The sequence below is a fragment of the Drosophila tropicalis genome, unplaced genomic scaffold (assembly GCF_018151085.1).
Source record: "Drosophila tropicalis isolate 14030-0801.00 unplaced genomic scaffold, ASM1815108v1 contig_845, whole genome shotgun sequence".
NCBI classification, from domain to species: Eukaryota; Metazoa; Arthropoda; class Insecta; order Diptera; family Drosophilidae; genus Drosophila; species Drosophila tropicalis.
In genome coordinates, this window is record NW_027173338.1 from 10,292,186 (window position 1) to 10,364,274 (window position 72,089).

Sequence of the window (72,089 nt, forward strand, 5' to 3'; positions counted from 1 at the left end):
AAACCAAAAACTAAATTTTGCCTACAAAACGATAAAAATAAAAAAGTTTCTTTCACTGCATTATCTTATTCCAACTCAGCATGATGGTAATGAACACGATAAGACTTTATGAGACGTTTATTTAAGAGAAGATAACACAGAAGCTGCATATCTTAAAAACAAATGCATCACTCATTAAATATAAAAAAACTGCAAATTGCTTGGAACAAGGCAGTATTCTTTGTGACTTCAGTGAAACGCGTTCTTGTTGTTATATATAAATTTATTATTTATTCAATTTATTAACATTATCATTACTTCTTCTTTTAATGAGACCAATTAAAACAAGAAGTACAAAAGCTTTTAGTAAAATGTTGTCTGTTGGTAAGTAATTCCATTCATTTAAGTAAAGTAAAATTAAGTTTGTTAAATTTAATTAAATCTTCCTTGAAAATCTATAATTAGTAAGTGAGAATGTTCCCACTAGTTGAATTTTGACCACAAAATTTGTATATGTCATATTTCATTGAGTTTGAGTTTTTGTTATTCTACAATTTGTTGATGCATTCAATGAGAATGTGAAATGAATATTGTAACTAACCTTGATTTAAAACTGTGGGATATTTTTTGTATATGGGGTTTCGTTTCATTCTGTTGCTTTTAAAAAATTCAAATGCAATTTAAACATGTAAAATGCTGAACACAGAAATATTTATACAAACGGACATGGAACAGGTAAACGAATTTGAATTGCCTGAACTGGGGACGAGAATGGAATAAAATATTTTATAATTTTAAAAACTAACACCAAGAGCAACTGGAAGTGACTATCATAGCCAACTCACAAAAGCAAGAACTACGATGCAAGCCGATAAACGGTTGAATAAGAAAAACGATTGTGGCCAGAGCAGAAGAAAAAGAGTCCTCACTCCTCATTGAGAAGAAGCATGCAAGTAGTAGACGGAGGAAAAGGAAGCAATAACATAAAACATGAAGTGCAAAAAAAAAAAGGAAAAAAATTATTTACAATGTTTATTGTTGTGCTTCGTGGAGCACAAATACATTTCATATGCAAATATGAATTGTGATTCTATATGCAGTTCTATGCCACATAAAGCATGCATAGATGGAATGTGTGTAGGGCTGCCAGAGAGACGTAGGAGTGATGTATGTAGAAATGGGTCAATGGTTCAGTTTAGCAATAAAAGAAACACAAACAAACACATTACGAAATGGGGATAAAAGGACACATTTTTAAGTTTCTTGAACAGGTTATCCATTTCAATGTGCTGCGGCTTTTGGATTGGATTTTTGCTTTGACAACTTTTGCTAATTGCTACTGAATGGCAGCAGTCGTCACACACAAACACACACATCCTTCCATTTTCCTTGTCCAAACCTAGTGTTAATTCTCTGCACGTGTTGAATTTCCTTTTGGGCCCCATCCCCCTTGCCTATGCTTCTGCCGCAGTCACAAGTTGTTAAAAACTAATCAATCTTTCAACTTGCCTAACGTTCTTCTTCTGCCTTTGCTTTGACTGACTTTGACGTGTCAGTGTGCGCGTGTGAGTTGGTGTGAGTTGTTTCGGTTTTTCACGCCCGTTCGCCTATCTATCCCTCCCCACCCTACCGCCGACACGTCACCTTTTTTACTATAAAGGAAACCCTATTGGGTAGTTTGGCCTTAAATCAAATTCAGTTTCCACCATTGATCCATAGTCAAGAGCTAGTCTTTCATAGAGATGACTCAAAGCACTGTAAAATCATTCCCTTTCTGTGACTAATATAACTTAAAAATCTCCTTATTCTAGGCCTGGTCTAGTATTTCACTATTTTTAATCGCTTATTACTGCTAAGAACTAGGAAAGTTTAGGAACATTTCTTAATATCCAAGACAATTTGATTCACAGCTCGAAATCTGTTACAGTCACGTTGAACCTTTTCACCTACATAAAAGCAAAACCGTTCACACTCTCCTAACACAAGGTCTAAACTTGAATCTGACACTGATATTAGAAATAGTCTTGTATTAAATTTCAAATTTGCTTGATAGTTATTCATGCCGAAATTACCAAAAGGTTTAAATGACTTGTCCTCTAGATACAAATAGTGACTCAATATGTTTATTTAGCCAACACTTTGTTCATCTCTGCCACATCAAGTCTTCACTTTGAGGTGTCAGTTGTGTTTTATGCAATGTTGCTCCACGCAGCTTTTGCCATTGACACTTCACCAAGTATCACACACAGACACTTTTGTGTAGTGACAGGATCAGGATGCAAGTCACACTGCCTCTGCCCCTTACCCCAAACGGAATCGATTTTACATGAACCAATTTGCGGTTAAAGCGGCAGTAAGGGTTAAAATTTCGCTATGAAGAGTTTGCCTAATTGATGTCATTGTCAATCTTAAATACATAAATTTTTTATTGCTACAACATGTAAATAATAGACAGGCAGGGCAAAGCTTTAATTAAAGTTATTTGCAACCGTTTATTGGTAGACTATACATTTGAGTACAAGTCACTAAATTTATTAGGAGAAAGTAGGATTAAACTAAGCACTACCTGTTGTCATTTTGTTATTTATTAACAAAAGTAAGGCCATATCGTGATGGATATAACTTATTATGATCTACGTACACTTATCTTAATAACGATTTCAGTTTTCTACTTTTCAAAATCATTTAAAGAGTCCATCTCAGTTCATCTTTAAGAAGCATTTAAACATGATGTAAGCCGAGATATCAAGTAATTGCGTTAAGTTTGCATTAAGTTTGCCCTACGTCAACTGAAACGGCGCCAGGAACAACAAAAAGCATCTCCCGTATTGCAGTAGTTATATGGAATGAAGTTCTTGTAATTGGAATAAGGGAAAAGTCACATCAAGTCAGGTCAAAAGGGAGTGGAAACAGAGAGTGAGAAACGCAGAGACTGAAACCAGTAGCCAGAGATATCCAACCAGATAGCCATGGCAGCGATTCTAATTAAATTCGCGCTCGCACTTTCATTTAAGCAAATTTACAACTCAGTGTGGTAGGCGTGGTCGTGCGAGGTGAGTGGGTGAACTATTCGACGACTTCTTCGTCTGTTTGGTTCAGCTCAGTTCTGTTCACTGTTCTGTGTTCTGTACGGTTTGGCTGAGTCTATGGGGCAAAAGTTGAAGGCAACATTAATTGCGAATCCGCAGAGCCCACAGAGGGAAAGAGCCGCCAACGTTCGCCTCGTGGTCGCCTTGTCAACGTTGCAGTTGTTCTGTCTCACTCTCGACACTCGACTAGGCGCTCATCCTTGACCCGTTTTCCGTTGTACTTTCCTTTCTGTTGCTGTTTCTTTACATTTTCTGTTTGTTTTCAGTTAATTTTTTTTCTTTTTGTCCTTTGCAATGCCGCAATATTAAAATGGTTTTCCTCTTGCTTCATTTCATTGCATTTCATGAACAATTTAAGCCAATTGTGAGCCACCAACAGACTCTGAGAAAGAGTGAGACAGAGCGAGATGTGCCTAGTACCCGCATCAATGTGCAAAGTGTCCTTGCACAAGGATTTTATAAATTAATTTCGAAAAACAGTTTACAGTAGCAGAACAATAAGAAATTGCCAACTGCGTCCCTCAAGTGTTGGTAAACTAAGTGTATGACTTAAAGTTTAGCATAAATAAAATTGCTAAAATGGCAAAACTTACAATAAAAATTGCCATCCTCAGAAATGTCAGCTGAGAAAAGAAAACCCCAATATTATTATTCACATCTAATACTGGGGTTCTTTAGTAAATCGCCAAAGGATTGCCAGACATCTTTACTGAAATTCGCAATTAATCTTTAAACTTTGCTATTAGTAGTTTAGTTTCTGTTAGAGTCCAAAACTTTAAAACTTGTTTCAAACTAAAGTTAGCCCAAATCGATGGAATTGAAGGAAGCGAAGCATATGCGAAATTTTTAATTAAATTTTCGGATTGCCTGACGGAAAACTTACCACGAAATCTTATTTACACGGCAGCCGCAGTTTAATGTGTGGCATACATTTGCGGCACACAAGCGGCAGCCTTTTTATTTACGACTTCAATAACCTGAAACGCGATGCCTACACTCACTCATGCGGACGGGTGACGGACGGGGAGAGGACTGCCACTCCCACTCCCATTCATATTCAAACTCCGACTGTGACTCTGATATAGAAACTGGGCTTTATTAGATGGTAGGGAAAGGCCCACCAAAAAGTTATTAAAATGTGCCAGCTTTGAGTTGGTCTCAGGCTCTAGGCCTGCCTTCTCGTTGCGCCTGTCTGGCACTTATTTATTGTTGAATCCCTCTCGCGACAGGTGGTTGCCACGCGTGTCCCAAGGCAAGTGGCAAGCATTAGGAAGTGCTCGTTGCATAACTTCATAAATGGGCCATGAAGTGGCAAGGACGAGAAAAGCAGAATATATGATAACAAGATGAGACTGTCATTTCCAAGGATAATAAAAATATGAAGCGACAATTCGAAATTCCAACTGTGATCAAAAGGTAAGGAAAATTGCCAGCAAAAGCCAAAATATAATGCAAATCATAAAAATCCTAGTTAGCAGAAAGAAATCCGAAGCCACAAAATCTTGGAATAAGAGAGATTAGAATTCGAGTGAGAATTTGAGTGGCATCTATCAGCATTCCTTTTTTTTTTTTTTTTTTTTTTTTGACTTAAGATATTTTAAGTTATTCTTAATGTTTATACAACTGGCTTACTGATAATTTGATAAGGAATGCGCTATAATCAACTAATGAATTTCAATCCATTTCTAAATTTGCTGCTTTCCTTCGACAAGCAAAACTTAGTTTAAGAAAGATTATTTCCTTGAGTCGAAAGATCTGTTTAATCTCCTGTCTTTATGCATGTTTCAGCCAAAACTCTCCAACACAATACGTTTCTATATATATTCAAGTCATAATATGCATGAAATTTGAATAAAAATGTATGAGCTGTTTATCAGGGCATTATTGTTGAGCTTTGTGCAAAGTATCTCGGTCTAAGGAGTCATTAATTTCAATGCATTTTGGACAGACATATACTCTTAACACTGACAAGTATTGGAATCATTATAGTTGCCTTTTCACATAAGAAAAGCGACATTTTTCACACTTTCCGTTGCACTTAATCTATTGTTATGTCCAGTAGTGTACACGTTTTAGGAATTTGAATGAATTTGCAAGTCTCAATTAAGCTTAAATGTGAAATGTGATTTAGATACCAACTACTAGCCTGAACTTTCTCTGAAGTGATTATAAATCAAAGCAAAGGAAGATAAAATCTTAAACCGAAATGGTAAAACGTTTTAAAGAATGCAATTGCCAGTGCTGCACCTGGCACCATCTTTGACCTCTAGCCCCTTTCTCCAAATCCCTCTACTGCTTGACTGGCATAAAAAGTTATTTGCTCAGCACTTGCAGCTAACACAAAAATAACACACACACACATACACACAAACACACACATGCACATACAATACCATTGAAGTTGGCTTTTTCAATTGGCAAGCAAAACTTTTGCCCCAAGTTCTATTCTTTTGTTGACAATTTTTTGGCCAACATAGAGAGAGAATATCTACAGATATATGGAGATATGTATATATATGTACATATATACGCATCTATGTTTTGTTAAAAAATTGTTTATATAAAAATAATTCCTATTTTTCACAGACCCGAAGAGACCGAGAGTGAGAATTAAAATAAACATCTCGCAAGTCTTGTAAAATCTAAACTTTATGGGGTGATGAAGAGAAAGGGCAAAAGAAGAAGAGGAATACAAGTTGTTGGTGCATTTTGCAAAAGAATTTGAATATTTATAAAGATTTTTGCATTTTGGCAGCAGAAACTAGAAGCGACTTTTCTTCATTGAAAAATTGTTTATTTGCCCAAGACGAAAATTTCCCAAAGAGATCCTCAACAAAACTCAACGGGGTGCATCTGTCGGTAGATAAAGAGAAGGGAAGTGTGGAGTGGGTAGTGGGAAGGGGTGGAGGGTCTTCGCTTGCTGCTGGTCTATTCTAGGAGCCATAGGAAAAGTTTTTGCCTAAGTCATGCAAATGCAACTTTGAAGTTCTATTAAAAAGTTCAGACCCCTCCCAAGCACCTCTACTAAATATTTGTATGATTGTATTTACACAAACACATATACTTATATGTGAGTTATATATATATGTATGGGTGTATGTGTATGGGTGTCTGCGTGTGCCAAAAATAAAAAGTTGGCTACATTATGCGTCCATGCGTTGCAAGTCTATTAAAAATTATTTGGACACTTTTCACAAATCGTTGCAATACCATTTCCTAACCCCCTTCCCATTAGAATATCATTTCATTCGCACACGACATTATTGGGTTTTAATAATCTATAAAGTAAATTTAATTAGTTCTTTAAATCGGAATTAATGAAATCTTCGAAAGAAAATTAAAAGTTATATCAAACTTGATTTGATTCAAATGTATGCTTCTTGTCTATATCGAACCTTTCTTTTGAGTTTCAGTCACTATATCAAGTATTTATTTTGTAACAGGATTAGTTATATATATATATATATGTTTGTATGCAAATACAAATTGTCTTTGATCCAAGTAGATTCCAATCCAAACGTAACATCCAAATAAAATACAATTTTGCCAATATACTTCATATAAATTCAATTCAATTGATCCTCTAATCAGTCAAGTTTTTAGAAAAATATTGAAAAATGTCATTTATATGCATATAGAAAGCTGAATACAGTTTGTGCATCCGAAAACAACTAACGAATAGGCAAGACTTTCAATTAAAATAAAGTAAAGCCAAAGCTAAACTGCAAAATAGACGCCTTCCATCAGCAAACAAACGAACAAACAGACAAACAAGGCGCGTCAAAAAGCAACAAATGCGTTTAATGAAACATGCAAGAGCCCTGAGCCAAACAGAGGGGCAGAATCAAAGGCTGCCCCAGAGATTGCTGTTGGGGGCGAAGAGGGTGATGATGACGAGGCCGAGTCAACCTAGTTGCCAGCAAAGTAAAAAAAAAACGGAAAACAGTGTTAAGAATGGAGGTAACGCACTCTCTATACCCTACTTATTCAAGCGAAACTCATTGAAAGAGTTATCCTAAGTAGGATAAATCCAATCCAAACTAATAAACTTGTGCAATTGATGAACAGGAGAAGATTTTAACTATTTCATAAGAGGTTAAAAAAGTCACAACATTCGTACATATGTATTTTGATTATGTGAAACACTGTGGATAACACCAAGAACTTATCTCTTTCCATTGCATATCTCTGGCATGAATTGATCTAGCCCTTCGTGAGAGTGGTATTTAAAGTGAAAGAGAAAAATAGAAAAAAGGAAACTGGGCATAAAATGCAGAAAAATCAAAAACCAACAAACAGCAAGCGCAAATATTTGTCAACTGTAATGAACATTTCATATTTTCATCTCACACACTGAGTCACACTCAGTTGCTTGCTGTCTTGCGTACTCTCTCTCTCTCGTTCCCTATCTGGCTCTAGCCCATTCCCATTTTTTCCAGCCCATTTTCTTTTCAAAGTCCAGGACTCAATGAGCAAAAGATACCCAACATAAATAGAAATGTAACACAACACATGTTGATGCCCTGCAGGCATCCTTCCCGCTCCCTCAAACACCTTAACATACTGGGAGTGTGTGTGTGTGTGTGTCTGTCTTTTCTCAGTCAAACGCACCCACGTGTGCCTCCTACACACACACATACATGTGAGCTGTTATCACTTAACAACACAAATCGGTGCGAAATACATAGCCAGATTCTAATTTATTTTCAATTTAAAAAAGGTAAATGTGCCAGGTAACAGCAGCCAGAAGCAGCAGCAGCAGCAGGAGCAGCAAGCAGTCAGCAGAATTGGTAGCGGATGATGACGAAAAGAGACGTGGGCGATAAAAGGGAAATGAGAGACGTTTTGAAGGTGGCAGACCAACAGCCAACAAGCAATTGCCCTGAAGCAAACTATTTGAACGCAAAAATTGTTTGCCAGCATCAGCACGGGCTGAGGAAGGGGCACAGCAAATAAAATAGGACAGAAAAAAAAAAACACGTAAAGAGTTGTGACACAAAGCAAATGTTTGTGTGAAAAGCGGAGGCTTTTAGCAAATAGTCACCAATACAGGGAGTAGAAGGGTTCCAGCTTACATCAGGTGGGTCGTCCTGTATCGAGAGTTCAGCAAAGTATTAAAAGGCTTTGCCATTTGCACTGCGTTAATGTGGAAACAAAAGTTTGTTTCCATTACCAACCAAAACAATTTAAACATGTTGAAAGTATTTTAAAACCGATTGATCGAAAAGGGGAAACAATTTCAAATAAATCTTCGGTATTTCAATATGTTTAGAGCATTTATCAAATAACAGAGTTAATAAATTAGTAATCCCTAAAGATCCAAATAATTTCAACTTTTTTTTTATTAATTTGATTAATGAAATACTAAGAACACCTAAACTTCTGATCCTTTAATTAAACATTTGGACACTAGGACACATTTTGTACGGGTTATCAACAATTGGTAACCAATCAGATTCTATGAAATGATTATTGCGATTGCTTTTAAGTTGCACGTTAAGGAAAAAATCGACTAATCTTTGACTTTCACTTCAAGTCATAAGCCATTTGCATTATTTTACATTCACTTTTCATCAAGGATTCATTTTTTTTTTTTTGGTTGGTGTTTTAACTTTATGCTTTATTTTATATACAACTCACGTATTTCACCTGCCACTTTTTGCCGTCCGCAGCCGACGGTTTCCAAATGTTCTCAAACAATTTTAAAGCCAGGGACAACAACAAAAAAATGAAAGAAAAGGAAAAACACTGACAGACGACGACTGCGACGACAACAACAGCGACCTCAACACGCGGCTTGCTTATCAGAGCAAAAACAGCTGCGACCACCCCCACACACACACACACAAGAGAGAAACCCACACAGTGACACATACGCGACTCTGTGTTACAATTTCTATTGCATAAGCCAAGGCGCTAGCGACTCAAAAATGCCAAGAGCCATTTTATTATTATGTGCAAAGTTTTTCAAGCGCAACACGGAGCGAAATAAAAAACAAGAACAAAAAATAAAAACAAATTCTAAGAGAAACTGAAAATACGTTCATTTATAACACAGAGAACGGCCAAGAGAGGGAGTCCCCGGAAAAGGGGGGAGGGGCCAACGAAAGAGTGACAACGACACTTGATGCATGATGACAGCAGCAGGGTAATAATGACAACGGCGATGACTGCAATGGAGCAGACAACGCAATGAGCAAGAGAAGACGAAGCATTTCAAGCATTTTCCATGCAAATGTTTGCTATGTGAGTGAGATAAAAATGAGAAATGCAGAGAGGGAGAGACGGAGAGCTCCAAAAATGCAGGTGATGCAATAAGCTCCAGCCCAACGACAATGATGATGATGATGAAGAGAAGAAGGTGCATAAGCTGGCAGGAGGAAGTAGCTGCCATTGTTTCGACTACCCCCAAACCCGTATTAAGCCCAATGATCCATGCCAAAATCAATGAGATACACAGAAAAGATGCTCAAAAACGTAAAAGGGACAACTTTTTTCTCCCAGACAATAACAAAGTTTTGCTGTTTGAGAATGTAGAATATAAGATAAGATCTGACAAAAATGACCAAAGTGCTGGCTTCATATGCTTTACACTGAACTACACGAAAAATGAATAGTTAATTGTTCTGAATGATTAAAATTTTACCATTGTATCTAAGGATATTTAATTAGTTTGGGGTCGAGCAAGCAAGAAATGTCTTTTCAGATCTATCTGATATATGTATAGTCTATAATTTGTTAACTAGTGAATAGGATTGCTCTAATTTCATCTGCAATATTGTGTAGATGTGTGTGTCTGTAAATAGTTGACTAAAAGTTTCCTCAATTTAGGTGAAAGTGAGCAGCAGCAGCAGCAGGTGCAAAAGTTTTTGCCATTGCATTCAAAGATATTTCGAAATTCCTAGACCGTACCATTGATGGATTGTTATCGCCGCTTAAACGAAAATGCAAAACCATGTAGGCAAAGAAGCAGAAGTCTTTTTAACTTTTCAAAACTATTTGACACAACTATTAAGGCCAAGTTGAAGTTGAAAATGAACAAAACACAAAGTTTTCCCATGCTGAGCCGAGCTAAGCAAATTTAGATTGATCTAAAAGAGAAGCTGGCTTATTAATTTGCAGCAGCAACAACAACTACTGCCAACTATCGAGGTGGCATCTGCAAGGGAAAGTTTAAATGGCATTGAGATGGCGCGGCGGGTAAAGTTTTTCGTCAGCTAAAACGTTTTGCACCTTGTCACAAACCAGAAGGAAGAGGCATAGACTAAAGAAGACACAGAAGGAGACCTAAACACACCCACAGATACACCTCAAAGTCACACACAGAGCTACACTTCAATCACTTTAATTGAAACACGAAGTCTACGCATTTATCTACATCAGCTGCAAATATTACTTTTTTTTGTTGGGCCAAGCCTCCTCTTCCTGTGCAGAAGATAATGATGAAGCTGCCACACTTGCCACCTTCGCCATCACCCTCGTCCTCAATTCTCTGTCTACCATCTCGCCTCTCCCACTCTGTGAAACTTGCGTGAAAAGACTTCAATTAGGCGAATTGTGAGAAGGCAACCAAACAAAAAAAAAGAAGAGAATTTTCCAAATTTTTTTTCTACTTTTTTGGTTACAGTCAGGAAATTGACAAAAGAAAGCATTCAGGCTGTTACCTGGCCAAAATCCTACTACAGACAACCCTCCATTTGCCATCTCCCTTAAAAAAGGTTGAAGACTCAACAAGTTCCAGGCACAAGCTGACATGTGATGAATCTCAAAGGGAATCGATTGCCAAAATGAAATGACGAAAGATAATGAAACTAGATAAAAATTCAGGCGTACTTCTCTTGCCTTTTAGTTAAGAAGTGTTGTGAAAATTCATTTTCAATTGAATTTACCTGATTTACTGAAACTTTGCATGAAAAATGTGAAAGTACCTTGAATTTGGGGGTAGTACTAAAATTAAAGCATTTTTCTTCATCTGAACAAATCTTATTCCAAAGCATTCACTGATTTTATGGCGAATACTCATCTTCAGTTCGATCGATGACTAGCTTCAGGGATTGTTTCTCTCAAACCTGAAGGAGTTCATCTGTCCATGTGTTCACACTTTTCTAGGAAATGAAGCCAATTCAATCTAAAACATTCTTTGCATAGCGACTGGAAAATCAAATAAACCTTAGCTAATTGTGTTTGTAATCAACTAAATGACAGACATTTGCCTTTTTACGAGAAATGATTCGACCCAAATACAAATACTGCAAAATGCCCACCTTTTCGCCCCGCTCGCCATTTTGATGGACCGGTGTACATAACCTCACTTAACCTGAAACGTCTGGCAACATTTTTGTGCTACGGACGACCGTGTAATTAATGAGGTTGAAAACAGGAGAAAAAAAAAATAAAAGAAATTTACATCCCACAGCAAAGTCAACAAAACAAAGAAAAGTTTTTCCCACCATGATGACGGGGCGCCTCCACCATCAACCGTGGCTATCATCGCGTAGCTAGCTTTGTCATCATTTCATTACCGTGCAGAAACTTGGAAGCTATTGCTAGCCTTCCTCCTTCTCCATCGTTTCAGTTCAGTTGTTTTTTTTTTTTTCGTTTTGATAATTTGTCTTCCAGGTGCGCCTTGAAATTTGTCAACAATTTGGCCAAAAGCGAAACTTGTGATTCTTTCTTGGCCCTAGGACACACAAACACACACACACACACACACACAGAGACAACAAAGTGGCATCTATTAGTGATAAAAATAGTCCCCAGAAGGAGCAGCAGAACAAATGAGCCAGCAGATGTCTGATGACTCAGCAGCTGCTGCTCTCGAGGGTCCGTCTAATGGGCTGCAAGAGCTCCTCCAAGATGATTGAAGGAAAACCTTCCAAGAAATGAAATTCTATAAAAATTATTGGCATTTTAAATCAGAATTTTGTGGGGAAGCGTTTTGGAGAAATTTTTCGTTTGATTGGCCAAAACAGAGCGTAGAAAAGCTACGCTTTTTTTGTCCCGTGTTGACAAAGCAATGAAAATTTTCCCCGTAATAACCGGAATTTATGGCTACCACCATTAAGACAAGGCCAACGTTGCCCCAGGACAGGTCCTAAGCACTCCCCTTCCCTGTTGGCATTGGCAACATTAAATTATGACTTAAATCATTTGGCGGTCATAAATGGGAATGGTGTGTTTCTTTGTATATAGACCAGGGCAAAGGATTTGCCGCCCTCGTAAACTAAACTGGGCCAGACAGAATCATTGTGCCTCGAGGCCCTTGCCCCTGCCACTTTTGTCGATTTGACAAGGATAAAGGGTGGAAAAGATTGACAGCGGACGGTGGCTCTGTTCGAGCTGTTCAAATTTTTTGCTTCATGCTGAAGGAATTGGAATATAGAAATTTTTGGATCATCCTAACGACTTTTCCAAACAGATTGTTCCAAAAATTTCTAAACAAATTGCAGATGAATAACATGAATATTGCAACTAATATTTTTTAATCTTCGTGCAAGTTAAATGCAAATTTTACGCTAATAGAAAATAATAACTAAAAGCGAATACAAATTGCTATTCATGTAAAATAGATAATATCCAAATGTGAATTTAATTAAAACGACTGCTTAAATTGATAGACACCAGAAACAATAACAATAAAATAATGAAATCTACACACAATTATTTGTATGTTCTATATGTATAATTTTTATTGTATTGGTTCAACTAAAAAGAAAATAATAAAAAAAAAAAATTGTTATTTAAATAAACCAATAGCAAGTGACTGCTTGACATATGCAAATTGCGGTTAGTAAATTATGAAATATCATTAAAAATTAAACGAAAAATAGAATAAAAAAAAAAAAAAAAACAATTTGTAATTTTTAATAGGTCACATGGATTTTGAATTAAAGAATAATGCATTTTAAATGAAATTATTGTGGCTTAAATAGAAGCTCGATTAACATAACGTATTTCTTAAATTTATCAAAAATCTATTTATAAAATATCCCGAGAGGATATAACTTATATTTTGACCATCATTTAAATCACGTTTAAAGGAATTATTTATGACTCTTCTTGGTTTTTATTAATTGGTTGGTTGAGATATTAAACAAAAGGACTAACAAACTCGCACCCTGAGGAACAAAATTATTAAAGAGAAGAAAACTTCAAAACTTCAGCACATGAGGTCTTTAAAAAATGTAGCAAGTTTTGCCCTTGAACTGACTGATATTTATTAAGTAATCTGCAACATTTTGAGTTCAATCTTCTTTCAATGAAAATTGAATCAATCAAATCTCTTTGCAATGGAATTGCCAATCAATAAACCAACAATAAAACATTTTCAGCAAGTGCAATTTATCACTGCTAAGGAGATGCTCTCCCACCCATCATCCACAATGCCAACTCGTCGCACCAATATCAATTTCACTCTTTGAACAAGTGTTGCCTGCTGGCTCATTTTTAATGCGCGACGACAGCGTGCCTGCATAATTATGCATGATCCGCGGGCGACTGCTCCGACCTCGAACCACCTTCGAAAAGAACATCCTTCAGCCCCCAGTATTCACAGAATCCTCAGCCGCGTTTAAGCCACCAATCAGCGTCAGAGGCAGCAAAGTCTGGTTCCAGTTGCTCGCCTGGCTAATGCCAACACGGATGATGCCTGTTTTGAATTTTGAAAAAGTACGTGAATCAGTCCCCGAGCCGCCTGCCCCGGAAACCTCAGACTGCATTGCCATGGTCTCGGAACTGCACCAAAGTATGGCAATCATTTTTGCTTTAAGGCGCGTTGAGCTTCTCCACCGGAATGACCAACATTTTCAATTACAACAAAGGAATGCCGGTCATTATTTATTATGCCGACCGCATGGCCTCCAGTCCAGAGAGTCCTAAAGTCTATGGACTGCCAGTTGAGAGAGAGGTAGTGGCATAGTCGCTTTTTGCCTTAGCTCCTAGGCAGCTCCTTCCCATCCCGCTTTACATCTCCATCGTCTTGTTGCTAAACCAAAGAGATAGGGCAGGCGTCCGGCAGCATTTTATTTCATTTCATTTTCTGCGTTTCAAGTTAAGCCTTCCACGACTGTCCTTTAGTCTCCTGCTTAAGTTCGAGGGCGTACGTTCTGGGTAATAGGGTGTTCTACCATTCATCTAATATTCATGACGAACACACACATACGTATACATTCTGCAGTCACTGTCTGTGCTTCGTCATTTTTCACACAAAACCCCCCACCCAGCCATTCACAGCGTGTAGTTGTTGTTCTCGTTTTCTTTTTCGAAAAGCCGCTTTTCATAATTTTCTGTTTATAAGACATGTAAGAGAGCTGCAGTTATACATTCTACCCTAATGTTCATACACTGAGCATAAAATTAAGATATACTTTGGCTGATATTAATAACATCTTTAAGAGTTTATAGGAAATAGTTTCATAAGCAAACACTTTGTACCCTGAATCGATTTACCATATTTGCTTGAGAGTTATATCGCTTTTATCACAAAGAACCCTCAAACACTACTTTTTCTTAGTAATTTCTTGCAGTGCATCGCCAGCCTGTCAGCATTATGTGTTTATGAAATTTTTCGCTGCATATTTTTGTGTATATATTGTATTACGCTTTGCTTAATTTTGCAACGCCAAGGCAAAACTCTCATAAATCAAACACAGGCGGCTTGCCTTAACGCTCTTCCTTCAATTCTCCAAAAAAAAAAAAAACCCCCTTTACAGTGTTTTCTAGCCAGCATCGTTATCATCATTGCAAACGTTTTGTTGTAAGTGGGTCTATAGCAGTAAGTTTTGCCAAAAAGTGCGAAGTTCATTGGCTCTTGGGCTGAAAATTTTAATTGCATTCTGGTGAAACAAAGTTGTATGGCATTTAGTGAGCCAAACTCTTCAATTGCATTGAAAAGACTAAAGTGAGTTGTTTATTCAGCAGTTTTCAAAGGACAAAAAGGTCAAACATAATTGAATATTTATGACAAGGCTGGCGAATAGACAAGCAAAACCATAACAAGGCATTCATAAATATTGAAATAACAAACTTTTCAACTCAAGTCAAGTTTGTATGAAATTAAAGCATTTGTAGTATGATGTAAAATCTAATAGAAACTTCGCATGCTTAGAGTTAATAGTAAGTAGTCGAATTAGCAGAAAGGTAACTTAATATTTTGCCTTTTTTACAATTTATTTGAACTTTTTACTAGGCCCAAAATAAGTTCTGGTGAATTTATGTGTGCTACCATTTTTTTACGTCATTTATTTCTAGAGTCCTCAATGGCTAATTAACAGATTTTTGGTTAACTATATCAACTTAGCGTAAACATTTGTAAACTAGGTCGACTTGAGTCCTAAAATGATGATTGAGCGACCACCAAAGGGGACAAACAAAGCCAAAAAGCTCGACATTATTAGTGTGTCCTGGTTTCTGTGTTTTTATTAGAAAACAGAAATTAAGTTCTTTGGGCAAATGAAAACAATATGATGATGGAAATGATAATGAGGAGGACAGAATAAAGAAATGAGGAGACAAGAAAATGTTACTAATTTTCAACGTTTTGTCTTCTTATTTCGTTCTTCACATAATTGTTGGCCAGCCCTGACATAGTGCCACAGATAAGTATACCTAAAAGGCAACAAAGTAGCAGCAACAACAGAAAACGGAAAAAACAAGAACCCTTTTTCAAAGAGAGAATGAAAAAGTAGTAGAAAAGGGCCAACAAATGAGTTTGTTCAACACAATGGCAACGGGACGTATGCGTAATATTGTTTGTATTTCTCTCCCTTGTCGGCTTGGCTCTCGATTTGATTATGCAACAAATAAGCCGCAACACAACACGCAAACAATATAAATATATTTTTGATTTATTTGAGCGTATAAAGAGGAAATACACACACATACACAGAATCGCACACGGGAAAAACTTTGTCCCAACCGAGGACAATTGTAGGCCGCTGCCTCCTTTTGTTCTACACCTACGATAATCCTGTTAAAATTTGTTTGTTTCAATCGTGAAAAGTTTTCCAGACTTTGGCAGGTTAACCAAACTGAAATCGATTTAGAAAGAGCAGCAGCAACAGCAGGAAATTGATTTCGTATACCAAGGACTAAGTCACGTCCTTCGCTCTGTAGAAATGGCCCAATAAAAACCAAGTTTGAGCTACGACAAACGCAAAATGTATCTTTGATTTGTACGAGCGATGAGCAAATTAGTTGCCCTATATAGTTGCAATTTTCCCCCAGTTGTTTTCCCTCAACTGTTTTCCCTCTATCTTTCTGTCTCTCTCTGTCTCTCTCTCTCTCTCTGTTTCTTTTGCTCACTCACTCTCCCTATCCATCTCTTCTTTTTTTTATATGGCTGCCCATAAAATGTTTTCGCGCGCGAGTTTTAATTTTACAGTAGGAAAACTCTCGCTCTCCCTGTGCAATACATTTTCCTTTCTCCCATTATTCCCTCGAGGGGATGGTTTCCATTGTTTGGTTTTCTCCTCTATTTGGTTGTAATTCATTTGAGTGTAAAACTTTACATTTGTCGCCCTCTTCTCTGTTCTGCCCTTACCCCAATATTATTTTTGTTCCCCATTCATTCTGTTTTCACTTCTTTTATTTTCGTTGATTTGATTCTTTTCTTTAGCAAAAATTTCGCCCCCAAGTGCTGCACATGGCTCACTTGTAAATGCAATCGATGGCGATTCAATTTGTTCAGGCATTAGATTCGATTTATTAATTAATTTTGTCTACAATACCTTATACAACCACCAACCCACACATATGTTCGAAAACGAAGAGTTTCCTCATGGTTCATTATGATGTTCCAAGCCCCTGCAGAGAAATATCCATAAATTATAAACTGCTCTGTTTGCCTATGGTCAGTTTTGGATACTTTTTAGATTGTTCTTTCATTAAATAAGTTTAAAAATAACTTTCGAGTCACTGTGCCAAGATTTATTGTTTATTTGAAGAATAACCTTTGATTCGGACGTGTGAATGAAATAATTGGCAATTCGTTTATTTGCACGTTCTTGTGTTCTACCCTGAAAACATTGCAAAATCTCTATGGTTAGTCATGGTTAAGCTTTCCTAGAGCACAGATCGGTAATCAAAAAACAGCAAAAGTGCAAGAAAAAAGAAAACGACTGTTAATAAAGAAAAGCTTATGTTGGTAATTTTGATAAAATTACAAACAAAAAGACTCGTTTGTGATTAAAATTAAGATATTTCTCTTACTTATTTTAAATAGCTTTAAGAGTGTAAGGTGCAGTGTGATAAAAAAGATAGTTTATGGAATAAATACACAACAAAATAAATCATCAGTTTTCAATTAGTTTTCTTTACTCTCAAAGCCAAAGATGTCGTCAAAATCAGGTGGAAAAGCGCATCGGCTTAGGCTGATACTTCCGTGCTGCCCTTTCCCGGCACAGATAATGACAAGTAAAAGAAAAGCAATAGACTACCATGTTGAATTCTATATATTTTTCATTGCAATATTCTGGCTCCGATGCTACCCACGAAATATATGGCGACCATCAGAGTTCCCACCAGAGTGCAGTTGTTGATACTGTGATAACGTGAGTGTAAGTAGGCATATAAACAGGACTGTTAGAAAATTCCAGACGACAATCATCGTTTCCATTTCGACTTTCAGTTTTGACGATGCGTGCAGCTTAAAAATCTTTGGGCAACTAAATTACTTTCCTAGACGCAGTTTAATTTATATGATTTTTTCATAATGCAATTCGTTTCTTTGTTCCCATTATCTTTAAGCCCGCTTGACACGAAACGAAATTCTCGGAGTCCGAATCTTTAATCTACAAAGCCATGTATTTATTGACATTTCCAAAGGTCTATCGATAACTTTTTATAAAAGTAAATATACATATATGAAATAGCAGTTTCTAAATTGATAATCTTACTAAAGAATATCGACAACTATGTCGAACTAAGCTCTTACCTTTCATGGCTAAAATGCGATCATAAGATCTTTGATCTCCCTTTTCAAATGTTTGTAATGCGTTGTAAAGCACCTGGGTGAACTTCGGCATTACATTTTTTTCATTGTTTACTTCTTAGTAGAGATCAAGACCTTGAAATTCGTGAATGTTTTCTTGCGGTTATCAGCTAAATTCTTGAAAATTAATATTTAAAAAAAAGATTGTTTCTTATCCGATTGGTATTTTGTCAGATAACAAAGGTTCATTGACCTCTCATTTCTACTGCACTAAAGAAATAAGAAAATAGAATTGCTCAGAAGTGTGGGTGGATCCTATCTATTAAAATAGATACACGCATACCCAAAAACTACTCTTCAATGGTTAAATAAGTATATGAACCACTTCAACTCATGGCCCCCTCTTCTCACACGCTTTCAATGCTTTTGCTGGAAACATACAACTTAATAACTTTGGCACAAATGCCACTGCAATAAATGTGCGGGGACTATGACCGGCAGAAACACTAAGTTTTTGTTTATTAAATATTCTGCCCATTTGCCCATCCTGTTTGCAACACATTTAAACGACACAAACAGCAAGACAAAGACCAAGAGGGAGAGAGCAATGGTAGATAGGCATACATTCAGACAAAACAACAAGCAACAAATGTTTCATTTATGTAGTCAAACAACACTCAACTTAATGACGCTTTCCCTCTTCAAGTTCGAGCAATTATCCTGAAGTGTGTGTTCTGAAATGATAAAGCGATTTTTCATACCCTTACATAGGAAAATGGTATAGGCATTTAAGAATATTCTAACAGCTTTACAGAATGCATGTCAATTAAGGTGATCGGCCGAAAAGTATGCAGCACTTTTCAATGACACTCTGTTTTAATTATTACCACCGACAAGTGCAAGTGAAAGAATCCTTTTCGATGAGACAATACAAATATATATTTTTGGCGAGACACCTTGTAGAGTATGCAAACGTTGGCCTTTTAAGATTCATTTTAAATATTTTGCCCCCTTTAACAAACTATTTATAGTTATTAAATAAGAATTATTCCTTACACACCAGCACAACACAAATAAATTTATGTAAACATTGAGGGGAAAAAAGTAAAGAAAAGGAAATAGAAATTATTTGTGGAACTGCAAAAACATGGCAACTCCTCCATCATCAAGTTGAAACGCATAAATTTTTGTACCGAAAAGTTTGTTTTTTCCTTTGTGAAGGGAGAGAGTGAAACTAATCAATCTTAATGTCGCAACAAGCAACAAATTTTTTGTTGCTTTTGATGTCATTAGAAAATGTTGCAGGTAAATGAATGCTTGCGATCCATTCTCAAGTTTTGTGAGGGGAACTGATGGACAGGCGGTTCTGAAGTCAAGTCAAGCTAAAGGAAAACTTTTGTCAGTTCGGTAGGAAAAGAAAAATCGAAATGTGAAAACTTTAAGCGTGGGGATTTTCGGTATGTTTTGCTCTTACGAATATATGTTTGTTTGTATTTTATATATTTGTATGTAACGGACGTAAGGATGTAAGGGGGCGTGGCTGAGAATGGCATTCAGTGAATTTGACAGTGCGTTTTCGCAGGGGCTTGACAAACGTGCTTGTTCGTGATTGATGTGTCATCATTCAACTGGCAACTCGAAATTCGTTTCTTTTTTTTTTTAAAGCTGTTTTTACAAATGTTTACAATGTTGCGTGATTTGCAACTAAATGAGTAAGAGAGCTACAAAAATAAAAGACAGTGGTGCAATGGCAACGAATATAAATATGAGTTATGAAGAAGGATTCCGAAAATAAAATCAACATGTGCATGGATTATCATCTTTACCGAACAAAGCTTTGGAAACCTTTAAGTTCAATCAATAATTTTTGCTTTATCTCCAAACAGTTGGCAAAAAACTTTATCACTATAGGATCAGGTATGAAATACAAATTGTAGGCAAAACCTAACCAGAAATATGTAAAAATTCATAAATCTAGTAGATTACTAGATTAGGGGTCTTCACAAACGAAAAAATAGAATTTTTCAACTTCCTATCCTATATTTTTGACTAATAATAAAAATTGTTTTTCACCAATTTTAATTAATTCTTCGGTTTATACACACATGTGGGACCGTTACTGCAATCCCACTTTTTCTTATATAAATTTTGTAGGCCGTTTAACTCACAATCAATTTTATTAAAAATTATTTAGTACACATTTGTCACATAATTGTTTTCGAGCCGCTACGAGGCAGCCGGTCGTCCCAACTTGACGCCAAAAAACTCTCTCGTTAATGGCATCGATTGTTTGAGATCGATAACCTTTGATAACCTTTAAATTATGCACCTCTGAACTAGGTGGTTTTGGTTATGGACAAAGGGAATTTCGCAACATAGTCGCCTTTGCCAAGTGTCAAACATATTTTTGTTAGAAAAAGTAGCTTAAATCTTTTCCAGCCGATCTCCCTGTAAATATATGTATAGTAAATTCATTTCTGTTTCGGGTTTGCATATCGTATTCAGTTATTTTCATGGACATGCATTTTGGCTTACACACACCGCGAAGAACCAAAAGAGAGTGAACACTGATGTCATTTCCCGCACTTCTTCTTCACCCGTCGGCAAACTCACTCATTGCCCCCCCTTAAAACAGAATGGAAATAATATTCTGACATTCAATTCGACATTTGTTTTGCTGCCTAGAAGTGGGAGGCAAAAGCTCTCTTGTTTGTTGCAATTCTAAGCGCAGCCACCACCGGATGTTGCATGCCAATTTTTGGCTGAAGTATGTGAGTTTGTGTTTTTTTTTTTTTTGTTTGCTATTTGTTTTGTATTTCAAATGCGGTGTGATGGCGGTAGGGTGGCGCAGGGCGGTCACGGAGAGGAGCTCTAGGTGGGCGAAACATTTCAGATAATTTATTTTGGCGTCGGCGGCTGCTGCGTGTATTTATGGGATTTGCGTGTGAAATTTTCGGTTTGCTTGCACGCCTTCTCCCCGTACGTCCCTGTCCCTGGCTTGACTGTCTCGAATTTAAATGGAAATACGCGTTGAGAATTAAAGTTTGAAGGCAAATCCTTGTAGATTTTAAATTTCACTTATAAAATGACAGAATACGTATTGATCCAGCTGGTAAGATATTTTTAAGTGCTCAATAAGTTTAATCAATCTAAGATTTGATACTGATAATTGAATTCTAAATCAAAGAACATATCCTGCATATGGTTGAATTCGAAATACTGCATGCAGGATATGTTCTTTGATTTTGATTTTATTTAATCATCATTAATGCATTCACTTTCATTTTTTAGTTACTGTCATGTATTCAACTCATTTGATCGCCATAAATAGTAGAGCATTTTTTGGCACATACAATGCGTCTTAAAGAACTCAGTCTTGAGCAGGAAGCACAGCCATAGGAAAGCATGTAAAAAACTCATTGGAAGCCTTCGACTTCGACTTTTATTTTTGGCAGCTTTGAAAATACTTGAGCTTCAAACAAACAAAAAAAAAAAAAAAAAAAAAACAGACGCAAACACAAATACACATCATACACACAAACTCATGCAGATTGAACACACACTTACACATACACACACACAGACATGTATGCTGAGAAAGAGAAGACACACAAAGGAATGAGAATTTCCTCAAACAAACAAACGAAAAATACTTTTCATATTACGTATACGTCTCACACTTCTGACCTGATTTTGCCTTATCAATGCAATGCTGTTTTTTTTTTTTTTTTTTGCCATCGTTGCTACTGCTGTTCTTGTTGTTGGTCTTGTTGTGGTCCTGGCAGCCACATGACAAGGCCTGGTTTGGACTTGGTCCTAGATATGGGTCTGTTGTTGCATCCAATCTGCAATCTGCAACACAATCTCTGCTCAACTACGGAAAAATGAAGTTATTGGAAATGACTGTCAAGCAAACGGCCAACAGCTTGGCCAACAAGAGACCAAAGAGAGAGAGAGAGAGAGAGAGAAGTTCGGCAGAGCAGAGTCAGCAACAGCAGCATCTCAACATATTTTCCAGCACAAAATGTTTGGCATCTTTGGCTTTCATTTTTATATGTGCCACACATTCACAATGCCTTTTTTGTTCTCCTTACCATCGCCAGGAAGTTGTTTTACTTGGGCCACATGGCAGCACTTTTTACTCTCAATACCCGCTACTCAACGTTACAAAAAAGGTATCTTAGTTTTCTATTAACTGACAGTGTAATTAAATGACTGTAATTTTATAGAAACCAATTTATAGAACAGCCAGCCACTTAGGCCTTTTCTTTTTAGTCCAGCTTATCACATGTGACTTTATTCAACCCCACTAAAGGGTATATCTTATTCGCATGGATTTTATTGCAAATATCACTTCTCTATATATGTATACAAACATATTTTCTGACTGCAAGAATGAAAATCCCGAACGCAGTATAGCGTGTCGATAATCAAACGTCAGCATATAAAATTCCAAGCTTAGTTTCTTGGCATCATCCCACATATGTTTGTACACCGAATAGATTGTTAAACACAATTGTTGTGATATTCGAAAAGTAATGTCAAACGAAGATTTGCTTTGATTTTTATTTGTGAGATTTGTATTATTATGGTAGGCAGTGTTTTTGGATTTCGGTGACTTGGAAAATAAAATAAAGTTTTCTATGTGTTTGTCAATAGATTGTGAAATCATATATTTACTCCAATTAAGTAATCAATGTGAATATAACGTCATAGTCTCTACATATGTTTGTTGTTGAAGAAGAGAATACTTCGCCTTAGCTTCTTTCTTGTTAGTTTTATTCTCCAGCACTTTAAATATGTAAATTTAAAATTTTTAATTCGATAAAGAAAATGGAACACTCCACACATATCAATTGATATTCATTCCATGAATGCGTTTATGTCGGTTAAAGTATTGAATTCCATTCATCATTTTGTTAAAATACTTCCCACACTCAGTTGAATTTGTATATCAACGAATCCATTAAATACGCATTATTATCACAATTAGTGTTCATATGTCGGTGTCCCATTCTGCCTACAATACACTTCATTTTTTTTTTGTGCTCAATTGTCCAGTCAACTTTAACAATGCTTAATTGATTTTGAACAATAAAGGTATTGACCTCCTGTTGGATAAATTGCATAATAGCAAAAAAAAAAAGGGACCTGAAATTGATTTCAATATCCCACAATTTGTCTACTCTAAGTGCGATTGAAAATTTTTCCTCCGTGACTCATTCTAAACATTCTTATTTTCGTTTTACTTAATTCAATTTACAAGTTTTCAATTAAAACGTCATATAAAACATTTTCAACATTTTACTTCCCACTTATAAAAAAATTTGTTAAATAGCCCACTATACAAATTATATATAGCATACTTTTCAGGGCCCACGTTGGTTTTTTTCTTCGCTATTAAGTTTCTTCTAAGGCCAATTGCGGTTATGGTCAGTTAGATCCCAATTTCGAATGCATTCATTTTTTAATCCGAATGCTCTTTAGATATATGTATTAGTATTAGTATGTACTCAGATTTGTAGATTTCCCAAGCAAACGTAAAGAAATGATTAAATTAGTCAAGGAATCAATATCAATTAAACAATTTCAAGTTCTCTGATTAGTAAATAGCACAGACCCTGATGACCAGATTCAACATTATTAAATATATAACGAATTATTAGATAAACTATTTTTTTTAAATTGTTATGGCTTATTAATTTCTTAATTCGAGAAGTTTTAGCCAATTTACGAACCTAAAGAAAAGCAATTGACAACTACATCAAGAATATTAAGCAACTAATAAGCTTTTTTTTTTTTGTTAAGTTGTTGAATTAATTAATAACATATTGACAATGAATGAAGCAATTAACATAGCTTTTATTATATTTGTACAATGGAACAATTCTATTGATATTGATAAGGAGATAGGCCGTTAAGTACGAGCATTTTATTAATTGTTATTTTATATTCTGAAACTGTTTCCCTGCATTAATGTGCAATTAATTTTTTATTTGTCAGACCAGCACTACCTCCGTTGTCACATCAACCTTCTATAGCTACCTGTGATTACCACACGGATTTGGAATTGTCGACTAATTGAAGCGTAAACATTTCAATGACCAACCAACCGATTGCCAGCAACCCAAAATTAAAATTGTTAATAAACAATGCGCGCAATGCACAAAAGTCATTAAATAATTATACATAGTAAAATAAAAAACCCCCAACAATATGAAGTGAAAGCGAGAGAGACAGTAGGAACTCATCCGCTAAACCTGTTCACCGACAAAAGAGCTAAATTGTATTATACCACACATACTTATACATATGTAGATACGTTAATCAAATATCTGTATGTGTATATACATGATGAGAGGCAGGTGCTGCAATCGAGTGGGCATGGTCAATTGGTGGCGGTTGCATTTAAAGCGTCATCAATATGCATTCCGATGCGTCGCATTTTAAACTATGTATATGCAACAAATATTTAAATTAATAATGCGCATATAATGAACGACATCGAATTGAAATGAAATGAAATGCGAAAAAAAGAAACAGTTATAACAACAGCATTTACTGTTACACGTTATCGATGCAAACAGCTACAGCCGCCATTGTAACACCCTGTAATGATTGGATGATAGTCAAAAAGGAAGTTTCGACAAAAGAAAAGCATCTAACAAAAGAAATTAAAGTAGTCCCAAATTAAGAACTATAACCAGATATAAGCAGGGACCGCATACCTTTCGAGATAAGGAATCAGATCAGTGTATACATATTTATATTTATGAATAAATTTTACTATGGTACAGCCATTTTGATGCAAGGTTCATTTCTAGGGTAATTTGGGTTTAATGATTTCGAAAATGGCGTTATTTTCTTTTGTTCGGGTCTTGTTATCGAGATTTTCAAGAAGTCCTAAGTTTTCGAGGTGCTTTACTTAACATCAAAATATCTTCTTGTTCCCCCAATCAGATTGACTCAATAATGTTTGACCAATAAATCGTACTAGTCCATCAAGAAATTTACATTGAAGTGTAGAAAAAACGGCATTGATTTGGCCTTTATTGGCCTATTTAAAGAAGTCCACACTGGTCTTGTGTTTCAAAATTTACAAAAGGGTATTTGATGGGTCGTTGCCTTTGCTTGGTGACTTGTTCCTTTTTATCGCCACACTGATTACACTTCCGTTTTTATGTACCTGGCAATGAGCGGTTTACTGTGTCATTTTTCGATGTGCATTAATGAATTAATTGTTCCACCGGATATTTCAAACATTTTAGATTTGTGGTTTTTAATTTCCTGCAAAATAATCTTGCCCAATGATTTTTCTCTTTTTACGATTCTTTTTTTCCACTCTCCCCCTGAACAAATCAAATAAATTTATAGCTGTGTGTAAATATTTTGCGGTCATTTCGGTTTTGCATGACTTTAAACAGCAACAACAATGAAATCAAAATCAAAATGTTGTGACAATGGTCGACAATGCCAAAACGACACACAAAATGTGTGTTTGCATATGCAAGCCGACAAACATACATATGTACATATGTATGTATGTGTACATACTTATGTCTGTTTATATGCGACTGGTTTTAGTGGTTGAATTAGCCTAAGTGCAGTCAGAGTGGACTGTCAAATGTCAGTTGGCGGCATTTTTACGATCTGAGCGAAAACATTTTCGCTAATAGATATTATAAATTCGCAAGTTTTTCTAAAACCACACACAAATAAAAGACCATATACATACATGCAAATACATATATACAGTTTATACTTATCCCATAGTGAGTAACTATGAGTGAAAGCAAGGAGCTGACTAAGGAAAATAAAGTAAAATTCTCTTGCGACAGTGAGTAAATAGTTCAATTCATTTGGCATATTGATTTTTGACTAAAATTTTTACACTGATATTTTTATAATACTAACTATTGCATGCAAAGATCTCCGATTTTTATCCATTATTTTTATCCAGATAGTACAGAATTTTCTTTGATAGATTTCTTTTTTATCGATTTTTTTCAATTTCAAAAACTAAGAGTTTGCTATTTAAATAGGTTAATGCCAAACTTTTTCGATTCCTTGGTAAATCGAAATTTATTTCAAATCGATTCGATAGTCGATAGTCTCGGCCAATAATTAATCAATCGATATAAGTACATATATCAGCAACAAATAAAATAATGGTATACGTGTATCTTAATCTGACGAAATCTAAGCTAACGAAATTCATGTTTATATTTCTGGGACATTCTCTTTACAAATCTCATAAAAGGCAATTCAATTGATAAAAAGAAAGACTCTTTAGAGTTAGACCAAACTAAGTTCTGGCCTTTGAGCCTTTTTGGGTGAGTTTTATGTAGGTATGAAAGTGGTTTAGATCTTCTATTTTACTGGAAAACTTAGAGTGAAAATGGTTTTCTGAACCAAATTCTATTCTTCTATCCTAAAATATAATATTACTTTGTTTATGTGGTCATACTAAGTTGAGTAACTACAATTCTCATTGAGTCTACTATATATGATAGTTCTGATGTCATTTCTATTTAAAGATTGCAGTGAACGTGATCGGCAAATAAACGTCGCGACGTCTCGAAACTCTCAATAGATTATCAATCTGAACTAGTATAACTTATACTCAATAGATAACATCAAATATTTTTTATAGACAATGATTTTTCCCTATTATAAAGGGAAAATTTTGTATTTCCAACGTCATATTTTTCTATTCTTGAAGTTTCAAGTTTTTTTTCTGTTCATTTTGCAATATTCCTAGCTGGCCAAAACTTCCGTTGTTCTACAAACTCATTGAACTTTATGCGAAACAAAATCAATGTGAAACTGCCCATACACTTTCAATGCATTTTTATGTGACAAAAAAAACAACTAAAACAAAAATTTACAAAAAAAAAACCCTTCCGAAAGGCGGCAAAATGAATGCGGTCAATGAACACATATATATATATATGTGTATACATATTATGGGCGGTGGGGGGAAGGGCCACGGGTGAACGATATGAAAACTGGAAATGAAAGAGAGAAAATCGTTGCAGTTATCGCGACAAAGCCAAAAGTTCTGGACCCGAAATGCCACCTACTTACATAGGAGAGAACATAGCAAGACCTTTGCCTAAAATGCTGTTTATCTTGTCGACCAGCGAATGAGACGGAGAAAAATAGAGAAGACCAAAGATACTGAAGAAAGGGAAAGATTGCAAGAATCCTAGTCAGTGCCAAGAATGGTGGGAAGGAAAAAATAGCTTAGACCTGTTAAAATACCCTATGAATAGTTGGATTATTGAAAATGTATAATCAGAATGATAAAAGTAAGATATGACTATCAAATAAATCTTCTGATTTCTTCGATGTCCATTTATTTCTGACTCCAAATGAAAGTGGTGTACAGAAAACTCTTCTATAAACCGCATATGGCCAAGTGCACTTTGGCCTACAAAGGGTATGAAAATGTTGTCGGTTTGCTGGCGTCGCTTAAAGTCTGGCAAGCTTTCGGTTCCCAAAAATATGAAGCAGAATATGAAGTAGATCCCTCTTTAGAAGGGAATGCACATTTTTTGGCTAACAAGCAAAGCAGCTTCCAGCAGCTATGTAACGAGGAGTAAGGACCAGCAGGACATGCAAACGTTGTGTCAGCACCCCGAAAGAAATAGAAGAAAACGTTAAAGAAAACTCTACGCGGCTTTCTGCCGCTTTCTCTGGCTCGATTGGCGAACACATTTTTGTGGTCGAGCAAATTTTTGGGCTTCGATGAAATTTGCTGCCAAATAGGTTACAAACAATGTTTTTTTTTTTTCTTCTTGACTTGGGTCGCCAGTTTATGGAGTTGTGTGTGGCATGGTTTGTTTTTGTTGTTGCTGTGGCATTTCGGCCAACATTTTTTCTATTCTCTTTTATACATACGTATAAGTATTTCGATTTTTGTTTGCTTTTATTTTTCGGTTGCCTAGTAAATGAAACGGAAATATGTTTTGTGGGCTCGTTGCACATGACAAACAAACAACTAAAAGAGAGAGAGAGAGAGAGAGGAGGAAAAACAGAAAACTTTAGCCCGTTGCCAAAACGCAGAGCGGGTGATTTTTCTGTTTCTGGTTGTAATAGAAGTTGCCAAGTGCTTAAGACCTTAAAGTAGACCCAATACGAACTTTTGCTGGAAGCCATAAGTTATGACAGGAGAAAGCTCAACCCAAGGCCAGGGGGTGGTCAGGGTAAAGTAAAAGTCGAAGCAAAGTGGTTCAAATAATATTTATTAAACAAGTTTTATAAAACTGTTTCGAAATGTTGTCAGAAAGTTTTAATAAACATAAAAACATTCGTATTAAAAATCTACAAATACAAAAGTTTCCATAGCAAAACTAAAGCTTAAAAAAGAAACTTTAATTAATAAATTAAGATTAAAATTTAATATAGATAAGAAAGCGATTTAAGTTATACGGTTTTGGCTTCGAGTTGCCATTGTTTTCTTTTTGACTCCTTTTCAATTGGAGAATCAAATTTTTGGCCTGAAAGAAACAGAACGTCTTTCGTTACAGATGATCGTCGAAGTTCATACATAGTTATACATCACTTAACAAATTTCCACACAAAAATGCAAAGGCATGAAAATAAACCTACATATGAAATTGCCCTTGCCCTCGAACTAATAATATAAACTTAATTGAACATTTTGATTAGTCTATTAAAGTATTTTGCTACATTAAGCAATTTTTAATGACGAATTTAAGTACATTTTGTGTATGGCTTATGCCTACTTATCGTATGGAACAGGACATCATAGATAGTAGTATATCAGGACATAAATAATTTTTAGAATGACCGCAAGAGTTCATATATCATTTCAAAAATTTTCCATAGATTTAATGGGGAATTGTGGTGGGGGTTTGGTTTCTTTGCGTCCCCTCCCCACGCAACCGTTTCCTTAAGAGAGATTTGCCCAAGTGTTAATAGCTCATAAATATTTGAAAATGCTTAGCATTTTCTTGGCAAACGAAATCCCCACAGAATGGAGAATGAAATGGAGGAATCCTTTTTGCAAAGCCAAAAGGAGTTGTGTGTGTGTGTGTGCGGTCATAAATGGAGGACACACACACACACAAGAGCACATCCCTTAAGTGTGACATAATATGTGAAATATTTTAAGCAAAGTTACACAAAAGACACTGGCGAAGGATGTCGGACGAAAGCGCACCACGAAGCTCAGGCGACGAAAGCAAAGTACGAAGGACATGTGCTTGCCTTGCATGCCCATTTAATTTTGCAAAATGTTTGTTTGATGCCCTTAATAGGCTTAGAGACGACAACGACTACACGCTACCTTGGCTTGCAACCGACAGGAAGAAAAAAATTAAAATAAAACCTGATGAAATATTCAAAGGATATGCGGGAGCCCAAGCCGAAAAAGATGAAGGAACTGAAAGACGTACAAGTTTTTGGTTAAGAAAGCTGCAAGTCAAACACAAGTTTCACATTTTTGCATATAATGCCCCCCACCACCAACGTCACCAACCGATGTCGCTGTCCAGGGAAGGAATAACTTAAATGGTGGTATCCTTGAAAAGAGGAACACTACTTCACATGTTAATTAATCTATCGATATTTAGTGACTTTATAGTAATGGTCAAAACAAAAAAGACATAAGAAATCCTTGAACAAAAGTCCTAAACAATCTTGATTATCAGAGTTTGTAAGCCAAACTTCTTACTTTAAGTAATCCACCCCTGCGTGACGTCTTATTCATACACATATATTTCTTATGTATGTACGTACATCCTTTTTGCTATCATATTCCTTACTGTTGAATTGCATTTTACCTCTTCCGTGCAGCGGTGGTTTAAAAACATCGCCGAAAACGTCGTTTTGGTTATTCTAGGGCACAAGTTTGCACATTCAGTTTGTCGAAAGTTTGTCTATTCATTAACCTAAATACTTGGTCTCAGAGCTGGGAGTGGGTTGATCCTTGGGCCTAGGCCAGTTCAGTTCAGGTTTAACTTTCACAAGCTAATTTGCATATTTGAGTGACTGCACATACATGACTTTCATTTTCTGCAATAAGTAAAAAATAAACCTAGTAAAGTCGAACTGGTTTATTTCTTAAGACTTATGCTGGTCTCTGGGCAGCTTAGCCATGACAGATGACAGTGATAGGGCAAGTACTTAACAGAGAGAACTGACTTTTGAAGTAAAAGTAAAGGTTTTTTTTTAATGCTTGCTTAATCTTGATTTTCATTTACATTCACTAGTGAACAGAGCTCAAGAATTTTATATAAAAGTTGCAAAGTGGAAAGCCATTCGAATCAATAACTCAATAATTCATTAATTTTGATATCACAACCAATTTATTGACAAGAAATCGCATAAGAGACCCTTGGAAATAATTCCTAATAACTCAAACACCTCTTTCAATAAAAGGAAAGTTAATTGTAATTTAAACACTTTCATATGAAATGTCACAAATATTTAAATAAATAAATTTAGTAAAACTTATATTAAATATTTTTTCAGCGTTGTTGACTGCTTGCAGACAATAGGATGGAACAAACGGAGGCCCCTTGCATTGGCATCATGTGCATCGATTTGGCCACGGAACTGGCCTCGCATTTTGGTAAACAATGGCACAGTTTCATAGCCTCATCATATGTGAAGCATTTGGAGGCAGCTGGAGCTCTCGTTGTGCCCATCTGGTAAGACTGGATTAAACAATTGGCTTGGAAAAATATTTACTGTGGTTCTGCTTCACAGGATTGGACGCGATCGTTCGTATTATGAACACATGATGAATCAGTTGAATGGCATTCTATTGCCTGGGGGAGCTGTGTTCATCAATAATGAGGATTTGATACGTAATCCTGACCTAACAAATGAATGTGTACAGAGTGCCTATCATATTTTCGATGTGGCCGAAGAAATGAACCGGGCTGGCAAGTATTTTCCCCTCTGGGGCACCTGCCTGGGCTTCCAGCTAATGATCATACGAGCTGCTAAGAGTATAAAAGTGCGAACGGATTGTGAGAACATTAGAAGAACTTTACCCGTGCAGCTAACCAAGGACTTTAGGCAATCTCAAATGCTGCAACAATTGCCGCAGTATTTAGCCGATGAGATGGGCCGATCATCTTTTGCATGTCACAATCATAAGTATTGCATAACAAATAACGAGTTGGATCATTTCAAGCTGTCAAACGATTGGCACGTTCTGGCAACGCATTCAGATGCCAATGGCAAGGAGTTCATCAATTTGATAGAGCATCGTCAGTGGCCCATGTTTGGTTGCCAGTTTCATCCGGAACGGGCAGCCTTTGAACAATTATACGCCAGTTTAGACAACTGGAAATTTTCCCACACTCGAGCTTCCATCGAGTTGGCACAATCTTTTGGCCACATCTTTGTAGACGCCTGTCGGCGCAGTATTTCTCGCTTTTCCAGCCCTGATCACAAATCGCAGCATCTCATCTGGAACTGGCAGCCGGTGTTTAGTGGTCATTTGAAGGAATCCAAGTTTTTGCAGTGTTATCTCTTTGAAAAGAATGTTGATTATCCCGAACTCATTGTCAGATAATCCTGAGATTATTTATAATAATTAGTATTTACAGAATATGGCTAGTCTTTGATTAGCTTAATTATCGATAATCTTTTTTAGTTAAAATAAATTTTGGGGGAGTCCTCCAATTATTCGGATATACCTTTGCTTCGGCGCCAGATAGGCCAGGAATGTCGATTTGGCAGGGAGATAATAGTTTGGGGTCCAAATTGTCATTCATTCAGCAAAATCCTCATTTTTGGCCTTCCTGATAAACTTGTTACATACAGCAGACGCCGACACAAAGATATATCCGAATATTTGGAGGATTCTCTAAAATTAATTTTTATTTAATGTAAATGTATATATGTATATATTTTTTTATTTTGAGCAAGAAAGAACAAATCAAAATCAAACATCTGTGAACTCGTATTAAGAATTAATAGATGTTCTTTGTTAAGATGATAAAATAAAATTGCTCATTTATTAAGACTAAATCGTTTTAGAGTTGTATAATTAAAGTCTTCGAGTTTCATTACGAGTACAAGGAACAAATTTATCTCACAGATTGTACACGATTACCAATACTTACATAAAAAGCAAACTGTGGGCAACTCCAAGCGTTGCACTCAACACCTCAACTTTAACACAAACACAATTAGAATAATCAAGAACTTTTCATATTATGTTTATTATTACAGCAGGTGAGAGAAATGCATCAGAAAATGAAATTGCATAGAAAATATTGGCATGTTTTGTTGAAGAGATTCCAGGCGAACGCTTTAGGAAACCATCCATGGACTAGGCCATACCAAAATGAAACTTCATCTTCAAGTTATCTATTCTGGTACTCTGCAGATTAATCTGGAATCCGAAAAGAGATGATACATATGTATGTATGTATATGTAAGCTCAGGAGGTGTAAACTTACTGTTTCCAATTTCGCAAATAATTCTTTGAAAACGTCTCAGCAGCATTAATAAAAGGTCTACCATATTCTGTGTTATTCGACTGGAGTTGAACAAAGTTCTAAAATCTTGCAAGAACATAAGGCAAATGCTTAAAATTGACATGATGTTCACCTTTTTTTGTATCGTAAGGATTAGAAGTAAAACTAGAGATGTGCTTTCAAATTCGATAGCGATTCTCCGCAAAAAAGGTCTCGATTACAGAGATGGAAATGAAATACTTTAACTCTTTGTCATTTTGTCATTTCAATTATTATTGGACATTAAAATAGCAAACATTTCAATGTAAAAGACATTTTGTACATTTTCTTTCCTAAATCATTATTAAATGAGCATAATTTTAAATATTTAGATTCCAGTGAATGCTCCAAGGGGAAATCCCAATAACAGACTAGATAACAATTTCATTTCCCGAATGACCGTTTCACACGCCCCCCTAGAAATAGAAAAAAAAACCGCCACCCACTTGCCAGCCCATTCAATAAAAATTGATACTCGTCGTCAGAGGGTTGAAACCTTTTTTTTTTTGTTGTTGGTTGTTGGCTGGTTGGTTTTTTGGTTGGTGTACGTCCTGACCCTTTGGGAGTTTAACTTTAAGGACAGGCATAAACAAGTCAAATGACTAGCTGCACATATAAAACATTTTGTTTTTAATAAAAAAAAAAAAAAAAATCAAAAGCCAAACAAACAATCTGCCAGCATAAAAACCAGACCCAGGACAAGAACAAAACACAATACTGATCAAAGTAAAAATTGCCAAAATATATACACAACAAACACAACTACATACATATGTACATATGTATGTACATACATATATAGAGTATAATATCTGCACAACCAGTGTCTGTGTCCTCTTCCCGCTTAGATTTTGCGGATGGGTTCCTGTGTGTGTAAGAACCCAAATTATCCACAGCTTGAGGCAAGAAACACTGACTTTCACTTACAATTGCGTATACGCAATGTTGGCGAGCTTTAAAAAACATGACATGATTTTGCATGGCCCTGAAATCGTTTGTTGTTGTCCACTTTTGCCTTTATTTTTGTACATTTTTTTTTCTTTCCTTCTTTATTATCTCATGAATGCTAAATGGCCAGAGTCTGGGGATAATATAAAGCCTGAATGTGCAGCCTTTTGCCTCCAGTTAAATACACAGTAAAAAAGAAACAAAATATAAAATGATTACACTATATTAAAAAATAAAAAAAATCGATGCTAATCCCCGAAACGATTTATTACTTAAAGAACAACATCATTTAAAGTTTGGAAGGGATTCATAACTACTGTATTCCAAACTTAGTTATCGTAACTTAAGACAACAAGCAAGGAACTAGACAAGTGATCAAGATTCATATATAATAAATGTATTAATAGATGCAAAAGGCAAATTTTGGCAATAATTTACAGAAGAATTAAAACTGGCTTCTAATGATTATGTCGCTATAGATAAGTAGAGAACAAAGAAGTCTCTTTACTATTCGACGAAGAAGACAGCAAAATGTTGTCAGACTGCAAAGGGTATTTAGATTTCATTTGTGTTTAGTTTTGTTTTAGTGTAGCAATGGAAAAATGAAATGTTATACAATTTATCATACAACTGTCGCATGTTTTGTGAATGTATGAGAGCGACCCCCACGGTGCGTGAGGGTTTTTCCGGCAGGGAGACATCATCGTCATCATCGCAGCCACTTGGATGCTTGCGGCTTAGCCTGACCCATTATTCCACTTATTCACATTGAAGGCAGTCAGTCAGTTAGTCAGTTTGTACGTAGAACTCACATGCTGGGCTGGGCCATTTCGAATTGCGCACGAGTAGAGACGGAGTAGACGAGGAGACCAAGAGACAGATAGAATCGGAGTGAGATAGTCTTTTCGTGGAAGTCGTGTGGAGCATAGAATGTAGCCTTTCGGTGTCATTGTAATGGCGGCACATCCGTTGCAAGTAAATGCCATTTGTCGAAATAAATTTCCGTTTTATTTAAATCCACGCTCAGTTCTGGACGAGGAGAAGAGAGGGGAAAAGGCCAGACTGTTCCCTCCATATGTGGCTAAGAGACACACACACAAACCCAAGTCCAGAACGAGGCTTAAGTGTATATTTTATTGTTATTTGGACTGCTTGATGACATTTGTCGTTGCTAAAGGCAAGACCGGATGTCCTTCTACCAGGCGACTTCTTTCCCCTTCCATCTAACCTCCTTCTCATTTGTTTTGCATGCGTGTTGGCTTTTGATTGCCGCACTGTGCTCTATTCATTTGAATTTTGTACTTCCATCCGTGTCTCAGTCGTCCTCATTTTGCAACATATCGCGCCCTTGCCCACATCCTGTTTGGCATTTCATCAGCTGGCAATCATTTAGCAGTGAGAAGTATTTACCTATGGTCGGTATCCATTCGTAGTTGGTATTAGAAGTAACACGCAGGTAGTTTTCATTGAATACCAATTTTAGCCTTTTGAACCTTTGCCGGTTAATTGAAATTGAATTAAAGTCAATTTATCTGCATTTTTTTAACCTTTTCGGATAGTTTTTATTTTTAATCTTTAAGATTTCTGCTTGGATTCTCAAGTCCGTCAAGCAACCTGTAATCATTGTTGAAGAGACAGGGTAAGATGAGATGACACTCTGTTATTGTAAATGAGTTCTAGTTAGTTAGACAATTTCTTACAATTTCTTTCCGTACTTTACAATCCATCTCTGGTTTATCGTTCAATTGTACTCCACTTTTATTTGATAAAATTTATTGACCTATTGTTTAGAAACGAAGTTTAACTCTTAACCCACTACTAACTTCTCATCTCTCAATCTATTACTATTTCAACTCCTCCTTAATTTTCCACATTTCCCTCTCGTTGTTGTTGTTTTCTGATGTTTACTCCCCACTTCCCCTTGATTGTATGTCTGATTTTCCGGTTTTCAACATATTCATTTGCATATATGGAAATGCCAAAAACATGGCCGAAAAATTGAATTGAACTTGTGTCCATGTCCATGTCATTCAGTCAGACAATCCTTCAGTCCGTCCATCAGACACTGGCAGCAGCAGAGTCACTGAGTTTCGTCTCACTTTGCCCAGTCTCTTCAGCAATATGTCTGTTTTGTTTTATGGCTGTGTGTGTGTGTGTGTGTGTGTGTGTGTGTGTGTATGCTTGTATGTTTGGCATGAAGCCTGAAGGAAGGATGGCCGGACAAACTCATGCTCCTCCCTCCGCCATCCAATGAATGACCAAACACTTTGGCTTTATCAGGACAAACCTTCTGGTCATATCCAGAATGATGATGATGAAACCCCTTTTTGACATTTAACGTAAATGCTTTCGTTATTATTGTTATATGACGCATGTCACAGCACTACAAACCCGAATTGTCCTGGGACAGAGAAACAGAAGGAGAGATAGAGAGAGAGGGAAAACTGTAGTGTTTTTGTATAACCTTTACGTTTACCCAGGCAAAACTATGTCAAGCAACATTTGCTTTCAGATGATTTTTTGGGTTCGAGGGAAATTTGTATGTTTAAAATTTTAATGAGCGGCACATTTAATTTTAATGTTTTGCGAACATGTGTTCATTAAGGTACATTTGCCTGCCCGACCAACCGACGCACGGACCAACAGACCAACCAACCCATTGACCGACCGATTTAAAGTCTCATCTGAAACTTTTTTTTAGCCATGCGAAATGGCTTTAAGTTAAAGGTTATCACATCTATTAGGAAAGCAATTGCTTGATTTCAATCGCCCACACTTAAAATAATGAGGCCTTTATTTAACACAAATTCACGACTTGAAAGAGTCTCCTACATATATTGCTTACTATATATGGTAGAAACTTTTGGGTTAGCTGAAGCTGATAAGCGCAATCATTACGCTCGATTAAATCCTCAATTCGCTGCGTTTTTTTCTCCTCCTCCTCTTCCTCCTTCTCTCTCCATCTCACGCTCTCTCTCTCTCTCTTTCTCTTTGGGCGGTTGAACGTTTAGTGATTGATTTGAAATTGGTTAGCGCTGATTTCACACAATCTATTTTCCTCTATACACATATCTGTGTGAATGTGTGTCTATATGTGTGGGTGTGTGAGCATTTTCCATTTTACTTTGCTCTGAAAAATAATTACGAAAAAAACCTTTGCCAAGGTTGGTCGGTTGCATGGTCCTTTGGTTTTTCGGGGTAGGGGAGAGTAAAGAACATCATTGAAATCAACGTTGTTTAATTGGGCGTATTTGATTTGCGGCCTAGAAAGCAACAATCATGCGTGGATGTGCATCTAGATGAGATAATGATTTGATTTCCATTGGTTTTGGCGACATGATTACATCGATAATCAAAGCAAAATTTAAAAAGTTCAATGTTTCGAATAAAAGATCTCTAAAAATGTAAAGCATCAAGTTATTATAAGATTAAGAACTCATTCAATTAGTTCATTGGTCTTAGCCCAAGAGAGGCTCATCCATCAAATAGCAAGAAGTCGAAAAATCTTCCACAATAACTTTAATAACTAAAAGAGCAAAATAAAAAAGTTAAAAAGGCAATACAAAATAGATTAAGTCAATTATCAAGTTCAAGGAAAAGTAGTAAAAAGTAGTATCCTATTACTATATGAAAACCTAAACTAAGCTCCGTACTCAAATCTTATGCGAAACAGGAAAAAAAAATCTTATTGAATGCAAGTCAAGTCTACCCAAAGCCGATTTGATTTTTAAGATTAAGCAGAGCTTCTTTATGCCATAACCTTTTTTTAACTGATGCACGAAATAAACAAATTCCCTTATTTCTATAGTCCCCTTTAAGAGCTGCCACTTAACCACAATGACCTAAATGTAAAGATACCTCTGTCCTCCCACTCTCTGGGCTCCTTTTAATCACTCATCACTTTAGCACTGATAATTCAATTATGAAACATTATTTCTACTGTCTGCGTTACCATAAACGCATTACGTTCGCGTTAATGAAGAGTTATGCAGATGATAACATTACGCGGCCTCAGACTAGACTTCAATAATAAAATGGTTGGGCGGAAAAAAAAGTAGAAAATTGAAGCCTATAAAAGCCTCAGCTTCGGTGTTGGCCATTAGCATAACCCAGACCAAAAGTCCATTAAAACTGCACACGGCAAAAACCTTCACCTTTTGTGACGCTCTCGTTAACGACAACGAAGGGAACTGCGGCTGAGTAGGTCGAGAGATGATGGCTAAAACGACTTTTAAACTCCTCAGACAACTGCAACGAAAAATGTTCTGCAGTGAATTTACTAAATTATTAATTAACCTCAAACAATTAAAAGTGAAATGTTGAAAAAATAAAACGAGCTCAGATAATTAAGCCAGACGCTGGCTACTACTAAAGCAAAGGACTTGGGCGTAAAATATTTAAAAATGCTATTAAACAGCGTGGAATTAATTTTCAGGTAGAAAACAAAAGGAAACAAAAAGGGCGAAAAGACCAGGTAAACGGAGCCTGAATTGAAGTTCCAGTTGGAGCAGGCACATGGCCGATAAACAATGTAGATTGTAATTAACTTGACCAGCAACCAAGGATGTCTACAGGTTCCAGGTATAGGTACTGGGTACAGTGAATCCAGGTGTGGCTTAATTGCATGCAGAAAATGTTGCGCCCAGGAACCACCAAAGTGAACGAATGAATGACTAAATGAATGAATGACATTCATTTTCGCATGGCTCTTCATCTTCTTTTGCTGCACTTCCGTTTGCCACACCGGAAGAGACGGTGCCTGGCGAGATAAAGGCTTGGACTGTGGATAAAACGATCCCTGCTTCTTTTTCTTCGTCCTTTTTCACTTTTTTATATAGTTGGGCGTATGGGGCGGATGAGCAATTGGAACGCTCTCGAATTTCATAATAATTAAAATGCGTCAAGCGTTCAAAATCAAGCAGCGTGGAAATTTAATTGTATTGATGGCTTGCCATCGACTTGCTACTGCATTATGAATTGCACTCAATTTCCAAGAACTGAAACAACAAATGAGTTTTCTTCTTCTCAGAATCGAAGACAAACAAAGCAGCCAAGAGAAGAGAAAAAAACACATCGGTATGCACAATTGATCAAATGAAGCTGCAGCAGGAGAAAGGGCGAAATGACCTGGAATCCAGACTAAGAACGCAACTCATGAAAATAATGAGGAAAACAACAATAATTGTTCACTGTTCCAATAGAATTTTCATATGAACAGCTTACAATGTGAGCAGCTTATGTGGAAATGGGGAACCAATTAATTATTCAATTCTTATTCTGATTTATTATTTGAACTTAAGTTTTTAGTTCTAATTTAGTAAAAGCGGCTTCATCTTACACAACTTAAGGACAAAAGACTAAAAAGAGAGGATTTACCTTAGTTTCTTTCAATTAGCCAATTTGCTTTACAATTTGCCTCTTTCTCAAGTAGTCCTTGAAGCTTAGTCCCATCTTTATCAAGAAATTGATTTACAAATTTTTGATCCATATTAAAGAACTTATCTTCCTTCATACTGCAAAGATAACGATCCAGTGTTAAGAGGCGTTACGGGGTAGAGTAAAAGGTTTCGTCTTGCATTCTCTTCACAGGATTCAGCTTTCTTTTGTGTTTTTAAATGAGTTAATTGGTGGCTTAGATCCTTTTGCAATCTTTCATGGACTGCTGCTTCAGTTTTCGGACTAGCGTCTTATCCTTCTTCATGTTTGCCAAAACACATTCTGTACTTGCTTGCGTTTTGCTTTGGCTTTTTCTTCAATGGGTCTCCTATAAATCTTTCCATCTGCTGTTCGTTTTGGTGGTATTGGGGTATGCTTCGATTTCTCTGACTTTGAATTGGAATAATTAGCATTCATATTTCTTTGTCTAATATACATACTAATCACTAAAGGAATCGTATTACTGGGAAAAAGAAGATACAACTAAATTGAATTTCTACAAATATAAAGAATCTAACAATAAGCTCAAAAAAGTCATCAAAGCACATTTAAGTCACAATTAAGTCATCTTGCTGGTTATTAAAAAGTGTGCATAAGCGGATTATAAAATTTGTTTATCATAAATGGAGCTTTCAGTAAAACACAAAAAAAGGACACGAATTTTATATATCACGTTAACTCTTTATTTCATCAGATTGAGGAGTTTTAAGCACCGATTTCTTTAAATTGAAGAACCACGATATTTAAGATAAGTAATGTGGGAGAAGAGTTAAAAGTAAATGATTGAAAACCTAAAATATATTGATTATATATACATATGTATTTCTGAATCATAACTGTTTGAAATTGTTGTTGAATATTATCTAATTCGATTAGGATCTGTCTAAAAATTGAAGTCAAACATTGCATTTAAGATTATTTTATTTAAAATCAATATGAGACTAAAAAGTAGTTACTGCTCACATTAATTACCAAGTCCATTGACATTTCTATTGCACTCAAACCTCAATTAGTTTGACAAAGTCCTTTAATTGAGTTTTTCTTTTGTTCAATAAATAACTTTATGCCTTGTGGCCCTTTAGAATCCTTTCAAACCATGCACACAACACACACTATGCTGCTTAAGTGCGTGTGTGTGTTTGAGTGTGTATTCAATTATATGTAAAGGCTTAATTTTTATATGCAAATTTTATTTATCATTTGCTCTACTTACTTATTTTCCTTTCATTTCTCTTTTTTTATCCTTTCATTTTTTTGTTTGCCCTTTTTTTTTTTTTGATTTACATAAAACACATGGTTTTTTCCCATAGTGGTGAGAGTAGAAAGTGAAGAAGCCCAAGGCCATATGCATGATACGACCCGCAGATGTCATTGACAATAAAAATAATAACACCCCATGAACACATTTAACAGCAACAACAATCAAACATTGTGATACTCTTTATTCAGGGCTTGATAATGGTATATTGGGTCCATTCAATGCATAAGTATTTAGTACCCACCTCAAATATTGACACTCGCAATATCCTTTTGAAACCTGTCTAACAACTATATCTTATTGATTGATATGGTCAATTGAGTCAAAAAATTACTTTTCTAAATCACAAAAATTTGTTTAATATTTTTCACTCAATAATTGTTCTTGGTACAGGGTAGCTTAAAGTCGTTGCCGTTTCATTGACCTGGTCCACTGGATGTTTTTTATCAATCGCAAAAAGAAAAAACATTCGACTCAATCTCTATGCTGAACAAAAAGGATGAGGTCCTTCATGATGGTGTGACTTGATGGGAGTGGGAAGAAGTGAAGTCTATTTTGTATTGGCATATTTTTATGCCTTTTTCTTTTCAATGCAAACAATTTTTTATTACAATATTTATTTGTAGGTATTACATGTGCCCCAGCGATATGAAAAAGAAAAGAAAAATACAACAAAATTATATACATAAAATGTATTTTAATTTTCACAGTTTCCATCCTCGCAAACACCGATTCGATAAGGGGAATAGGATGGGCAGGAGAAAACATAATTGAAATAAAAGTAAGGGCCATAAAAATTGCTATTTTTATGATTTGTTTGACAATGGCCAAAAGAAAACGAGGCAAATTGTAAGTAAGTGAAGTGAAATTCAAACCTGAAACATGTTCAACATAATTTTTCAGTGCAGGCAATTTTTCATTTGCAATTTTTTCCATGGAAAATCTCTTGTTGACATAAAATAAAAAACAAGAAAACAAAAGCGCAAGGAAAGTAAAGGAAAATCGTTTATATGTTGTATATGTGTTTGTGTGTGTGTATGTATGTATGTAGGCCAGACTCATAAATACGAGCGCAAAATCAATTGACAATTTATATTGTTGGAAGCATAAAAAATGAGCAAATGGGAGGCGGTCGAAACGAAATCTATATTAAATTACGAGCCAGCTAACAAAATGGCGAAATAATAATAATAAAAACGACATACACACACACACACACACACTCGTACGGACAGAGTAAAGCTATACTATCTCGACTTACACACATACGTATTGGATATATACATATATTTCTATAGATACACTCACACAAAGCTTAGTTATGATCATGGGCAGCTAACAAAATTAAAAGAAGATTTGAAGATCTGAAAGTTTTTAAAAGCAGGAGCAGGCGGCAAATGGAGAAGAAAGTCCTGGAAGTCTGGAAACTGACTTTTTGAGGCTTTGGGCATATACATACATAGACGGGATCTATGTATCCCACTAGGTCTTTCCAGGTAAAGTAAGTGTAAGTGTAAGTACATCAATTGAGAATCTTTGAATAGAAGTTATAAATGATAACTTTACATTTCTGATCTGTTATAGGGTATAGAAGGTTTGTCATACGTCACAATGGTTGAGAACCTCGGTCTGGGTTTTTTTTTTATCCCTCATTCTGACCATTGTTGATGCTGTTGCCGTGGCCGTTTCTGTTTTGCCCAATTGCCTTAAAATTGTAGCGACTGTTAAGTGGGCGCACGTTAAAAAAACATTTAACGTTTTTATTTACGATGAAAAAAGTACGAAGCAAAACAAAATAAAATCAAAACAAAATAGCCAACAAAAAGGGCACAAATTTCAGTGTCCATGTGTGCGTGTATTTGGTGGGAAAGCGTTTTGTTCTGTCCATGGCACAGGGTACTTCAACCGCACACCAACAAAAAGAATACCAACAAAATAAAAAAAAGGAGGATATTGGCGTTGAAAGTGAATGGGCGACTCACACAAACGGAAATTAAAGTGAAAATATAGAAAAGCAAAATGGCAAAAAAAAAAATCTGTGTCTAATGGAACTTATGTGAAGTGTCAAAAGTGCAAGTTGAAAGTTTATACGAAATAATTCAAAAAATATTGAAAGGGAAAAAGTTTGGAAATATCCTTAAGCCATTTATATTAATCAGGTTAACTTGGCTTAGTTTGGTCAAGGTCACTTATTGGCCTGTAAACTGTCAGGTTATTTATCTAAGGACTTTGATATGAACCAAAGTTAATGTGTCCAGTTGAGGGTCTGGTTAGGGCAAGTCTAGACTCAATAGGAATTCTTACTGCAATGCTCTAACGAATGAAGATGTAAATGTATTATCTACCTAAATATTAAGTAGCTTCTTTGACAAGTTTCTCCCGTAACACATTACACATGGAAAATTTGTCCTTTTTTCCTTCCAAGAGTAATGCCATTTAGTGGCTGAGATTTTACATTGATCACTTTTGGTCTATAGCGAAAAAAGCCAACTTATACTCTATATGTAAAAAAATCAGCTTTAGACTAATTTTTGGTTCAAAGAGTATTCAAAGTTGTCAAAGGCAACAACTTTTGGGTGTATTCAAATTAGCTGAACAATAGAAAGCTATCCTTATCCGTTGACAGTTGTTTAACCTGGAAAGCTCACATCAAGGCCAAGAGAAGTCAGCTTAACTTAAAACTCTCGAAAATGCATTGCTTGCTCGGCAAGAGACCTGACCTTAGCACGGCCACTACAAGGCTACTCTGAAGCCTGTTTGGAGTCATTGCCATAACTCTCAAACAGTGAAATTCTTCAGCGATTCTCGAACAAGCTTTTACGCAGAATTGTTTAAGCGCCTCTTTTCGTGCTTAACTCAGTCATCCACATAGACCTTAACATCCCGTCAATTAAGTGCCAAGTCCGGAGGCAAGGCACACGGTACCCTGGAGGAGTCTCCAGGCAAGAAGCCCATGATAATGCATTGGCACTCCAATAAATTCATGGCCATTATTATATAAACGTGTGATTTTGGGCGTTTTCCGATTTTTTGAGAAACTTTGCCTTAGCTTTCTAAGGTGCTTTATGCCATCATGGGTTTCGATTGAAAATTGATTTAAGTTGTCATATTAACTTTCTAAAAGTCAATTCATTATCTTTGATAACAACATTTGTTCATTTCAACATAGTAAAAATTTCACTCGTAATCTAGAAAAGTTTTTCTTCGGTTTTAAGTACTAACAAATTGCAAAAATTCGATTGTTGAGCCATGTACAGAGCCAGAAAATTGATTAGACGCCTTTTTCATTTTACTCCAGCCCAGTTGCCACGCCCATTGGCTCCAAATGGTTCAAGTGACAATAAAAAGACCAATGAGGTGGATTACCATGGACAAATGGCAGTAGGATTGCCAGTACCCAAATTAGATGTGCCTGATGAATGTGAATCCATGTCGGAATCGACGGACGAAGTGCGCGTACTGCGCCTACAAAAGGACTTCCGTTTGCATCGCCTCGAAAGTGGTCCAGAAATGCTGGTGACACTAAGAAAACAAGATGCAAGGGTGTATTATCGGCAAATGGTTGCCATCAGACGCTTGGAAGCGGCTGCCTCACGATTGTACAAGGAGCGTCTGGTGCGTGGCTTTTGTCACCTGTATACGGGTCAAGAAGCCTGTGCTGTGGGCATAAAGGCAGCCATGAGGCCAGAGGATACACTTATTGCCGGCTATCGGGTCAATGGTTGGGCTTATCTTATGGGCGTGTCGGCTCTGGGCGTTCTAGCCGAATTGACAGGCCGTCTGAGTGGCTGCGCCAAGGGTAAAGGCGGCTCAATGCATATGTACGGTCAGGGATTCTACGGTGGCACTGGTATAGTGGGTGACCAAGTCCCTCTGGGTGCTGGCATAGCTCTAGCCAAGAAATATTCCAACAACGGCGGCGTCTGTTTCGCCTTGTACGGCGATGGAGCAGCGAATCAAGGCCAGATCTTTGAATGCTTCAACATGGCTTGCCTCTGGAAATTGCCCATTGTCTTTGTCTGTGAGAATAACAACTATGGCATGGGGACAAGGGCAGAGCGAGCTGCCTGTAATGTTAAATATTATACCCGAGGCGATGTCCTACCGGGCATTTGGGCAAATGGTCAAGACATACTGGCTGTGCGTAGTGCTACAGAATTTGCCATTGACCATGCCCAGACAAGGGGACCTCTGCTCTTGGAGTTGAGCACTCATCGGTATTACGGTCATTCCATGTCTGATCCGGGCACTGGCTATCGTCCACGCGAAGAGATTCAAAATGTCCGCATTAAATATGATCCCATCAACAGTTTTCGTCTGCTTTGCCAGGGCAATGTGATCCTCTCGCAAAACGAACTGAAACAAATCGACGACGAAGTGCGCCATGAGGTAAATGAAGCCATCAGCAGGGCCAAACAGGATGAGGAATTACCTCTAAACCATCTCTGGAGCGATGTCTATGCTGGTCATGTCGAGGGCAATATGCGAGACGTTCATGGCTACAATTTGAAACATATCAGAACCAAGGCAAGCAATGCCTAAAAACCTTTATCACAAAATTTTTAAAATTAAATTATTTAAATTTTACACAGATCAATTACAAATCGTAATACAATTTTGTCCATGGATCAAAGCAGAACTTTGTAGGATTTTTTGTAAAACTGTAAAAGTTTCAGCGAGGACCGGCCACTTATTCTAGGACAATCAATCTTTTCGAAACTAAACTGTTTCAAAGTTAAACTTGGATTTTCTTGTTTTCTTTCACCAGATTCTATAGACTTCTTGAAACAAATGCCAAGTGATTGACTATTCCAGCTTGATACTTTGGAATTGTTTCGAGGAGTTCTCCAAAAGCAGATCAAGGCCAGAATGAACATCTCCTTTATTGACTTGAAAAGTCAGACTTGAAGTTTGATTTTTCTTAGTTTAAATCTTATTAACTTGGGTCATTAAATATGAGATCGTGAAATGAAATAGGCATTAAGAAGAATTTTCAGTCCGTATAGGTAAAACCTATAAAACAAATCTTGTTAATTTATATTGCAAGAAACTGAAGAGTCGTAAAATTAATACCCACTATATCTTGTCTTAATTTACCAAAGGCTTCGAGTTCATCCACCAAAGAAGTTCTGAGTACTGCAAACTATTTCATCTCGTCCTGCAGTTTCTCAATGCTGGGAAAGTTGGTCTCTCTAACACGCTTTTTGTGTTTCCTCATCCTCAACTTGTCCAAATGGCATAAGTCATAACTTTCATAAACATTTTGTGTGCTCTCCTTGGAATTTATGCTAAATGATCAACGGCAGCTGCTTACGTCTTCGTTTTATTTGCAAAGCAAAACGAAAACAATAATTTAGCACGGCGAACTGCTGCACAAGCAGAAAAAAATGTATCACAACTGAAAGAAGCGGCTCAAGGAGCACAAAATAAAAAACGAAAACGAAAGAGGGAAGCAAAAAAGGGTAAACAGGAAACGGAAGTACACACACGTACACACACACACACATACGTATGCAGTATGCGACGAGCCATTGAGGCCAGTCTCCGCAGGAGTGGGAGGAAGGACTCCATCGCCCACCGTACACTCCTTAAACTCTCGAACTCATTTGCCTTTGCGCTCACGTCTGTGTAATTTATGCCAAAAACCCCAGTGGAAAGATACTAAAAAGAGAAGGCATTACTTTTGATACCCTTTCGAATAACTATTACTATAGAATAGACCGATCTCGCTAATAACCAACATAAGACAAGGCAATAACTTTTATAATTAATGTTGATTTTCCTACAACTATAAGGATATGAAGTTGTAAGGTGATCAAAGCTCTCTCCTTATAAATTTCTACATTCATATTTACAAATTTCTAGTCCTTGTGAATATACATATCCTTATTGGGGCAAGGGTATACACACTGTATGAATTTTTTCTTCGTTCGTCAGCGTCTCATAAGCCTTGGAAAAATGTTTTTCCTTATATTGTATGTCTCTGTGTGTGTGTGTAAGTAGGTACATATGTATTGTATAATATAAATATTTGTATTCTTTTGACATTTATTGTTTTCTTTTTTAATGTTTCGAAATTATGCAGATTTTGTTTCTTTTAAATATCTAATTTTGGTACATTTATTTTTTGCTAAGGTTGCTAAAACTTAGCATACAAAAATGCTATCTACAGTAAACTCTCTATAAAACATCTCTTGAAGTGACACCAAAACAATAAATTTTGCCTACCGAACATTCCATTCTTCAGTTCGACTTTTGTCTATTTCAAAAGCCTACATTTTCGAAAACTGTATACAAAATTAATGAATTCCAAACAAAGCTTCAAATATTTGAAATCCTTTTAAAACCAATTCTCAGCCTAAAGTATCAAGTTTTGTAATCTATTGATCATATTAGAGAATCTAGTCTATATTAATTGAACTCTATGATCAATCAAAAACAAATCTCAATTACATCCCCAATACTCTATTTATCTATAATATAGAGAACTTATCAGTCGTTTCTAAATTAGTTAACTTGAACGTAATCTGACGTTTTTTTACCATCGGACCGTCCAAAAATTTTCTGACGTAAAGGAAATTTGTGCCTTAATCTATTTAAGCCATGCAATTTAAGATTTCAAAAACTACTTCCTCTAGGAAAACCCCTCTACAGGGGCAGATATGGTAAATACATAGATATTATATTTAGTGTGAATAACCAAGTTTTATTAGACCTATTTATGTGATCTATGAATGTTTTTTAAATGCATTTCCTATTAAAATTCTAAAATCTAAATTCGCAACCTTTAGGTGATTTGTGTTGTTTTCAAACAAGAAAATTAACGTTATGTAATTTTTAAGGCATATTTTTCTTCTATTCAGATTTTTCTTTAAAAAGTCGTTCTCCTGCATTACTTATTCTTTGGAATCTGCATATGTGAAACATAAAACACTTTGATTTAATACAACATTAAATTAATGTGCATTCTAAATTATCTAAGGGGATTTTGTTCTACAAATATGAGCTCAGGTCTTAATGATGAGCAATGCCAAAACCTAAAATTGCATAGCTACCTTTTTAATTTATAATGCAAAGAAATAACAATTGTGAGCTCAAACTGAGCGGAGAGAGACTCAGTTGGAAAACATTAAATAATTTAAAGTTAAAACCTTAAGTTTTAACATGTGGGAAAAAGAGAGAGAGAGTTCAACAATTTGCAATTTGGCAATTCAAAAAAAATGAATGGTAAATGGTAACAAGGATTTATCTAGCGTGGTGAATCTCAGTAAAGATTTTAGTCCTAGTACATCGGTGATTCTGTATCGAATTGCTAATACAATATAAATAACTCAATAGAATATAAATCGATCATTCTAAGCAGATAAAGTGTGATATAGCGTTTCATTGATCTGATCTGGGATAAGTGTGCTTGATATTAGCACCTAAGCGATTTAGTTTTTCCTGTGGGTTCATCAAGGATCTGATCCAATTCAAAAATGCATAATCTTGACATATGCAGGCCCAATTCGATTCCTTCTTTCAACAAGTTTCGGTTTTATACATTTACATGTAAACAGCCATGTCTATGCTAGTAGATGTTTTGTCTCTGTAGATGTTTTGATACATCTTTCTATGTAACCATAGTAGAGATCAACTAGTATTCCATTAGAAACAACATAATGTGGAATTCCAACGTGGATTGCACACTGAGTCGGATATGCTTCCCTCCACATCATCATGTCTGGGGGGAGGCATCTGGGTTAAGCCGCACAGTTTTAAGTTCTTTGCCCAGGTGGTGTTTGGAGGCCGGAAATGAGATATCACACACGACTTAATACATTAAGCAGGCGGAGAAGCATCGGAAGCAAAGCCTGTTCGAGGCAGAGTACGGGGAAATGTGCATCAAACTGGAATCAATCGGGCTGACTGTTCTTACAGCCGCCCAAAATTAAAAATACCTTTTTCCCTCCCACAGAATCAGATTGTTAACTAGTTGATTGTTTAAAAAAACACCCGAATGCTTATATATTTCTGATTCTTGCCGGTTGCACACACCATAATCGTCATGTGGATTTTGTTTGTCGGTTGATAAGTTAATTTATAAGCAATTCGACAATTGAAATTTACTTTCTATTCTGGTTGTTGCGAGCCATGTCCTTGGGGAAGGAGCGCAATGGAGGTGTACGAATGCGACGGGCCTCACGGGAACGGTTACGCACCACCTTGGAATGGATGGCGCAGGAGACGCAGTAGTGCAATTTGGCGTAGAGCTTGGGCAGGACATATGAGTCCCAGATGCTGGCCTCGGAGATGTCACGCACAGCGGCCGCCTCAACAATGTTGCGGATAACAAACTTCTTGATAGCCTTATCCTTGGGCACACAGCGGGCACAGTTGGTGCAACGGACGGGCTTCACATGGCCGCGATTGTGCTTGTTGCGTCCACCATTACGGCGCTTCTTCGTCATCGTGCTTTCAACTGCAGATGGTTTGAAGTAGATGCATTAGCATTTTTATTATATTTTAAACACCGGATGGCACTTATAATTACCTTATTTCTTATTTTTTAAAATCCACCAAACGAAATCCGCGTGTTCACGCCAGGCGACACTTATGCGAAAAGGGAGTTGCCAGCTCAAAATTTTCGGTACGTGTAGAGTTGCCAGTGTAAGAATACATGCGTTATTTTCTAACACTGGTACGGTTGCTTTCATGCTATCGATAAGTTGTGTTCACTGTTAACAACTGTTGCAGAGCTGTTGACAAATTAAACATTTTCAAAAACGTTTATAAAATAATGCATTACTTCTGAAAATGCACAATTTTATAAAATAATTTTTGAAATCAAGTCAACTTGTTAATTTATAGCGTCCGTTTCAATTTATGTTTGCCAACTTAATATGTGCAATTTTTCTATTAAACAAATTGTTCCATTTTTAAACACCAGGTTATAAGCATTGACAGGGATTTTCTATTATTTCTTGCTCGATAAAAAAATACATTAAACTGAAAATAATATAAATATTGGTTGGAGTCTTTGCTACCTTCATGCGATTCTTGCCGGACGCGTTTACACTTTTTGCTGGGTTGCCAGATATTTAAACCGCGACTTTGCTATGGGCAGTACTGCCAACGTTTAGCTGTACGAGATTTTCACTATCGTTTTTAAATTGCATTTTCTAATGTAAAATGGTGAAAAGTGGCGCAGAAAGTGACTCTAATAGCAGTTCCGATGGCAGCAGTAGCGGCAGCAGCAACAGTTCCTCCTCCAGCTCAAGTAGTGGCAGCGGTAGCCCCAGCCCAAGTGATGCTGGCAGTAGCCGAAGTCGGCATAGTGCGAAAGCAAAAGATGACGGTGACGGGGACAACCCACGGGGCAAACAAGAGGTAAAGAAGCCAACAACTGAATCGGTGGACGATGCTGTGATGGAGAAGCCAGTCGCAGAGGTGGAGGAGCTAAAGAAAACTGAAACCAAACAGGATGATAAGAAGGAGGGCGAAGATGAGCAGCAAGAGAATAGAGGGGAAAATGAGGACGCAGCAGAGGCTCCAGCAATTGCAGCCACGTCTAAAGCTGATGTGGTAGAAGAAAAAGCAACAACAGAAAAAAAAACACCTGATGCTCCAATAACCGCAGAGCATGAGGAGACAGTGAACACCAATGGCAATCCAGATGTAAAAGACACCACCGATTCTCCTAATCACATAGAAGAAGGCGAAATAACTGATGTAAGTTTTTGAAAGCCACAAGATAATATTATTTATATATTTATTTTTTAAATTTTTTTGTCAGAAGGACGACGATGACTTACCGCTGCCTGAGAAGGATAAACCGCCGCCGGTTTTCCTTTTGAGTGCTATTCGCAAGCCTAGTCCTCAAGAGGACAGACGCAAACGGCGCCGGAGTTCAAGCCGTAGCCCCAGTCGGCGAAGACGACGAACCAGAAGCCGAACACGTAGCCGTAGTAAGAGTCCCATACGCCGTCGCTCTAGCTCCTTGGAACGGCGTCGTGTGGAGCGACTGAAACGTCACGAGGAGCGGGAAAAACGCGATGAAGAGCGTGCCAGAGAGCGTGAAAAGCGTCATCGGCGGCGGGGCGAACGTTCACGCTCCCGTTCGGCACGGTCCAAATCATCTGATCCCGCGCAACCAACACCAGATAATACCACAGTGACCGATCCCAAGGCCAAGATTACCGATCGTCAGCGTCGTACTGTGGATCTGCTGACTTCGCGCACTGGCGGCGCCTATATACCGCCGGCTAAGCTGCGTCTCATGCAGGCCGAGATCACGGACAAGGCATCGGCTGCCTATCAGCGTATTGCCTGGGAGGCCCTTAAGAAATCCATTCATGGTTTCATCAACAAGGTGAATGTGACCAATATAGCCATTATTACAAGGGAATTGCTGCATGAGAACATTGTTCGTGGCCGGGGACTCTTGAGCCGTAGCATTATTCAGGCTCAGGCAGCCTCGCCCACATTTACCCATGTCTATGCCGCTCTGGTGGCAATTATAAATTCCAAATTTCCAAATATTGGTGAACTGTTGCTCAAACGTCTGGTCATTCAGTTCCGACGAGCTTTTCGGCGCAATGACAAATTGGTTTGTATGTCGGCCACTCGATTTATTGCTCACTTGGTCAACCAGAGAGTGGCCCATGAGATTTTGGCTCTAGAGATCCTTACTCTACTGGTGGAAACACCCACCGATGATTCGGTGGAAGTGGCCATTGCATTCCTTAAGGAATGCGGCATGAAGCTGACCGAAGTTTCATCGAAAGGCATAGGAGCCATTTTTGAAATGTTGAGGAATATCCTGCATGAGGGAAAACTGGATAAACGAGTTCAATACATGATTGAAGTTCTCTTCCAAGTGCGCAAGGATGGTTTCAAGGATCATCAGGCCATTGTGGATGATCTAGAGCTGGTCGAAGAGGATGATCAATTTACGCATCTGATGATGTTGGACGAAGCCACCGAAACCGAGGACATACTGAGTGAGTGAGAAAAAAAAATATCTACTTACTAAGCAGTTGTAATCCTTGATCCTCTTTTTTTTTTGCAGATGTCTTTAAATTTGACGAAAATTTCGCAGAAAATGAAGAGAAGTACAAGGGACTGAGCCGAGAGATATTGGGTAGCGATGACACCGGTTCCGATGGCAGCAATTCGGGCTCCGATTCTGGCTCTGATTCCGATTCCAATTCTAATGGTGACTCAGGTTCGGCGGCAGAGGGGGCAGAAGCTGGGGAAAGCAAACCGGATGCTGGGGATATTATTGACAATACCGAAACGAATCTAATTGCCCTGCGGCGTACCATCTATTTGACCATCAATTCGAGTTTGGACTACGAGGAGTGCGCCCACAAATTAATGAAAATGCAATTGAAGCCCGGCCAAGAGGTTGAGCTGTGTCACATGTTTCTCGATTGCTGTGCCGAACAGCGAACCTATGAGAAATTCTATGGCCTTTTGGCTCAAAGGTTCTGCAACATCAACAAGATATATGTACCGCCGTTTGAGGAGATCTTCAAGGACACGTATCAGACGACACATCGCCTCGACACGAATCGTTTGAGAAATGTGAGCAAATTTTTTGCCCATTTACTCTTCACCGATGCCATTAGTTGGGATGTGCTGGAGTGCATCCAATTAAATGAAGATGACACAACATCATCGAGCAGAATCTTTATTAAGATTCTGTTCCAAGAGTTGGCCGAGTATATGGGTCTGGGCAAGCTCAATAACAAGCTAAAAGAGGAAGTCTTAATAGAGAGTTTGGCTGGTCTATTTCCCAAGGATAATCCCAGAAATACACGATTCTCGATTAATTTCTTTACTTCAATTGGTTTGGGCGGACTTACTGATGATTTGAGGCGTTTCTTGAAGAATGCCCCAAAGCAGGTTCCGGCCATTAATGCGGAAATTCTATCAGCCACTGCTGCAGCTAATGATGAAGGTGGCAAGAATCCCTTTAAAGATAAAAGTGCAAAGAAATCTTCAATTTCATCCTCATCCAATAGCTCATCGAGCAGTGGTTCGAGTGACGAAGAGCAGCAAAAGTCTAGCACAAGCGATGAGGATAGCGATAGTGAGTCATCCAGTTCGGAGTCCTCTAGTGAACCTAAACGCAAGCGCAAGCGCCAGGACACGAAGCACAAAAAGAAGACGAAAAAGCAAAAGCTACGAGAATCAAAGAAGAAATCCAAAAAAGAAAAGAAACGCGCTGAAAAAGAAAAGAAAAAGGCATCAAAAAAGAAGTCGAAACGAAAGCGCAAACGTGATCAATCGAGCAGCAGTTCCAGTTCCGAATCTTCGGCCTCCTCCTCCGAATCGTCCTCCGCCTCATCATCTAGTAGTGAAAATGGCGAACCCAAGGCCAAGATCACACGGAAGGAGCAAACTAATCAGAACACTAACAACAAATACAAGGGCAGAGACAGTGATGAATTCAATTTGGAAGGACCTGTGGCACCATCGCCGCAATCCAATGGCCATGCGATTCACAGAGATCGCAGAGAACGTCGACGATCAGAAGAACACAGAGACGATCGAAGGCATCGTGACAACGATCGTGATCGGGGAAACGATAAAGAAAAGGAACGGGATAGGGAGAGGGAACGTGATCGAGAATTTGACAAGGAAAGAGAACGTGATCGAATATCTGCTAGGGATCGGAATAGGGGGACTGAGAAACAGAGAGAAAGAGATCGTGACAAACGAGCTGATAGAGAACCTGAAAGACATCGTGATCGGGATCGTGATCGCCACCGAGAACGGGATCGTGATAATTCCAGAAGGGAACGCGACCGCAGTCCACACAGGAGATATCGCCGATGTAGCGTTTCCAAGGGTCGGTCTTAAGACTCTTGATTCTACCATTTTTCTCCTACATTGTATGTTAATTATGTATGTACAAAGAACCGATCTGAAAAACAATTATAAATGTACAAACTATCAAGGCAAACAAAAAACAAAATAATAATTGCAATAAGGGGGTTAGCTGGGCCTTAAAAAGTCTCAATCAAATGATATTCTTTTCGCATGTTGTGTATTTAGCAGAAGCCCATAACGTCCAAATTTGTCTAAAACTTGATTTGATAATTGAAAGTTTCATAATCTAACACAAATTCCTCTTTAAACTATTCAATCTTGTACTTGCTATAAATTAATTGCAACTTTTTTTTGCACTGCTTCATAGTTTTTTGTTAAATTTCGCTTAATTTTTGTGTAATTTTTTCAAGCCTTTCTTTCGAGAACGAGCTATATAAACGGTAAAATTTTTGAATAAGAGTTCAAAAGAATTATTCTGATCTGACCAGATCCGTGAGATAATTTTTGAGAAAAATAAAAATTGAATATTTAGAAACCGAAAATGTTTAAGGAAATTCCACACAAATACATATGTATTTATTTATTTATTTAATAAAATATCTGATTTGATACCTACATTATAAAAATAGTAAGAGTAATCTCAGTTTAACCCTGCTTAAAAGATACAGGGTGTTCCGAAGCAAGTTCAGTGACTTCTTCATTAATATTTTGGTTCTCTAAACCAATAGACAGCTCATTTATATCTTGCTCCTCCTCAGTATCTTCATCATCTTCCTTAATTTCAATGTAATGTTGGATGACATTTATTGAAGGTCTTTTAACAACCTTTTGTCCATCCCGATACCAAGTAAGATTTATGTTTGGCCAACTGCGACAAGTTATGTGAGGATACGTGTGATCATTGTGAGGATGAACTCGATTAGATTCCGAAACGATTGCTCTACCTAAATTTCCGATCCGTGCACTGGGGAATACAACCACATTTAATTCCACAGCACCAGCTTCTCGATGTGGACAGTGCGTTGAACGAAAATATTCTTTCTTTTTATCAAGAGCATTATTTGGATTCCATGAGAGCAAATTGTGCTTCACGTTTAGGCCCTCTGATGTTGGAGTAAGTATCTCGAAGAAAGCTGGCATCCCACGGTTTACATCTCGTTCATACTGAGAACTGGCCGTTATGCTTAGGTCATATGGATGTTTATTTTGTCCAGTTGAATCATCCAAACATGGAAAAACCAACCAGTCATTTGTGTATTCATCGTAATTGATTCTTTTTTGAAGCTCAAAAGTGCATCCGAGTTTATAGGCAATGGATGCCACATACCACCAAGGGACATTCCAGCTGTAGTGACAATCGAACCATCTGCTGTCAACATCTTTCTTTTTGGACGCATAATTCATAATCCAACCACAAGTTTTAAGGAATCGTTGACTACACTTATAAGGAAACGATTCGAGGACAAAGCCTCGGGTTAAAGAGGACCAAAGGGAATGAAAATGTATTTTTCCCAGTCCATTGTGTTCAAACATCGTACATCCCAGTTCGACAAAAGCCCAATTGGTCAAACCCAGCATTAGGGATCCATAGCGCAGTGTTGTACGTATTGGATGGGTTTCAAAGAGCATCTGATAATTGGCAAGAGGCTCATTTTCGATTAACCCACATGCTCTTAGAATTCTTTGATTTGATGGGCTAGTAGAAGCAGTGTATCGAAAGCAATTGGTTTTTATTTTATGAAGGCAAGGATTTTGTGCATGATCCTTGAGGAGACTTACACTGTCATGGGTAAAGTAGCCTAGAGGATCGCAGCGCCACATTTGATGGCAATAGAGTCTTTGACTCCTAATCTTAGCCGTTTCGTCGAGCAAGTCTGGCAAGATATAGTCTCCGATTTTCATGAGCGTTTGTGAATTAAATTGTACTGGCCCAAAGATGTGACCCCCGGGAACTGCTTCAGGTTTCGGAGACACACCAAATCCATTAAATCGAGAGGTGGCCAAAATTGAGGCCTTAAGATGAAGAAGTCTAAACTGGTTTGGGGTACAGTAGAGCTCTTTCATTCGATGCAGGGCAAGGACACAATCGCTTTCTGTAATATGAGATGTTGGATTTTCCGGATCGACGGTTCTATTTAGATAACTGTGCACATGCTTGGCAAATTCAAAGCTACCCAATCTTGTGGCCGAGATGCCTTGGCATACCCTGAAGTCCGCATTGGGTGGGAATGTTTCGCTTCTGGCATCCACCACAATCAAGCAAATTCGTTCATATACACCGCCTATACAGACCATGCTTGATCTTGGCATAAATCTTTGTTTCATTAGCTTATCCTCGATCTTTGACTCCACGGAATTGGAGTAAGTTACATCTATTGTGTAGGCATGATTCCACCAGGTGGTTGTAGTAAATGCAAGAATGTATGGCATTAACCATGTTTGGTTTTGCCATTCCATTTTAACCGGAACAAAGATGACACAACTGTGATCCACCTCTTGGCCATCCTTGGTCTTTAGATGTAAATGATCATGAGTGTACTCGTCGAGGGTACGAAAATATAAAGTGCATGTCTCCAATTCAGTGCCGATTTGCAATCCATTTGATGATTCCAAAGCTGGAGACCAACATGACTGTATGTCCTGCGGTTTCACATACATATTCAAAGCCATCTCGTTGACAGCGGAGGAGGTCTCTACCAATTGGACAGGATCAACAGTCATTGTCTGAAGCATCAGAAGTCGAAGAAATGCCGCCTCATCTAAAACCACAATATCATTGGCCGCAACTAAAATACATGCCTTTGTAATTAAATCTAATAAAAGATCTGGATCCATCTCCTCATGAATCTTCAAAAAATCCGAATTATATTGCTTCACAAAAGTTCTGATTTGCTGCCCCTTAGCTGACAGTTCACATAAACGGGGAGTTTCGGTTCTACCAAGTCCATTATTCACACATAGATCGACGGCTGGCATATCATCAAAACTGTGACCCACTCCACCACATTCCAAGTGATAGGGCACTAGGGGATCAGCCCACATAGCCGGAATATAGTCCATGCTAGACTCTTCCGTTCTTATAATTTCAGACTCCATCAAATTCGGGCTTGGATGTGGCGGCATTGGCTCAAGAAACATCTTTGCTATTACATCCAAGGCATCTGGAGATCGTGGGAAACTCATGTTCGGAATTAAACAAATATTTCTGTATCTTTTTGTTTCTTCTTCTTTCAATTCTTTCATTTAGCTTGAAATATATGGCAACACCCTGTCATTAACAAAGTCCCGAATACACTACATTTTTGAAGTGAAAAAATCTAGAAATCTAGTCAAAATTCTAGATCATGCTAGTAATATATGCTATATTCTCAAAATGATTTTGGCCACTGATTAGTTCAGTGCTAACTTTACTGCTTTCTCGGAATAATTATTTTGAATTTTATTTTAATTACTTTAACCACATGTATGTATTTACTTATTTTTTAAGGTTAATTTTCTATTTCCAATTGATACACATATGTACATACATAGGTATATTTTCTCATTTAATATGTATTACTGATTTCTAGCAGTGTATTTTCACAATATTCAGCCGTTCTTGGCGTTGCCAGACTACTCTAACTTCAAAAACTTTTCAGCCGAGCGAACTTAAATTTTCCTACAATTAACTTAACTTTGGTATTAAAAATCTAGTAAATGATCGATTGGATATGACTGGGTCTATGTGGCGAAAACAAAAACTATTGAAGACTCTGCAGGAGCGAAGGAAAACTTATATCCAGGCTTTGGCATTTATTCAGAGGATATCAAAAACCAAACCCCTTGGTTGGGTTACTTCAATGTTGGATTGAAAGAATCGTAGCACTGTGGTGGTCGAATTGTTGGCAATCTTTCCATATATTAATGATCCCAACTACTTTATGACGAGAGGAATGAAACGCCCGATTGATAGAGAGACCAATCAGATGAATGAAATCCAAACAACTGAACTATTAGAGCTCACTGAAAATAAGTCCTTAGAACGCAATTGATTCGGAAGCCTTATCAAATTTATGAAATGGGTTCACTTTTCATAAAACAAATTGGATAGTTCCTGTTATGAAGATAATTATATTAAAAAAAACCAGAGGGCCGGGGCTAACTTCGACCGCGTCAAAGTTTGTATACCCTTGCAACTTTTTTGGTAACTCTATCCTTACCTATTAGCCATCAATGTGGAAGAACGTTTTATCTAAAAAGGCTTAAGCTTGAGAAAGAAAGGCCTACAATCATAGGAAATAACGAAGATATTGATCAAAGTCACTGTTTTCCACCGATCGTTCCTATGGGAGCTATATGATATAGTCACCCGATCTTTATCAAATTCGGCACAGTTATTAACATATATATTAAATTAAGAAATGTTTAATTTAAAAGCAATCGCGTTAAAAGTAACGAAGTTATTTACAAAAGTCACTGTTTTCGACCAATCGTTCCTATGGGAGCTATATGATATAGTCACCTGATCTTGATCAAATTTGGCATAGTCGCTTATAGGCGTAGTAAACTCTCTAATATTAAGTTTCACGACAATAGCACAGAAAATAACGAAGTTATTGAGAAAGTCACTGTTCGTGACTTGGCCGTTTGTATGGGAGCTATATGATATAGTCACCCGATCTTGATCAAATTTGGCATAGTCGCTTATAGGCAAAGTAAACTCTCTAATATTAAGTTTCACGATAATAGCATAGAAAATAAGGAAGTTATTGAGAAAAGTCACTGTTCGTGACTTTGGGGTTTGTATGGGAGCTATATGATATAGTGGTCCGATCCGGCTGAATCCGAGATATACAACGCCTGCAGTATATACAAGCCTACGTGCAAAATTTCAGCTCTGTAGCTCTTACGGTCTAGGAGGAGTTTGCGTTGATCCAGACGGACGGACGGACGGACGGACGGACGGACGGACGGACATGGCTAGTTGAACTCGTCTCGTCGTGCTGATCAAGAATATATATACTTTGTATGGTCGGAGATGCTTCGTTCTATGCGTTGCACACTTCTGACCAAAATTAATATACCCTTTTTGCAAGGGTATAAAAAAAGGTACATGATTTTGACTAACTTTACTGCAAATTAAAAGAGAATAGCAAATCGTTCGTTTCAAGTTCAATAATTTCAATACAAATGAATAGAGAATTAAAGAACTATTTAAGGCGAAACATAAACATAAAGAATGAAAACAATTAAATTTATTATAATATGTTCTTTCAACATATTTAGCCATATGTAAATACTTAAAAAAATAATAAGTAATTATTTTAGGATTAAACTAGAAAACGAAATATCTCGGACTCGATTTCGTTAAACTAAACCTTTCCTGGCTTGTGTGGAACTGTTTCAGGTTTATTTGGTGAGACATCATCATCGCTGCTCGACGAGGAGGAAGAAGAGCTAGAATCATTTGCTTTCGTCTTCTTCTCTGGTATTGTGTAGGGGAATTTCTGTGATTTCTCCTCAACGGCCTGTTTCAGACGCAACAAAGCAGTGCGATTGATATTCTCCAGGGAAACATCCTTAATGGCATTGGCGACAACATCCAAGGCTTTGTCCGTGTTGCCTTTGGTGGTTTGAATGTCAATTAAACAGGAATAGGCATTGCCAATGGCACCCTCGGATATTTTGCTGCCCCTCAACTGGGAAATCACTGTGGAGGCCAGTTTCTCGTCTTGCTGTTCTCGGGCCGTTTGTAGCACACGCTGGAACATGAGTCGAGGAGCACTTGAGAGATATTTATCCCAGATTTGCTTGGAGGCTACCTCCTGGCCATTGGATATTAAGTGCATCCACAACACATTCATGGGACCCAATTGATTGTGTCCAGCAAATTTCTCTGCCAATGATTCATCTGCGAGAGATACACAAAAAGATTAACAATTGACCCAAGGAGATTGCGTTTTTATGGACTTACATTGCGCCACCAATTCGGGATGTTTCTCCAGTATGCCCACAGCACCGCCACGTGGGAATTTCTCGGCCTGTTTAGCTGCCTCCTCGGGGGGTCTTAACAGCATCAATTTCTGTGCTCAATTGCTTGAGAAATTCACTCGCCTTGCCAGCCACAATATTGGCATGACAATATCGATTATCAAAGGACACAAGTCGCTTCTGTTCATCGTTCAATTGTTGCCCAATTTTACGTAGATTATCCAAATCCCCGGAAGCGGCAATTTTATTCAAATAGAATTTGAAAATCTTCGGCTGCGGATGAAGTTTCTCGGCCAGAAGTTCTTCAACATATTTGGTGGCCTCAGTCAGGCGGTCGGCACGTACCAGGAGTTCTATGAGTCGTGATGTATCTAGTGCATTGACTTTTTCGCCACTTATAAAGTTCCTCTTAAAGGCAATGGCTCCATCTATATCATTGGCCAATATGGCTTTGCGGAAACCAGTCACATTGGAAACAGGTTTGGGTGCCGCAGGTGCTGCTGCAAGTTTCTTTGCCTCTGGTTCCTTTTTAATTGGAGTTGGATCTGATGCTTGTTCCTGCTTAACTTCCTCGGAATTTATTTGCCGCTTTGAGCGCTTTGCGGCTTTAGTCGCCTGTTGAGTTTCTGGCACGACAAATGGCACTTCCATGTTCTTGCGCTTGAGCAACTCGGCAAGTTTCAGGAGGAAACCATCGGTGGGTTGTACCGCCTCCTCTTGCATTTTTGTCCACAGACCTAAAGCCTTTTCAGCCTCGTCGGCCTTGTCGTAGCTAAGCAAAAGTGTGTAATAAATCTTATTTCTATCAATGTGGCCCAAATCTTTGGTGGCTTCAATCAATCCCTCAAGGGGTTGCAACAATCCTTCGCTACGATAACGATCACAGGCACTGCTTATCCTCTGAGGACGTGTGCGAAGACCAGGAGTCTCCAGAATCTTGCGAGCTTGACGCACACGACCACATTCCACGAAGGAGAAGACCAAATCGTACAAACTATTCACTTCACCGTGGATACCTGTGCTCAGGTCGGTTAAGCGCTGAAGGTTCGTGGCATCCTCTTTTTGGATGAGGCGACAGGCCAGTTCGTTCTTCCACGGGGTAGATTTATATTTCTGGCAAATCTCCTCGAAGGTATCGATGGCTTTAGGTATGTCATCTTTGGCCAAGTGAACTTTAATCAATGGACCCAGCAGCACATTGGTGGGCACAATATAATTAAGAGACACTAGAGCATCGAAGACACGCTTCAGTTTCTCCGGCTGACCCGCCTCGGCCAGGGCATTGAGCACACGCCACACAGTGCTGACATAGTTGAAGCTACCCTCACTTTCATTGAACACTGCATCCTTCTTATTCTCCTCCAGCACTTTGAAAGCCTCCTCCACACGTTCTTCTTGCAATAGGAGATCAGCTAGACGAACTGCCTTAAAGTTGTCTAATTGGAAACTCGATTCCTTTGCCTTCAATTTAGCATAGTAGGCCAAAGCATCAGAGCTGCGTTTGTGATGGGTGTAAAGATCAATCAACTGGGCATAGATGCCAATGGGAATTTGGAATTTCTCAGTTTCAAATTTCTCAATGACCTGCAATGTTTTCTCGAGATTTTGTGAGCGGAAACAGGCGTTTAATAGTTGGCGCTTAATGTTGTTGGCATTCTCACCCTTGGCCTCCACATTGACTATAAAACGTTCCAGTTCTAGACAAGAGAAAAGAAAACAAGAAGATCAGATAATGCTTTCTCACTCTTGCCGTTTATTACTCACCATCGATGGAGAGGGAATCCAAGGTACGTTTACCACTGTTAGGCAAAGGTGTGGGTTCCAGTTCGCCGGAGCTGAGTTTGCCCAGCAATTCGGATACTTTTGGTGTCATCTCAGAGCCTATTATCTCGGACAGAACGGTGGCTTTGCCACTACTTATGGATAGACCTTGTTTCACCAAACCATCGAGAATCTTCTCTAGAATCGGGACTCGTTCGCGCTTAAAGTAAATTGCTGCCTCATGCACTATGCTGCCCACAACATCATTTGCTACACTTGTGGTAGTGGGAGCCTCTCCATCACTGGCCACATGGTCCTCCTCGGCAGTCGCCGCTTCTGACTTGTTGTTGGCACGCAGTTGCAAACCCTCATGGATTTGTCTGACGCAGCGGATAAACGAAGCATAATCCTTGGTATGGCTGAGAGCTAGAATCAACGGTTGCCGGAACAGTATGGGCACATAGTAGGCACGACTTTGTTCCATAATTTTTGCAGCATCGGCCAATTGATGAGTGACCAAGGCGGAATATACGGCAGAGGTGACTGCCGTAGAATTTGGTACTCCGGCATCCCTGAGAGATGTCACAATGCGATCCCAGTTCTTTTCTTTGAGGTTGGGTATCACATAATCTCGAATTGTCTCTGAATTTGGGTACAACGAGAATTCTTGCTGCATGCGTCGCACAATATCCAGCACTTGATTGGACTCCACGGAGCAGAACAAAGGCCAGAAATAATGCTGTCTAATGGGTAATCCCGCATTCTTCATCTCCTGCAACAGGGGCAATGCATTGTTTACCACGCCGTTAGTCAGACCCGCTTCGGTGGCAATTGTTAGAGCCTTTGGATTGAGACCCTCTGCTTGGAGGGTTCTGCAAATTGACAAAATCTTTTCCACCGGACGATTTGCCTTAACCAATTGCCGAACAAAGAAAGCTCCCACATCGACTTGTTCGCCATTGACACGCGTTGTTCTTGGCATTAGGCGGAGCAATTTCAGAGCCACATCCTCGAAACCCTTGTTGACCAGGCGGAGTATAATATTCACCGCATCTTGATTGAATCCAGGCGATATACGCAATTTGCTTAGCACTTCATCCGACTTTTCACCATTGCCATGGATGGTTAGGGTATAAACAATGTCTAGCAAATCCTTGTCTAACAAGATAATCTCTTTATGCTCACATTCGGCCAGAGTTTCGTGCAACGCCGCCAGATCTCCATGACGGGCAAAAGCACACAACAAGGTGGTATATGTATCTGCACTGGGTTCCAAACCAGCTTGTTTCATCACGCCCAGAATGCCCTTGGCGGATTCCAAATCATTAGCCTAGAATGGAATGGAGAATTATTTAATTATGGTTTCCTACTTCGCATAAATATAGTCCTACCTGTGAGTGCCCCAAGATCAGGGAGTTAAAGACATTTTCATTCACTGGCAAACTTTTACCCCTCATAAATTCCAGTATCCTTGTGGCTCCTTCTATATCCCCCTGCTGGCAATAGCGTGCGATTAATCTTTGGTAGGTAACACGATTCGGTTCAATGCCTTTGGCCTCGATCTCCGCTAGAAAATCGGTTGGAGCAAATTGATGCTCATTTTCCAGATACACCCGCAACAGGGCATTGTAGTGAGAGATATCCATTGGCACATTAAGGGCATTCAGAGTTTTCCAGATTTCCTGAACCAAAGCTGTACGCACTTCGGGTAGCTCCTCGGGCACCAGATTGCCACAGCAACGGATCACCAGGAGCGACTGGGAACTGGTCGCTGTACGATGTGTGCGTATTTCATCGAGCACCTCCTCCAGATCACGTCGTGAGATGCGTCCAATGCGTCGTACATCTTGATCAAGTCGTTTAATTTGCCTGTCCAGGCTCATTTCCGATTTAGGAGCTGCCGCATTGCTGGCGAAGCTAATTGGAGAGAGTTTATTAGGTTATGTAAACATTTTCAACTGCTTTTCACAGATCAGATAGACAAGTTTTCAATGGAACAGCCGCTTGGCTATGAACTGGGCATTGCGGTCTCTCCAGTTATATCCACAATTTACATAAAATACATCATGCATTGCGTAATGCCGGTGCCTACTTACTTCTGAAACTGGCCGCAAATACATGGGGCATTGGTCAGCAGATTGTTGCTCTCGTTCTCACGTACCGAATTGACCACCACGTTTCGTGTGAAGCCGGCAAAATACCGCAGCAATTTACCCGTTCGTAATATGGAAGCCATGATTAATATATATTTTATTTAATAAATTTGATTTACTAATTAAAAAGAAATACTTTGCTTGCAGGCAGTGCAGCGCGCACACACACGGTCTGGTAGGGTTGTCAAGTGTGGCTAAGCGTATCGATAGCAAATCAATAACATAATGACAAACGATAACGTTGTGCCGATAGCATCGTCAACGATACCGTGGCTCGGATAACGTTGATAACGATAACCCTGCTCCCATAACGTAGATAGCCGATAACAAATCGACATTTGAAAGTCGAAAATTTTTCTTTAAAGACGTTGGAAAATGTTTATACATATACATTGCAAATAAGGAAATCAAAATTTAGACTGTCTGGGTAAAAATTAAAGTTACTTGCTAATTTTAATTAAAAATACATATGTATAGATTTAAATCTGTACGAATCTTGATCGTGAAGTATGTAAAGTGATCGAGTTTATTTCAAATTTTTGACAGTTAAAAAACTCCCCTAATTTTCTACCATTTTTAACACACTTAAATTTTATATGTATTAATATCCAGCAACATACCAAATTTGATGAAAATCCGAACAAAAATATCCAAGTTATGCATATAAACGTTTACGCTAAAATAGGCTTCAGTTTCGCAATAGATTGATGATACCGTAAGGCTTTTCAGAGACTTCAGGGATAGGAAATGCAACTAATGCACCAGCGCAAACCCACCTGATTAAGAGAGAAAAAGGATGAGCGCTTGTTTCTCTTTTGAATTTACCCCATTGAAGAGAGACCGTAGTACGACGGATTTTAGCAACTTTTTATTTGTATGTTTTGCATTTGCTGCTTCTGCTGCCACTGCTGCAGTCGACGACGACGACGACGACGGTGACTGAGACAACGACGTAGCTTTCAGCTTTCTTTTGTGTCCGGCCATTTGCGCTGTTTGGCTGCATTTCATTTGCAAAAGTTTCGTTGCACATTGCGGGTCGACAGCACGGGTACGCGGAACATTGATGATTGTCGTTATTGTTGTTGCTGTTGTCGGTGTTGTTGCTGGTGGTGGTGGTGTTGGCTGTGGTTGTGTATGTGCATAATTTCTTGTTCCATCGCACAAGTATTTTTTCTTTGCTTGCGGTTTACGCGTCATTGTCCGTCACATTGCAATTCGTCGTCGGGCTTTTTTGCGCCCTGGCCTTTTAATAAGTCATTGTCGTCGGTGTTTGCTGCTGACGCCGCTGACGCTGCTGCTGGTGGATGATGATATGCATGACAGGTGCATTGTGGGATCAATTCCAACACTGGTAAGCATCATCCACATAATGTCATCTCGCGTAAGACGAAGAAGAAGAAGAATGATAAAATTGAGGATTAAAATCCACAAACATTCATACGTACATTACATACATATATATGTACGTACTTACATATGTGCGTACTTACATATGTATGTACATATATGCACACACATTTGTATGTACTTTTCAGCAAGTGCGCTCTGCCTGCATTACAAATGAGAGGGAGAGCCAAGTGCAAAAGACACAGAGAGAGAGAGAGAGGTAGTGTGAGAGAGCCGACAAAAATTGCAATACACACAAACAAATTGCCACGCAAAAAGGCGGCCGGCTCGCTGCCCCTTCCCAGCCCCCACCCAACATACGCCGTTCTTCATATATGCACTTACACATACATATGTATATGTACGTTTATATATGTATGTATGTATGTATGTAGTGTCTGATTGTTTCTCACTGTGTCCATTGGATGCACTTGGTGCGATTCATTTGATTTTATTACCATTTTTGCTGCCGCTGCGTTGGCGTCATTTCGCCGTTGTTCCGTTCCGTTGTTGTCTCGGTTTCGGTCTCGGTCTCGGATCTCGTATCTCAGTCTCTCTAGGCTGTGGGGGTCTTTCGGTTTTTGCTTAAACATGGCAACCCTGGTTCCCCCCAACACACACACTCACACACCAACACTGAAATGCGTTGGTGAAAAAAGTTCTCTACCCTTTTTGCCAGTATGGAGCGCGACTTTGAAATGCATGGAACACTGAATAACTATCTCAAAGTGCAGTTTCGTAATTCTAAAAAATAAATTAAAATTAAATTCCAACAAATGTTCAATTTTCAAAGATACATGCTTGAAAATTCCCAAAAATCAAAAATGTGTGATCAAAAAAGTGTTAAAAATTTTAACTTAAAAAAAATGCAAAAAATTTCAGAAATAGTTTAATACTTATTAAAACCAAAATAAAAACTATTGAAACAAAATGGCTAAACAAGAGTTGACACACAAAAAAAAACTTAATTCCATTGAATCGCAATTTCCTTACATTTGATGATGACCTACGACAAAGGAAATGAAGTCATACCAATACACCGAAAGCACACATATGCATGTATGTACACACACACACACACACACACACCCACAAAGTGCAGCGGGCCCTACCAAACCACAACAACAACAACTTGAACGTTGACTGCACTGCGCATGCATCTCACATACACACACACACACACACACACACACACACACATTTATACGTTTGGTCAATGTATTTGTGCGCTTTGTTCATCAAGAGAGAGAGAGGGAAAACGAATTAAAAAGAAATGAACAAAAAAAAAAACGCATTTACAAGTCAAAGTAAACTTTGAGCCAAATTTTCAAGAGAAAAAAATGCATCAATTAAAATTCTTCAAATAGTTCAAGTAATTACTTTCTAATTAGAAAACTCCTTTTTTTGTGATTTTGGCAATTTGTAGTTTTTTTTTTTTTATTTATTACAATTTTTTTCTTTTCGCGCCATTGTTAGTTTCACTTGACGAGAGATTTCCCATGACGCTTTTCCCCTTTTCTTTTCATCGCTTCAACTATGGTTTATGTTTTCAATTTTAAAGATCGAGAAAAACTCTTTAGAGAAAGAAAACATTTCTTTTAATTAAGTATGAAGACAACAATCCCCAGTAAATCGTTGGAAAATTCACATTCACATTTCGCCAATTCATTTTCGAAAATTTTACATTTTTAGTTCAAACTAAACTAAATGTCCTCAAGGTTCTCAATTCTAGTTTTATTAAGTGTAGAAAATTCCTTAAATAAAGTGGTGCTAAAAAAAAATGTTTTACTGAAACAAATTTATATATGTATGTACATATGTGCATTTAAAGTGATGTTACACTTAAAAGTTTGTGTGTTGATAAGAAATTTATTTAACTATCAGTGTTTGGTTCTTTAAAATTGTTAATTCACGTTGGCTAAATAAATAAGGCTGTACATTGATATAATTTTAAATATATTCACTGACAAGGATATCAAATTCATTAATGAAAATTGGATAATCTATATATTTGAGGTTTTACCTTTTATTACTTTTGTGAGTCATTTTTTCCTACTTTAATGTTGTTGCTAATTATTAGTTTTTTTTTTTCTGCTATGACCTTGAGTAGGAATATCATGTGAAAGACTGCCAGATACACAAATTATTCATCAGAATTTCCATAGAAATCGAAACACAAACTGTAGCAAAAAGAACAATTACATAAATAATAAAAACGAATAAAGAAACTTAAAAAAAGCGAGAAACTTGAAGACATTTCAAACTGCGCACGCGTTGCTATAATTTTGTTTTTACTATTGTTAAAAAACAAAATTAATTTATCAAATGAAGAAAACGAACAGACTTGGAAAAACCAAAAGAAACCAAAAGAAAAAGTGCTTTAAACCGCAATACTAGAAAGGGATGGATAATGTATGGCCAAAGGACAATGGTTCAAGTGCAAAGAGGATGTTGCAATAGCAACACACACACACACACACACACACACACACACATACAAAAGAAGTGCATAGTTGTTGGTGGTGTCAGTCTGTGGTGAGTTTTGGCCATATTGCGTATACGACATGTGGTAGATATGACTCCTTGCTTGGTTTGCTGCTGTTGTTAGTCAGTTATTTATAGAAGAGAAAACTAAGGAACTCCTGAACATAGATGACAGCCTTGATTCCGCCCTTGAACTAACATTGAGACGCTACAGAACCAAAGATGATGATGATGTTTCCTGCATATCGCCCACTTTTTCCATTTCGCGTAAAACTCAGACTGGCTAGTTTTACACTTGGCTCTATTTCACAGCTGGAAACCAGTCCGTCGACAGGGTCAATAGGGGGGTGGGAGCTAGGAGGGAGGGCGCCAAAGGGATGCATAGCATGCTGCATGTGTCCCCAGTGAAGCGTTGACATTCGTTCATCAAGTGATGGCTTCTTTTATAATAGTTGAACCCTTTGAATTCTTGTCCTTGTTGAAAATATGTCCAGGCCTTTGACATTGATTTTGTATGTGTGTGTGTGTGTGTGTGTGTGTGCGGTTTCCAATTGCTTCTCTGATGTCTCAATTGTTATCGTTGTTGTTTGCTTATGTCATGGCATTTCACTTGATTTTGTTTTCGTTTACCTATGTATTTATGGGCTACAGCAAAAGCGAAATCGAATTTCCAATAGATTAATTACTAAATTGTTTATGAAACTATTAAATAAACAAAACTAGATACCTGCCAACACTCACAATACAATAACATTGAAATCAAAACATATTTGCTATTTGCGATAACTTTTCCAGATACCTAATCAATAAACATACATATATACAATTCATCGGATATATCATTAGGTCATCTTTCAATACGATTGATCTACGTACAAACTATTGTGTTTATTGTCTTCAAAATAAATATATGTCAAACTATTGAATATACACAGAAAATGTCTATTTTAAATATCAATAAAAATATTTATTTTTATGTCTTTCCCATTTAATGGCACAGTTCTTGAGTAAAAATCTTTACTGGAACACAAACTGGTGGTCAATTTAACAATTCTTGCAAATATAACTCAAACACAGGATTATATTAATCATTGATTAAAAGAAATACAGAAAGTACGTGTTCCTTTGAACATTACAATATTCTCAAAGAAAGTCAGGTGATTTGATGCTCGGCTCGTTCGTGGAAATGATCAAATTGAACGTAAAAAGGCATATGTAAAAATGGTTGACGATATCGTGTGATCATTCCCTCAAAGCACCTGATTTCGTCTTGAGCAAACTGAGCTGATGGTATGACACATTAATTATTTACTTGAATCTGTGTCATCTAAAGAAATCGACCATTGGTGGGGCAAGGTCAATAATGCTTTTTACTCTGAGGTCTTTTCTTATCTATGGCAAATATGATAACGATAAATGAGGATAGTGGATGATGAAAGAACCTTTGCGATTGCGTTTTGTATGGTTATAATGATATGTAAATGTCTTTATAGGAGATATTTAGGAGTTCTTCAAACCCAGAGAACAGAACACAGCGAATTTAGGGAAATATTTTTTAGCTTAGCTGTATTGTATTGATAGCTGTCCAGTGATTAGCAAGAGATATTTATTTGAAGTAGTCCATTCCACTCTATAAATTTATACATTTTATGAAATTGAGAAAAGCACAAATAATCATTCTTATTAACTCCCATACTCAATGATGTCATTCAATTTGTTCTACTTTGCTTTGTTTTCTGCAATGTGAATAAATAATTATGAGAAAACATCTGAAGAATAGTGAAAACGAAATATTTATAGTATATACTATATATGTATGTATATCTGTGATGATAATAATTGAAACTTTCGCAAACAAAAGACAGCGTAAATTGTTGGCAAATTGAATTTTGTGAGTAAATATACGCAAATATGTGTACACACACACACACACACTGAGATACTTACACATACAAAGAGACTGAGATACAGATGCAATTGCGGTTACATTTACAGATAGATAAATATATAGATAGATAGAAAGACCGAGGAGACAGACAGAATTCAGTTAGAAAGAGTCAGAGGTAGCTACGATTCACAAAGTCAGAACTTTGTGTATCTGATGCTCTGTAGATTTGTAATGCCCTCTTCATGAGTGTGTATTGGTGTGTGTGTGTGTGTGTATCTATCGAATGCATTTTACGCTTTAAAAGGAATTTTGTAGTTTATGCATGCGACGTCGACTATATAAAGTGCCTTTGCGTCGGCTGTTGTGTGCTATTCTATGACTGTACTCTCTGGCAACCATAGCAACATCATCATCATCATCATCATCGTCATAATCATCTTGAACCAGCAATGGCGGCATGTTCCCTGAGTCTCTATTCTCCTGCTTCTCTTTATGTGTATGAGTTCGACAAACAAAAAAAACTAGCCTCAACAACAATGCAACTGCTGCTGCTGCTGCTTCTAGTGCCTTGTACCTCTTTACCTCACTCGGTCTCTGCCTCTGACTTTGAGTCAAGTCCATGTTCTTGGGCTCTTTGTGTATCTATAAAATACTTTTTTTTTCTTGTTATCGCTTATTCTTTGGCCCCAACTATTTCTCCCTTCTCGTTGCCAGCTGCATCTTCCGGCTGGTTGCTCATTCTTTTGGCCAAGTGGTGTCCAGGATCAAGAGATGGCGAAAAAAGGTGGGGAGGTGATTTTATAAGCAGCTTAGTGCACAATTTGCGCCTTGTCTTGATATATCTAAGAGTTTTCATCTCTCTCGCTCTCCTTATCTTCCTCCTCTCCTCCTCTTTTTCTGTAGACACTTTCTTGGAAATGATTTCAATTAGGAAAAGCTGCTAGTTTTTTTCTCATCTCAAAAACAACATGAGTGAACAATTATTACGTATACGCATTTTGTTACGAACTGATTGATAAGGTATATATATATGTATATACATAGGTTTAAGATAAGCACGGAATAAGTTAGGTGAATAAGAAGAGACAGAAATTATGTGAGATAGAGGAAGAGGTTAAAAGAGAGCACTTTCTGCTAACTTTATCTAGGATGTCATTTTAGATCCTTCATTTGAAAAGTAAAGAAATTTGGTCGTCTTCAAGAGACTGTATAGATGACTAACTAAAATATTTGCAATCTTAGGTTAGTCTGTTACCAAGTATGCTTTAATTTTAAAATGCCATACATAATCAATCAATCATATTTCATATCCTTATTTGTTAATTATTTGCAGACACTTCCGTGCGCGTTTTTCTATTTAGTTTTTCATTATTTAGCACATGCACATTTAAGGAGAAAACCACTCCATTAATATTTACCCAAAAGATAACTCACACACAAATTGCACAATTGCATATTCACAGTGAGAAATGCAGTTGCTATATTTGTGAAATTTGAAACATTTGTAGACCGCAGACAAATTGCAAATTCTGTGTACAGTAGGCATCCTGGTTGGCTATCAATAACTAACAAGCATAATCCTGCCCTTTTAGGTTCCTTGCATCCATAAACCCACCCACCCAAACTCTGTTGAATGGGAAATGGTCTCACGACTAATGCCGCTTAGTTGCCATGGACATAAAACCATGCCGCAAAGACCGGAGATGAATTTGAACTCGTCAGGATTTCTGTGTCTGTGTGTGTGTGTGTGTAGGTGTAGGTGTGCGTGGCATTATTGAGGTGTGTTTGTTGTTGAGCCCCTTTTTATTGGGCATGAGGTGTAGGACTAACGGTTGACTGATTTTTGACTTTATTTCTGCGCTTGTGCAACATGCCGAAAGATCAAAGCCGGAAACGAAATGTCTGTCTTCGTTCATATGTTGGGTTTGCGCTGTTTCTGTTTCTTCTTTTTTGCGATCCGCATTGACCGACAAAAAAGGGTCATGAGATATCGTGGAAGAAATTAAAATGAGCCGTATTTAGAGCGTAACGAATGAATTACGTATAAAAGGAAAAGGGAGCGCATGGCCTCGGTCAAAATTGTTTTTGACAGAATCACAAGGTATGTAGATTGCAAGGAAAGGGTGAAGAATTTGTTAGGCAGTAAAGGGAACATCTCGAAATTTTAAAAGATAGTTTTTCTCAAAACATAACTTATCAAAAACAGTTAAAAAAACAACGAAAGTTTCAAATCGATAGTTAAGTAAACTAAGTTTCTAACTTTTAAAAAAGTTTTACTGTACTTCCAGTAAAATTCTATGAATTTCCTTTAAGTTATCAATAAATTAGTATTCCCTGTTACTCAAAGTACCCTTTTTTTGTAAAGATTTTTAGACTTTCGATTGAAGTGAACCGATTTAAATTTGTAGCTCGCGTTTTTAAGAACTACGATATTTTCATATCTTCCGAACTAGCTTAGCCCCTGTCTACGCTTGTGGAAAAGATAAGACCAAGGGGGGAGATACTCATATAAATAGTGCAAAAAGGGAGCTTATTGTCTACAATTGAAAATTTTTGCATTTTTTATACCCCCAGCGAATGCAGTGTAATGAATGTCATCCGTTCATTTGAATTATGTCATCTACCCCTGGCACACATTCGGCTCAGACAGCTCACAGTTTAGCACACACAACTGTTTCTCATTAGCAGTCCTCCCTCCCACCACCTTGGTCTCCATGCCACCCACAACACACACACGGATATAGATATTCACACAGACACACACACACACACACACACACACACACTTACAATCACTCATAGTTGTTCATCCATTGAGTCTTTGTTTCCGTTCCGCCATTTCAAAGTTTGTTTTTTTTTTTTCACTTGCTGACCAATGAATGATTGGCGAAATGAAATACTCTACAAATGAATAATAAACTTATTAATTTGTTATTTCTCTTTCAACAAAAATATTTAATATCTAAATTATGCTCAGTTGGCCGAGCATTTTGCAGTGGAAACTGTTTTAAATAGCAAAATTGAAATTAATGGCAAAAATAATAAAAACGCAAACGAAAAACCACACACACACAAATTATTAGCGCCTTAGCAACAAATTTATATATATATATATATATATACAGCTAAATAACTGAATACGTTGAGCGGCAAAACGGAAAAATGCTGCACTGAACGAAATGACATACGATTATTGACGGCCATTTTGGCATAGCGAGTAAAGTAGCTAAAGACAAAGAGAGAGAGAGAGAGAGAGAGAGAGAGAGAAAGAGAGAGAGAGAGAGAGAGAGAGAGAGAGAGAGAGAGAAAGAGTGATTCGAGCGTGAGACTATATACATACATTTATGTAAATAAACAAATGAGTAATAGATTCAAATAGAAAACTATTTATACATAGCGAAATATTAAAATTAAGGCATGAGATTCTCCACACGAATTGTTTTTGAAATATTAAACATTTTGAGACGGATTTCACTTAGCTTTGG

At 37.5% G+C, this 72,089-nt stretch overlaps 5 protein-coding genes across 6 annotated transcripts; 3 read left to right on the forward strand and 2 right to left on the reverse strand.

The window, feature by feature from the left end:
• Positions 1-235: 235 nt before the first annotated feature.
• LOC137581111 (gamma-glutamyl hydrolase A-like) lies at positions 236-32,010 on the forward strand. The gene is made up of 3 exons (XM_068295282.1): positions 236-363; positions 30,499-30,677; positions 30,736-32,010. The coding sequence occupies exons 2-3, from the start codon at positions 30,526-30,528 to the stop codon at positions 31,550-31,552; spliced, it is 969 nt and encodes a 322-aa protein (XP_068151383.1). The 5' UTR covers positions 236-363; positions 30,499-30,525; the 3' UTR covers positions 31,553-32,010.
• An 11,282-nt stretch (positions 32,011-43,292) lies between these two features.
• Positions 43,293-44,741, forward strand: LOC137580870 (pyruvate dehydrogenase E1 component subunit alpha, mitochondrial-like). The gene has a single exon (XM_068295005.1). The coding sequence runs from the start codon at positions 43,393-43,395 to the stop codon at positions 44,683-44,685; it is 1,293 nt and encodes a 430-aa protein (XP_068151106.1). The 5' UTR covers positions 43,293-43,392; the 3' UTR covers positions 44,686-44,741.
• A 3,377-nt stretch (positions 44,742-48,118) lies between these two features.
• On the reverse strand, positions 48,119-48,816 carry RpS26 (ribosomal protein S26). Its single transcript, XM_068294492.1, has 2 exons — positions 48,677-48,816; positions 48,119-48,604 (listed from the first exon to the last, which is right to left on the reverse strand). Exon 2 carries the CDS (start codon positions 48,591-48,593, stop codon positions 48,249-48,251), a length of 345 nt encoding a protein of 114 aa, XP_068150593.1. The 5' UTR covers positions 48,594-48,604; positions 48,677-48,816; the 3' UTR covers positions 48,119-48,248.
• Positions 48,817-49,221: 405 nt separating this feature from the next.
• ncm (nucampholin) lies at positions 49,222-53,527 on the forward strand. Of its 2 annotated transcripts, none has more exons than XM_068294328.1 (3): positions 49,222-49,854; positions 49,919-51,125; positions 51,194-53,527. In XM_068294328.1, exons 1-3 carry the CDS (start codon positions 49,315-49,317, stop codon positions 52,990-52,992), a joined length of 3,546 nt encoding a protein of 1,181 aa, XP_068150429.1. In that variant the 5' UTR covers positions 49,222-49,314; the 3' UTR covers positions 52,993-53,527. The 2 variants fall into 2 exon arrangements, with proteins under 2 accessions (XP_068150429.1, XP_068150430.1); XM_068294329.1 differs by having other exon boundaries at positions 49,922-51,125.
• A 4,647-nt stretch (positions 53,528-58,174) lies between these two features.
• bsf (bicoid stability factor) lies at positions 58,175-63,046 on the reverse strand. The gene is given in 6 exon segments (XM_068294580.1): positions 58,175-58,852; positions 58,916-59,003; positions 59,005-60,629; positions 60,697-62,023; positions 62,085-62,610; positions 62,790-63,046. Coding segments are annotated over 6 exon segments (4,245 nt in total). The 5' UTR covers positions 62,930-63,046; the 3' UTR covers positions 58,175-58,313.
• Between the last annotated feature and the right edge of the window lie 9,043 nt (positions 63,047-72,089).

Coding starts and splice junctions, on each gene's coding strand:
- RpS26 (XM_068294492.1), bottom strand. CDS start 48,593: ATGACGAAGAAGCGCCGTAATGGTGGACGCAACAAGCACAATCGCGGC.
- ncm (XM_068294328.1), top strand. CDS start 49,315: ATGGTGAAAAGTGGCGCAGAAAGTGACTCTAATAGCAGTTCCGATGGC. Junction 49,855..49,918: donor AAGAAGGCGAAATAACTGAT/GTAAGTTTTTGA, acceptor TTTTTTTGTCAG/AAGGACGACGATGACTTACC. Junction 51,126..51,193: donor CGAAACCGAGGACATACTGA/GTGAGTGAGAAA, acceptor TTTTTTTTGCAG/ATGTCTTTAAATTTGACGAA.
- LOC137581111 (XM_068295282.1), top strand. CDS start 30,526: ATGGAACAAACGGAGGCCCCTTGCATTGGCATCATGTGCATCGATTTG. Junction 30,678..30,735: donor GCTCTCGTTGTGCCCATCTG/GTAAGACTGGAT, acceptor TCTGCTTCACAG/GATTGGACGCGATCGTTCGT.
- LOC137580870 (XM_068295005.1), top strand. CDS start 43,393: ATGTACAGAGCCAGAAAATTGATTAGACGCCTTTTTCATTTTACTCCA.